We start from the raw sequence: 55,458 nt of genomic DNA on the forward strand, positions 1-55,458 counted from the left end.
GTGTTTGCAAGAACACCTGGTGCCACTATGTACGGACAGCCGATGGTGTATGTGAAATTTATTTCAGCTAGTGATGATGCCGGAAGCAGTAGGAGCGCTGCAGAGGAGCAGCTGTCCATCACCGTAGGCCCTAGCACCGGCCCGTCGGAGCAGCTTTCCATCACCGCTGCTCCTAGCAGCGGCCCATCGAAGCAGATTCCTAACCACCATAATGCTGATCCAGGATATTGGTATGCGGTCGTCGACATCAGCGAACACGTGGAGGGATTGACCAAGGCGTTGGATGATGGCGCTCGTTCATCTTCGTCCGAATCCTCATCGGACGAAGAAGGTGCTGGTCCTTCCCAGAGGGTGGTTCCAGGTCCAATGGACCTTGACTTCTTACAGACCATGACCATAAGCAATGAATTTCGCTATGTTCCAAGCCTAGGAGAGGCAACTCTGCTAGTTGGGCAAAGTTTTCCTGACAAGGACTCCGCTGACCAGGCAATAAAGAGGTATGCATTGGGCATATCTCGGGAGCACATAGTGAAGCGGTCTGATCGAAGTAAGCTAAAAGTGATATGTGTCAAATTGAATGAGGGGTGCAGGGGGAGAGTGATCGATCGAAAGAGCTCTGGGGTATGTCAGCCCTGGCATATCTCAAAAATAGAACCACATAGTTGCGAGCACGTTGGGGCTCTGGATAAGAACCGCAACGTCACCGCAAAATATGTGTCACATATCATGCAAGTGGCGGTGGAAAAATACATCAATATAAGTGTGAAGACGCTGCAAAAGACTCCAGAAGATCAGATTGGCTTCTATGTCAGCTCCAGAAAGGCAAGGCGTGGCAAGGAGGACATTTTCCAGAGGATGTATGGCACATATGAGGAAGCATGTGACCTAGCCCCCAGACTGCTCCATCAGATATCGTCAAGTAACATGGGGACTCAAGTATGCAGGAGACAACGTCAAAACCCTAGGGAGCAAAATGAAGAAATACTTGACCATTTATTCTGGGCATTCCCCTAGGCTATACATGCATTCCAACACTGTCGTCCGGTGTTGTCAATAGATGGTACCTTCCTCACTGGAAAGTACAAGGACACACTCATGTTGGCGATCGCAGCAGACGCAAACAATCAGCTCCTTCCTATTGCATATGAATTGGTGGAGAGCGAGAACAAAGATAGCTGGTTCTGGTTCATGTGCTCCTTGAAGATTTCAGTTGTCGGAAATCGCTCCGATGTTTGCATCATCTCTGATCGCAACACGGGGCTATTGAGCATGCTCGAATTTACGAAGGTGGCACAAGATCCTGAATGGGTGTGGCCCGATCTAGAGACAAGGTGGTGCATGCGGCATTTGGCAGCCATTTTTTACTCAAAGTTCAAGAACAAGGATTGGTTCAAGCTGTTCAAGAGAATTTGCATGCAGAAGACAACATCGAAGACGAATGAAATTTGGAGTAAAATCAATGCAGAAATTGAGCGTGCTTTCTTGCCACAAAGAGAAGATCGGAGGGGTCGTACCACGACAGTTAACTTGTCTACATGGATTGCCGAGAGTTGCCTCGATTTTAGCAAGTGGGCGCTTGCTTACGACTCTAGGGCTCGGTACGGCATAATGACCACCAACATGTCAGAGGTGTACAATGGCGGGTTGAGAGGTGTGCGCGCCCTCCCTATCACGACGCTGATTATTGAAACTTGGAACCGGACTTTGTCGTACTTTGCAGACAGAGTCCAGGTTGCCAACGCTCGGGACGCAATGAACAAGCCATGGTCTGAAAAGATGCCACGACATCTCGATGAGAAAGCAAAAAAATCACAAAGCCATGGTTTCTATCAAACTAACGCACTTAGGAATAAGTGGGAAATACATGTACGCGCCAAGTTTGTGAGAGGCCACCACAGAGGCTTAAGAAAGCATGTTGTCACCCTCGGACCTAGCTTGAAGAACAGCTTGGTGTTCCATTTTCTATTAACACCCGCAGTGGGCACCGTCCTAGGGGTGTGCCTCTGAGCTGGCTAGTCACCCATTTTGCTAACTTACCTGCCAATGCAGATAATGTCACGCTAGCACAACATCTATTTGCATATGTGTTGTATCTCTTAGGTATAATGTTTCCTTCGTCACATGGTGACGTTGTTCTCCCCAGTTTAATTACAATTTCCCAAGAGATAATAGAAGGCCCCTTAACTCCCAAACCCATATACAGCTTTGGTTCACCCATGCTTGCTCATACATACAGGGGGTTATGTCACGCCACCCAGAAAAAATCTAAGGGCCACATACTTGCTGTCAGCTATGAGTTTCTTCAGCTATGGTCATGGGAGTACCTTCTTGTTGGACGTCCCCACATATCCAACGGGCGTCCCACCTATCCAACATAATCCGCCCATACAATTTTGGCCACGCTATACATGCCCTCTGACATTTGGATCTCGTTGAGTACATGCTTGAAAAAGTGGTCAACAAATGTGGTACACGGTTGTTACCCGGAGTACCACCAGGAGTTTGAGGGGCTAGAGGATCACATGATCATATGGAACCCATGGACGGATGATGTCGCCGTGTGGGGTGCTCAGCCAGCAGCACCTGATATGTATACAGGCTCCGGCTTGTGGTTGACACGCTGCAACCTCCTCTATCTTTGGATGGTTGAGACATCCAAAGAGCGTGTTATGTGGCAGTTTGGTCTCTATCAGGTAGTTCCACCACCATTACCGAGGCGACTTGACGATCTAATTCACAAGTAAGTGCGCTCATTTCAATATAAAATATATTGCATTTTATTTATGACTTACATCTTTGTAATTAAATATTTTATTTTCATTTCAAGCAAGATAATAAAGATTTGAATTGTGCCGACTGGAGCAATCGTAATAGACAGTAGATAGAGCTGTGTATTAATAATGCGGCATCCGATATAGTGCTGGAACATATGTATGTTGTGTATTAAATTGGTTCGATTATTTTCATACATGTGCTAACGATAATTAATTTTTATATTGGTAGACCATATAATGACGACACATATGACCACTACAATCAGTGTTATCGCAGTAGCACAAGGATTTTGCTCACCGGTCCTCCACCAGAGAGGACGACACATTACACATAGGCCGAGTAGCTGGTTCGAGGGACTGAACGGACAACAACATACCATCGCGAAACCTCGGTACTTGCATTTCTTTAAAAATATTAGTTCATTGCAATTAAAATTAATATTCACAACATTTTCTCGTACTTTGAGTTTTCTATTTTTAGATACGCGAATATAGTGAGATCGCTCGGTCTGCATCGGATGCTTTGTGGCTGCGAAACGTGAATAGCCCTGGAGGAAAGTCCTTGATTAGGCGTATTTTTGATACGACCATGAACGGGCTTAAAAGATTTGGTTGCGCTCGAGATGATGATATTGTTACGCGAGCGTATGACATGCCGGAGGCACCATCGTCCAGACCCAGTATGGCGCGTATGAGCCAAACTCCTACCAGAATCCATCATATGCACTCGTCGACTCATCTCTACTGGACCGCTCACAATCAGCTCGCATATCTCCACCCCATGCTGCCACACAGGTATTATCAGATACATCTAAATTAGAAATGGTTGTATGCTCTTCTACAAGATTTACAAAAATATCATCTTCTGTGCACTAAAAATAGGAGGAGAATATTTTCTCTACTAATCCGTTCGGGAAACGATATTCATACACCAAAGGGGAGACTTCAAACATCGACAACGCCACTGATTGTAGTTAAAATAAATATTCACAACATTTTCTCGTACTTTGAGTTTTCTATTTTTAGATACACGAATATAGTGAGATCGCTCGGTCTGCATCAGATGCTTTGTGGCTGCGAAACGTGAATAGCCCCGAAGGAAAGTCCCTGATTAGGCGTATTTTTGATACGACCATGAACGGGCTTAAAAGATTTGGTTGCGCTCGAGATGATGATATTGTTACGCGAGCGTATGACATGCCGGCCGGAGACACCGTCGTCCAGACCCAGTATGGCGCGTATGAGCCAAACTCCTACGCAGAATCCATCATATGCACTCGTCGACTCATCTCTACTGGACCGCTCACAATCAGCTCGCATATCTCCACCCCATGCTGCCACACAGGTATTATCAGATACATCTAAATTAGAAATGGTCGTATGCTCTTCTACAAGATTTACAAAAATATCATCTTCTGTGCACTAAAAATAGGAGGAGAATATTTTCTCTACTGATCCGTTCGGGAAACGATATTCATACACCAAAAGGGAGACTTCAAACATCGACAACACCACTGATTTTACAAATAATCACTCACACAACATAAAATTACGCCTATTATTTACGAACCTTTTCCATAGGCAGCAATCTTTTGAACCTAACTGGTCAGAGTTGGAAGCTGGACTCGGCTACGATATGCTTCCTCCATAGGTTCCTTCAATTTTAATATATAATTTCTCCCGTAAAAAATATTCATGCCTATTACTTACAACTCATATTTTTACGTAACAATCTTTTGATCTTGCTTGGCCCAACATGATAGCTGGTTTCAGCCACAATATGGTCCCACCACAGGGTCGTGAGCATATGCAGCAAGAATATTATGCCTGATCTTCTAGTCAACCTGACAATCAAGGGATATTTAATTAGCTGATATTATGAGCGGAGACGAAAGTTTAATTCCTCCAGCGACACAATTTCACCACTGCCAGCATAGATGATGACGATGAAGAGTACGGCCGAGGTTTGCGCCAACATCATCCACCACGTCGTTTGTCGTCTTCTGGTGCTAAGCAGAGACCACCACGCCGTCGTCGACAAGCGTGATATGTTGAGAACTTTGACATATTACTATTATTTCTATCTATGTATGACCTATGTATGAGACATATGTGTACGTATGTTTATGAGAGACACATATTTCTATAATTTCACATAATTATTCAACAAGTACTTCAAAATAAGATACATCAACATGCAAAAAATACAACATAAAATTAAGTTACTATTGAAATGAAGATACATCGGCACTGCCAACACCACAACTTAAAATAATCGCTACGAGTAACATTATAAGCTTCACTTTTCCCTTCTTCTTGCTCTTTGACGATGAACTATCCTTGCCCTTCTTGCTCGGTGGCATAAAATCATCGTCTGAGTCAACGCTAGCGGATGCAGCGCTCTTCCCCTTGAAAATTTCATTGCTCCTTGCCAGGCTCCTCGGCGTGAAGACTTCTCGGTCCTCCTCGGTCAAGGAAGCCCACGTTTTTTAGGTAAAGGGAATATATTAATATCAACAGATACCAATTACACCCAGCCTCTGCAATAACGCCACATCCTAATTGCAGTACGGATGCACACAGCCAAAAAAGAGTAAAGAAAACTAAGAAGTAAAAGTCCCGCTACAACATTCTAGACCTAGTAACAACAATACAACCACCACCGTAACAACACCTAAAGTACAGACTCTCCAAAAGCGACGCCTCCAAGAAGGGAACAGTGCACCAGCACCGTCGTCGCCCGACCAAAGGTCTTAGGTTTTGACCCTGAAGATAGTCCCCACTCTCAAAATAATGCCTCCAACAAAGAAACTTGCCAGACACAACCAGTTAAGGCCAGACCTTGGGTTTTCACCCTGAGAGGTAAGACTCTAAACTTCTCATGTGCTGCCGCCCCCACATGCATACCACAGCTGCAGAGCCCGGAACGCCAAGCAGATCCCTCAGCATCACGGAGACTCGGACCTCCTTTAGCCATTCCACCAATCCGGCCTTCATTATATTCCTTCTTCTGACTTCACCATGGACCAAAAAGTCACCTGATGTCGACACGGAATAGAGCTTCGCGCCACTCCCTCCAGAACCAAACGGACGGAATAAAAACATGGGTGCACGCGACCGAATACCACCCGATCCAGCAAACTGCAGGCAAAAGATGCACTCTTCCATTCGCCAGCGGAGCTTTCCAGAACTCATCTCTCCAGCCAGATCAAAGCAAACTGACCTCCGGAAGATCTTCATCCTCGCATGCGAGAAACCCGAGGACCGCCACCAAAAACAAAGCAAGATCAGCAACCCCACGCCGACAATCCCTCCTGCCAGATCACCAAGGAAGAGGACAGCGACGCGGATCATGCGTACCGCCGCCAAACCGTTACCAGGGGCGGAGGCCGCCACCGCTCCACCGAATCCTCCATGGCTACCGACGGAGAGCCTCAGGCCCCGTCCAAATAGCCGTGCCGCCCGGCTTCCTCCACCGGCGCTACATCACCTCTAATTGAACGTCGCCGCGGAAACCCTCTTCTCCACTCGTCGATTCGTCAGGCCGGGACCGGTGCCGAGGCACGGGGGCCAGGGCCCAGGCCATCGCCGGGCCGGGGCCGGCAGCGGCAGCGGCTGAGGGCGACGGGCGGCGAGTGGCTGTGGGCGCGGGGGAGGAGGAGCCTCCGCCGCCACCCGGGAGGGGGCGGGAGAGGGAGGCGGCGGGTTAGGGTTATTCACTAATCAAGGAAGCCCACGTAAAGGGATACCTTGCAAATTCTTCTTGTCTCTTCTCCTCCTTTGGTTTCTTCTTCTCAAACCTAGCATGCAACCTAAGAAGCTCTTGTCGTATTTCCACCGGAGTTCGACCAGGCATACCTGCGTGCCTCGAAAAAAGCCTACCTACCTCGATGAGGAGGGTCACATTCGTGACCAGATCTTCGACATTGTCTATGTTATTGGCACTCATAACTGAAGAAGAAGAGGAGAGAAGAGGAGCACCCATAAATCTAGTAAAACTACGATCGCCAGGAGGAGCCATCTTGGAGCGACTACGATTGTCTTCAACAAATGAATGCCCGGGGAGGGGTTTTATAGCACGCGGCTCAGAGAAACGGCGGGAAATCTTGGCGGGAATTCATGGCGGGAAATTTTAGCGGAAAAAAATATGGCGGGAACTTTTTGCGGAAAACATTAGACGCGAACTTTTTCCGGGAAATCAACATTTATTATTAATACATCTGACGAAATAAAGATGCAAATATAACTTAAATTAAAATACGGCTAATCACTACAATGAAATTTAAGATACAACGAGAAAGTAAAACTGAAATTAACATACCGTAGCTACTACAACAGATCACTCAATTCGCCCTGCGTCTAGCGTGGCCATTTTCTATCCTTATCGCCGCGTTCTTATGTTGCCTGCGCCTCAGCAGCCCTTTCTCTTAATATCTTCCTTTACGCTTCATGGGCCTCCCTGCGCACCTCTTCCTCCGCATACCTACGTGCAGCCTCATCATTCATCCGCTTCTCATTTACCTCACGATTTTGAACTTGCTCCGTTCTTATTTTTGTATCTATCTCTCTCTCACTGCTTTATCATTAGCAATAGCATTTTTTCTATGCTCGTCCTCATGGAACCTTGCCCATGCACGCCGATGTTTTTCCTCCACCTCACGGCGCACCCAATCCAGCTGCTCCTGGTATATCTAGTGAAACCAGTTGCAAAGGGGCGGGGGAGACTGCAACAAAAATAAGACGATTAATAAACGAAAATTATTGAAACATACCGCAGGTCTAGAGGATTTTTAATCATGTTTTTAGAACATACCGCAGGCCTCGAGGACGATGAACTTATTTGTGCGGGTGGATCATCATCATAATAGCGCACATGAAATATTTCATGCCGAACTTATCATAAAAATCCACCACCTCCTTCACCTTCGCAAGGCGGCCGCACCAACACCTCTCTGTTCTAACCCTCGGTGGCAAGCTTGAATTCTTCCCCTTCATCGGCCTAAAATCCTGATCCGAGCAAGGCACACTCATGCTGGCTAAGGTATGAGGACTTGTGACTTGTGTACCAAATAACATCGACGCATGTTTTTATAGAGAACTGGACAGATCGCGCGGGAGAATTAGACGGGAAATTACTGCAATTAGCAAAAAAGCGAAGCAATCATCAAAAAAAGAATCGTGGGAATGAGTGCTTGATGTCGGCCATCTGAAATAAAGCATGTGAATCAACACGGGCAGGCCTTCCGCGCAGTGTGGGGCCAGCAGCAGACCTGCCGCCACTGATGGTGAAGGCAACCCTTCACGTCAGTGTGCCACCACCTGCTAGGGCGGCAGGTTCCACCTGTCGAAGGCGTCGTTAACGGCTAGTTCGGCAGCCCAACATGCCGCCACACGCCACGGCGGCAGGGCGTGCCACCACAGCCGGCGGTGGCAGCCTACACGTGTCAGCTGGCGAGCATGCCGCCACGGCAGATTTGTCGATTGCACTCAGAGGTGGTCCTTTTTGCCATTTCAGTGGGGCTGGTGGTCTCTTCTGTCAGAATTTCGATGACATGAGACGTCGAAAGCACAAGGCGCCAAAAGCATCCTTCGGTCGGTGCGCATGGCAGCGCTCCATCTATCACCTTTGTAGTCTTCTGGTGGACCTCCGACCTAGCACTCACACGTTTGCAGCAAGGTTACATGTGTCCCAACTCCCAATGGCATGATAGGTCAAAGGTTCAGATCTCACGTTTCCGGTCAAATATTTATGCCTCATGAATCGTACATACTGTTTTTTTTTTGAAAAAAAGCATGTATTTTTAATATTGTAGAGATATCAATTACACTCGGCCTTCACAATAACACATTGCCCTAACAGCATTATGATGCACACAGCTAAAAGAAAGAAAAATTACATAAAAGAAAAATCCTGATATATTCCTTGGAGCAGGAGAACTGACACCACCGAGACAACACTAGAAGATCAACAAAGTACTCACTCTCAAAACAATGCCTTAGGCTTCCATAAAGCCATTAGAGCATCTCCAGGGGCCGACGCAAAATAGACGCTAATAGTGTCCGTTTGTCGGACCGCAGACACCAAATTGGTTGCCGGACCACCACTGTTGGTTTGCGTCGGGTAGCCCCACCGGCCCGATACATTTTAAAATTTGGATTTTTTTCATTGATGTAAACAAACACATAGATTTTTGTTATGTGTTTTGAGACATACATAAACTTGAAACAATGCAAAATAAGAGAATCTAACTAGTGGGTTGTGATGGTTCTCGCCTTCTTCGCTACGAAGAAAGAACATCCAGTCACCCAAACTAGAGTTCTGGGCGTGCACACCTCTTCGATGTGATGGAAGAACAACATTCAGAAACCTAAACTAGTGGCCTCAACTGGCACATGATATCTTCGCTGTAAAAAAAGAACACCCTGAAACCTACAACTGGTCCTAGTTATCTTCGCCATAGTTGTCGATGTCTTCGCCAGAGTCGTCGATGTGGTAGTGTCTGCGACAAGATGAGTCGTTGAACACACTGGCGCGTATGTCATCATCGCATTTGTAGCGGCAGAGCAACAGACATCTGACCTCCAGGCTGTGAGTGCGATCAAACTTTTCGAAGCCAGCGTCGAGGTACATCTTACCTTGCATTGCGCATCAAACATCACCTTGACAGGTCACCGGATGACAAATAATTATATGTCAACCCTTGGCAGTATCAATCCATGGGATCTCATACTCAATATATATTATCTAATGTCGACCCTTTGATTGTGCTCATCTATTTATGATCAACTATTGCACGCCCTAATAATGTATTATGCATGATTTCTAAAATAAAGGAACTACTAAAAATTGAATAATATTTATTTGTATCACCGCTCTGATGGCTTAACGATACGCCAGAGTATACATATTGACTCAATGCAGGTTCACACCGCATAATGCACGTACCATCCAATGATAAAAAGTAGTAGAAGTATAGTTACTATGTAAAATACACGTTGCACGATATATATGGTTGAACGGTACACACTAAAGTAGATCATATGTCAACCCTTTGCAGTATCAATTCATCGGATCACGAACAAACTCTATTCTTCCTAAAATCAAGGATTTTGATATGTTCTTACTAATCTATTCATGATGACTGATTGCACGACCAAATAATTTATTATCCACGACATTTTAATCAATGAACAACTAAGCATATCGAACAAAATGTTTCTTTATTTCATTTGTCTAATAGCTTAAAAATATCATTGAGAGTATACATGAATTCAAGGCAGCTTCACCTAACCAATGAACCTAATAAACATACCGACCAATGTGAAAAAGTAGTAAAGTTATAGTCCCTCTGTAAAAATCACTTTGCACGGTACTTGGTACATTTAAAATAATTATAACTCGGCCCATGACATAATCAATTCATTCGATTCCATACAGATAAAGTTTTTCAATGTCTATGTTTCTATAATCCTCTTACTAACCTGTTTATGACATGAATCGTTGCATGTACAAATAATTATTACTTCCTCCATACGGGTTTATCATGTTATTACGTACTTCAAGATAAACTTTGGTTTAAGAAATGAGATATTAGCCATGAAATTATATCATTAGAAATTTATTTTAAATATGAAGTCAATGATATAATTTCTATGGCATAAATATTATATTTTGTTGACCTAATTAATCATCAAAGATTTTTTTCCCAGTTACAATAATCATATGAATTCAGATGTAACTTTTAGTGTAGATACATGGGAGACCGTATCCAAAATCCAACTTTATCGGAAAATGATGCCGTTTTGCAAACTATGTTAAAATTCATGTTTCTTATTTTTCTTTAAAATTAGATTATATAATATATGAACATATCAAAAGAATTTAAATTTTGATGTTTCTATCATTTTCTTTTATTTCTTTCAAAACTGGAAAGGCGATCTAGGGGGTACCTAGTACCGGTGTACCACTACATTGGTGTGATAATAAATCGTAATAAACATACCAGCCAGTGTGGAAAAAGTAGCGCAATAATAGTCAGTCTGTAAAAATCACTTTGCATGGTACTTGGTACATGTAAAATAATTATAAGTCAACCCATGCGTGGATGAATTGAGCTTGCCGACCACCGTTCTGACTCGCCGGAGGATAGGCGGAGCCAAATCGAACAAAGACCGACAAAATCTAGTTGGGAATCATGGTCTTCTACAAGTTCGGTGCCGTATCGGTGTGGCAAGCTCCACCATGGCATCCATGGAGGACCACCACATCGGAGTTCTCCCAGCCGCTTGCTAGTGGAGTGACTTTTGAGGAGGACATGGGGGCAGCAGTGTTGCGTCCTCTAGGCTTGGGCCGACGGAGGAGGACCCCCACACCAAGGTCCCTTGCCTCGGTCCGTGGAGAACCACCGGACCAGAGTTCTCCCGCCCACTTCACGGATGGGCGGCTTTCGAGGCGGAGATGTGGGGCGCCAGTGCATTGGTAAACTTTTGCGGGTGTCGGGATTGGGAGTCACGGAGGAGGATGGCCGCGCGGAGTTTCCATCACGAAGCCACGGACGAGGGACAATGCAACGGTCGATATCTTCCTCTCCAGGGACACACGGTTCCGCAGCCATCGCTTCGCACGCGATGGTCGGTTCCATGGGCTCACCCCTGAGATCTTCACTTGTCGGGGTGGGTGCTCGGGGCACCCGGACAGAGGGCCGAAGTAGCCGCTCTATCAGCACTTCTGGAGGAACGCCTCCCCTGGATGATGCGAACTTGGATAGATCATCATCTACGATGTTGCATCCGCGTGGAACATGTTCCAGCTTCATAACCTCCTCCACTTATGGGGCCATCTGTGGAGAATCATAGTCCTTGTTGATTTGGTTCACCACCAACTAGGAATCCCCGCGACCGACCAGGCGTTTGATACCCCGATCTTTCGCAATCCTAAGACCAGCAAGTAGACCCTCGTACTCGGTGGTGTTGTTGGTCGAGTACTCTCCGTGGTAGAGCATCTGGACCACATACTTTATTTGCTCTCCAGTAGGCGACACGAGGAGCATGCATGCCCCGAGCCATTGATCAAGTAGGAGCCATCGAAGTACATGATCCAGTCACGTAGGTCGGCTTCCCTGGGAAAGAAGACGTCGCTTCTTCATCTTCATCCCCCGAGGTGGGGGTCCACTCGGCGATGAAGTCAGCCAAGACGTTGCTCTTGATGACTTGGGTGTGGACGAAGTGGAGGTTGAGCCCAAGGATAGCTCCATGGCCCACTCCCTATGTTCCTTTTATCCAGAAAAAAAACCTGGTTTGACCAGCCACTTGCCCGCTTTGTTGCTTCAAATTTTGTCAGGCTTGAGTGGTTACTTTTATCTTGTATATTTTGTAATCTCTCAATGCATCGCTATCAGGACAATATATACGTCTCCACCGTACGGGCATCTCCAGCGGTCCAACACCAAGTGGAAAGTGTTCATTTGTGTTCTCCCGGTCATAAATGGGTAAAACCCTAGCCAGCAGCTCGACGTAAGCTGAACATCGTGTCCGCCATGACGTATTCATGGCCCAAATTTAGAGTGGGAAGGCTTCAGTGTGGACGCGTGATGGGCCGATTTGTTGTCCACCCTACGCATGTCGGCCGGTCATTGACACAAAAAATAAGTAAATGTGATTAATATACTTTTGCCAAAATGACCATCTTAACACAGATGGTTAAAGGTTGCTAAAGTAAATTAGGATGACCGTATCTACTCGCCATTGTGCGGCCTAACATGGCCGGGCTACTCGCAGTCGCGTGTCCTACAAACTACCGGCATTGCCCGACGACCCGGCACTGTCGGAGCTCAGACACAAGGCGTAAACCTCACTCTCATCCTGCACCCAGCGGTGGGCCACCTCGTCCTCCCGATGGAGAAAGGACCGCTCCGCTGCGGTGAGGACGATATCACGATCGCGGTGTCTCGAATCCGCCTTGACTCTGTGATGCACTAGCCATGCGCTAGAGTGGCATCTCAATGTGCCCTCTATGCCTGCATGGTGGCCTCCATGTAGACATCATAGCGGGATTGGTCCCATCGCACAACCTCCATCGCCTCGGCCATCGCCGCGGTAACATCCTCCATCTCACAGCTCTCCCGGTCCACCCACGGCTGCCCTCGCCGCCTCGCCACCACCACCTCCTCATGCGCCGGGTGGTGATGCGCCACCGGGGACGACAGCTCGGCCGCCTGCCTGACTGCTCTATGGTCCATGCGGACTTGCGTCGCCTACGCCCTGGCCTTCAGGTGGTCGGCGTCCCGCTGGACACTCTCGAACGATGCGAGCACCGCCTCGGCCGCCACGCCCATGGAATCACCTTCGCCGAAGTCGTCGAATGCGTCATAGTCGTCGGTATCGAGATCGACATGCTCGGCGTCGATGGGCGTTGGCAGCGTCGCGCCGCTTGCCACGTGGCGAAGGGCTGATGCGATTATCCCAGCTGCAGCCCCGCATCGGAGAGCTTGACCTCCCTCCTGTGCACGTCCGTGTTGGCCATGATGGGGCAGACCCTGCCGGGTCACGGAGTACCAACTCAGCGAAGACTCGTTCCTCCTCCTTGGCGATGGCCGCCTGCGTTCCGGCCTCCCCTTCCTCCCCCATACCCTCCACATATAGCTCGTGTAGCTCAGTCTTATCGGGTGTATGCAACTGTCTCTTCTGACCCGTGTGTCTCATGTGGCATTGTCAGTGGAGTCTAGGCCATTCGGATATCGGGCGCACGCCATCTCGAACAGGCGGCTCTAGGTGCGGTGGTGCTCGGCCATGGCTTCTAGGTTGCTTCTAGGGTTTTTGAGCTAGGGCTTTGCCCTCGTCGTTGGGTCACCGCCCATTTATAGGTCCGTAGGGCGGGAACACATATCGCGCATGGGAAATGCGCGACCAAGCCCGCCAAATGAGTGGCTGCACATGGGAGATGGTAGACCTTGCGCGGGAACCAGTTTTCGCGAGCAGCAGGGCTCGCGGGGATGGTAATCACCTTTACCATATGCTAATGTTGCCAAAAGAAAATAATTTGGGCCACTGGGTTGCCCTAGACGTAAACGGACAGATGGACCCATTCAACTGATTTTGGTGTTTGTGGCCAGACCCAAACAGAAGTGTCTCTTTTGCGTCAGCTCGATGCAGATGTTCTAACTTAGGGTGTGTTTGGCTGAACTGTAGATTCTGATAAAGCTGGTGTAAACGTGAACTGTGGAAAAGCTGATGTGAGTTGGGAATTGTGAATTTTCCGGAAGTTGTTTGGTTGTATCAATTGTGAACTGCAGGTTTGATTGAAAAATATCTGAAATACCCCTTAGACTCCGAAAGACTGTTTATATGTTAATTGATCGGAAAAATTATATGTGCGATGATTAATAAGTAAATTACTGAGACTTTTATAAATTTTGGAATGTTTCATACTTATAGATAATATGAATAGAAAGAGATGTCTTCAAATAATTACGGTAGACTGTTTGACATAAAAGACATGGTTCACGTCAAATGTTCTCCTTTAATATGCGCCACTTTTGCATGTCTCAACGCAATGTGAATCGCTCATCCTGGCAATCCCAGATATATATATCTAGTTTATATCTTCAATAAAGATGGATGCCACTATTCTATACATTGGCAGTTCTGTCTTGAGTCTTGAAAACTACTGATCAAGTATAGGTTATTGCCAACCTGAAGTACTCCAAGTACGATCACCTCGCGTAAATTTTCAGCGAGTACAAACTTCACCGCGATGGAAGCTGGTCTCTGCTGGCTGCGAATCGGTGCGCCATTTGGTCTTGCGGGAATCTGCAGCGTTTGAAAAATCTGGTACCGTACCTAAAAAATCTTTTAGTTCGGATTTTATTTGTATATTTTAATCTCTCAATGCATCGCCATCAGGACTATACGTGTCTCTACCATAACTTAGCCCAGCTCATGGTGCAGGCCACTACTTGATAATTTTATAGTCTTTTGGTGTGGTGTGTCAGGCTTATGGTTCTTAGGCCATCGCTCCATGCAGCAGATACTTCACAGCAAGTCTATAAAAGGAGCTAGTAGTGTGGTAGTGGTCGACACAAGGCAAATCGAATAAACTGCCCGCAATGGAGGTTTCATTATCCTTTTGTTTCGTTGTCCTGTCAACGCTACTAGCCATTTGGTTGTTGAAGCTCTTCGTCTCCGGCGGAAACACCAAACCTGAAAAGTCTCTGAAGCCTCCTGGGCCATGGACTCTCCCGATCATCGGCAGTCTCCACCACCTCATCAGCACCCTCCCACACCACAAGATTAGAGAGCTGTCTCGCCGTCACGGGCCTGTGATGTCCATCAAGCTCGGGGAAGTGCCCGTAGTCGTTGTCTCCAGTGCCGAGGCGGCCGAGCTGGTGCTCAAGACAAACGATCCCTTGTTCGGGAGCCGGCCGAGCAGCCCGACAATGGAAATCGCCACCCGTGGCGGAAAGGGCATCGTCTTGGCCCCTTACGGCGAGCGGTGGCGCCAAGTCCGCAAAGTCTGCACCGTGGAGCTCCTCAGCGCCAAGCAGGTGAAGCGCATGGAGGGTATCCGGACTAAGGAGTTGGGAAACCTCCTACGCTTCATCACTGAATCCAGTAGGGATGATGCCACCATCAACGTTAGCGACAAGGTAGCTTCACTTACCAACCATCTGGTCACAGTTGGGGTTTTTGGCGGCAAGTTCACACGGCAGGATGAGTACTTGCACGAGTTGGACAAAACCATGGAGCTTATTAGCGGCTTCGCCCTCCTCGACCTGTTCCCATCCTGGTGGCTGCTTCGCTGGATCAGCAACAGCGAGCGCCATGTAAGGAGGAGCTGTCGCCGTCTCGAAGGCATGGTGGCCGACATTATCAACGAGCGCAAGGCAGTGCGATCTGCCAGCTACAGTGCCCGCAGCACCGACGACGAGGACCTGCTGGATGTACTGCTCAGGTTGCAGGAGGAGGACTCACTGGCATTCACTCTAACCACAGAGATTATAGGCGCTGTCTTGTCGGTGAGTATTTTTATTTCTATTTACTAATGTGAATTCCTCATGACAATGGTGGTTAATTAGATCCTCGCTTCCATAATAGTAGTACTCATTAGTAAATAGGATACTGTTGTAATCAATATAAATACATTAATTGTAACAACATCTTATATTATGGGACGTTTGGAGTAATTGTTAATCCTTGTCGCGATGCCATGATCACTTCAAGGTTAGATAGATGTATTAACTCTTAATTTTTTAATCTCTGCATGGAATAGCAGAAAATTTTGCATCCTAGGTTCCACACGAAACACAGAGTTGCCAGATTCATCAATTGGGACTCTTTGGTTAGGCTTATTACTGGTTTTATTTTTCATTTTTGGCTTATAAGCCACAAAAGCATCTAAGTAGGTACTTTTGACTTTAGCTTCTAGCTTTCGACTAGATGTTTCTATATGATGAAATAGGAAAAAAGATAAAATCAAAATGACCTATTTAGATGCTTTTGTGACTTATAAGACTTTTTGTTGTAACTTCCTCTCCCACTCCCTCAATGTTGGCTTCCTAGAAAAAACAAAACAAATAGTTAAATACATGAATATATTTATGCTTTTGTTCACTTTAAACTTATATTTTCTACTTCCTTGTATTTGATTATGGGTGTATGCCACTACCATCATCTCTAGGACATATTTGGCGCTGCCACCCATACCACATCATCTGTTTTGGAGTGGACTATGTCGGAGCTAGTCAACCACCCCGAAGCTATGTCAAGGGCACAATTAGAGGTCCGTAAGGTCCTAGGCGAAGGTCGATCAGTTATTAACAATTTTGACCTTGCTGAAATCCCCTTCATTCGCATGGTTATCAAAGAGACTCTGAGGATGCATCCACCCGCCCCTCTACTCCCCCGCCTCACAAGGGAGGATTCCAAAATTATGGGTTATGACCTGCTTGAAGGCACCAACGTATGCATTAATGTCTTCGCAATTTCAAGAGATCCAAAGTACTGGGAAAATCCTGAAGAGTTTAAACCCGAGAGGTTTGAGAACAGCAACAAAGATTACTATGGAACACATTTTGACTTCACTCCCTTCGGGGCTGGACGGCGCCAGTGCCCTGGGATCCAGTTCAGCTCATCAGTCATGGAGGTTATACTAGCCAACTTGCTATATCACTTTGATTGGATGCTCCCTGATGGAGCTTCAATTGACATGTCCGAGAAATTTGGGTTGGCTGTGGGCAAAAAGCATGCCCTGAAACTTAAAGCAATTCCATACGTGGTTAAAAGTCATGCAGCTGAAGCGACCCAGTAAACTTGAATCTCTACATGGCAAATGTATGATGACACATGTCCAAGTCCAGCGCATGATCATATTAATGCGCTTTACATTTATGTTTTCTCATGGACCTTTGTTGGCTTTTTTCAGTTTATTCATTATGCGGTACTTTATTTAGTAAATCAATAAAGTTGGTTTGGTTATTCGAAATTTTTAGGCCCATCTATATTTTGAAATATTATGGTGTTGTAACGCTATGTTCTGTTATCTTTAGTAATAAAAAATACAATAGGGGGTGTTTGGTACATAAAATAACCGGACTAATGTTTGATACGTTAAAAAAACCTTCCTCCCCGGTTCGTCCTTCTCCTTAGCTAAAACTGGATCTCGAGCGTTTCGTTCGTCTCTTTTCAGTTAAACCGGATCGGGGTGTACGTAAAAATAACCTGGTCGATCAGCCTCCCTATGCTTCGTACGTGAAGAAACCCGTAACTTATGTTTGGTATGTGCAGAAAAATTGTTCATCCGTGCTAAAAGTCTTCCAACTCCAGTACGTACGTGGCCCGTCCCACTCCCACGTACCACGCGTCTCCGGAAAAACCGGACGTTATCCAGCGTGTTTGACCCTGATTGGAACTGGGAGTCGTTTGACATCGCCTTTTAATCAAGGGTCGTCTTCCAGATGAGTCCGTCCCGCCGTGGCGCCGATCGCCGCCGGGTGGTCTTCCAGATGTAGATGCATGTGTGAGTCCTCGCTCGCGCACGCAAGTACCGGCCGTTGGCCTCGGAGGTATACGCTGTAGCGATCTGGTTTTCTTGATTTCGTGCTTCGGCTCACTTGTCATACACAGCTACCGAATAAATTATAAATTGCAGGATATATATTTAGGCGCGGGAGGACAATGTCACGCAGCGCAGTTATCTACAACATCGACTAGACAATAATGAATGGAAGCCAGGTTAATTAGCGTCATGTGCTTTTCTGATACAGTTTTGTTCTTTTCGAAATGGGGATATACCCGGCTTCTGCATCATCATGATGCGCACGGCCTTTTATTAAATAAAAATCACGATCTTTAAGGTTTACAGCTCACACATCGCCAAGTATTGATACAAAAATCAACCAGCGAACATAGTATGACTACACATCAAACTAGCCTCCTAGCATGTCGTCAGCCAGCCTGGCACAAGATATCCTGAGCGATCATCTGGAGCCGTGTGCATCCAGAAGCCATGGCATCCCGCTGTCCCTGTGGCGAAAGGAGGGACCAAAGCTGGACCCAATGTGCCACCATATGGATAACCTGCAAAAAGTGAAAGAAATGTTTCTTGTTAAAGATAATATCATTTATGACCCTCCATATAGACCAACATAAGGCCGACACCCCAATCCGGATAAAAGCTTTCGATTGTCTATCTACTCCATTTAACCAATTAACAAACATATTAATAATATTTGATGGAGGTGGAAGATCATAAGTGAAATTACCTGTACGCCAAAGAAGTTTAGCTAAAGGGCAATCAATAAAAAGATGTTGGATGGTCTCCTGCTCCCCACAAAAAACACATCTCTTACATCCATTCCAGTTCCTCTTTGCTAAATTATCATTATTTAACAGAACCTTGTTGCTTAAAAACCACATAAAAATCTTTATCTTTAGGGAAACTTTAACCTTCCAGAGATACTTTCTCAAAAAAGGGGTATGGTCATTCATAAGATCTTCATACATAGACTTAACCGTAAACAACCCATTAGATGTCAAATCCCACTTAAAACATCATTATCTTCATTCAAATTTACCCTGATCAATTTTCGACATAATTGTAACCATGAAATCCACTTATTACCATTTAGCACCCTACGAAAAGTAATGTTCAGAGGGGTTTGTGCCAACACATGAGCAACTGTAACATTCTTGTGATGAACAATATTATACAAAGACGGATACTGGTGAGCAAGCTATGTTTTTCCTAACCAAGCATCTTCCCAAAAACGAGCACTCCTCCCGTTTCCCACTTGGAAGTAACCTCTATAAAAAAAACTCCCTCTTGACTCCCAACAATCCCTTCCAAAAGAAAGACTCAGTAGGCTTAGCCTGCACCCCAGATAGTGTCATCTGTCGTAGGTATTTATTTTTGAGCAACTCTTGCCACACCCCTTCTTCATTCATTAAGTTAAAGAGCCATTTACTCAATAAGCATTTATTCTTAATTTCTAGAACCTCAATACCTAAACCCCCTTGATCTTTGGGTCGACATACGATACTCCACTTTGTGAGTCTATATTTTCCTTTATTCTCACCAGATTGCCTAAAAAACCAAGATCGATAGTAGTTCAGATGTTTCCTTACCCCAACAGGTATTTGTAGGAAAGCCAACATAAACATAGGTAAGCTAGTTAGAACTTAATTAATAAGAACTAACCTATCACCATAGGATAATAATTTCCCTTTCCAACATCCTAATTTACTCTCATATCGGATTTCCACCGGATACCAATCAGAATTCCTAAGTTTTCTGTAATGGATAGAAACACCCAAGTATCTAAAGGGAAGTGTTCCAGCGTCACACCCAAAGATATGCCTGTACTGGTCTTCCTCTTCCTTGGCCTTTCCAAAGGAGAAAAAAATACTTTTATGAAAATTAATCTTAACTCCTGATAATTCTTCAAACAAACAAATAATTAATTTCATATTAACTGCTTTCTGGAGGTCATGTTCCAAAAAAAAGGATCGTATCATCAGCATATTGTAGCCTAGAAAGACCACCCTCAACAAGATGGGGAATAAGTCCTCCTATTTGACCATCCTCTTTTGCTCTCTCAATTAAAATGGCAAGCATGTCAACTGCAATATTGAACAACATTGGAGACAAAGGGTCCCCTTGCCGCAATATTTTTTTTTGTCTGGAAATAATGACCAATATCATCATTTACCTTAACACCGACACTCCCTCCTTGAACAAACTGTTGGACTATGTTCCCCCACTCTGCAGCAAAATCTTTCATTCTCAAGGTTTGTTGCAGAAAGGGCCATTTTACTTTGTCATAAGCCTTTTCAAAATCTATTTTAAACAACACCCCATCAATTTTCTTATTATGAAGCTCATGAATTGTTGCATGTAAAATGACCACCCCTTCTAAAATATTTCTTCCGGGCATAAAGGCTGATTATGTCGGTTTTATAACTCTTGGGGCAATCCCAAATATGTTATTTGTACCAGCCTTAGTAAATATTTTGAAACATATATTTAATAAACAAATAGGTCTATATTGTTGTATTTGTACCGCATCCTCCTTTTTGGGTAAAAGTGTTATAACGCCAAAATTCAGCTTGTATAAGGGAAACTCCCCATTACTAAACTGAACAAATAAATCCATCAAATCATCTTTTATTACTTCCCAAAACTTTTGATAAAACTCCGCCAGAAAATCATCCGGTCCAGGAGCTTTATTGACCTCCATCTGTGAGATTGCCTCAAAGACCTCCTCTTCAGTAAAAGGAGCTGTCAAGATCTCATTTTCTTCCGCTGAAATTTGCGGAATATCATGTACCACCTCCTCCATTAAAGATATATTACTTGGCACCGGTGTCCCAAATAATTTCTTATAGAATTCAGTGATATAGATTTTCAGATTATCTTCCCCCACAATAGTTCGCTCTTGTTGCTCCAATTGGAAAATTTTCTTCTTACGGTGTTTACCATTTGCTATCAAATGAAAGTATCTCGTATTATTGCCCCCCTCCTGAATATGTTTGACTTCCGCTCTTTGAGCCCATTTAGACTCCTCATCCCTTCTTAGTTTATTTAGGCTCTCATTTGCTTTCTTTAATTGTTCTTTTTCATTTGAACTCAATGGATTTGTTTCCGCTTTCAAATCTAACTGATCAATGATATGTAGCAATCTCTCTTTTTCTTGTTTATATTTTCCACTTTGATTTTTTCCCACCCCTTAAGAAATCTTCTTATATGTCTCAATTTATTCAACCAAGTATCCATCGGATTCGCTCCCACTAAAACTGATTTCCACTCCTTTACTATCATATCAAAAAAACCTCTTATCGCAACCAATGTAACTCAAAAGAGAATTTTGAATTATTACCCAGATGTGCTTTCACCCCTAAATCAATAAGTATTGGAGTATGATCTGAATCAGCTCTAGTCAAAGCTCTAACTGTTACTAAAGGAAATTTCTGTTCCCAAGAGATGGATGCTAGCACTCTATCAAGCTTCTCATATGTAGGTTCATCACGACGACTCGCCCACGTAAATTGTCTCCCCGTAAGTGATATTTCACGTAAATTTAAGTGCTTAATAATTGCATTAAAGACAAATTTTTTCTTCCCTTTTCGGTATAATATTGAAATCACCCCTATCAATATAGGTAGTGTTTCGGATTCACAAGTTCTTACCAATTCAGCCAAAAATTCAGCTTTGTGCGTATCTTGGGCAGCCCCATAGACCGGCACCAAAACCCATTCAAATTCATCTCTCTTGCATTTAACATGAAGTTTGACACAAAAGTCACCCGTGCTAACCTTTAATACCTGAAGCGTATCTGAGTTAATTCACACTAGAATACCCCCAGAACGACCATGTGGTGGTAGACAAAACCAAACAAAATTATATCCCGCAGCAAGTTGATTCAAAAAAGGTATAGAGAAGTTAGATCTCCCAGTCTCCAACAAGGCTATAAAATCTAACTTATGCTCTCTAATTTCCTCTTTGACAAACAAATGCTTAGCAGTATCCCCAAACCCCCCCGGATTCCAATTTATACCTTTAATATTCTGCATTAAGAAAAATGGTTTTTAATTCTTTTCCTCGAACTCTTACGGATATTGTTGGTATCATAAACTTTTTTCTGCCTTGTTTTCCTTTCTCTCACGGGCGGCTTAAGAGTCTCAACAGGATCCTCTACCCCCAACAGGGCATCGTCCTCCTCTACCAAATCCTCACGAAGAGTAGAAACTTTTGACATCACAAGTGTAGACAAGCCCTCTTCCTCACTCATATGCGCACTCTTATTTTTTTGCAACATTGTAAAAATTCGTTCCTCCTCTAGCAATTTAATTCCCTTAATAGATTTAGCCATATCCCCCTCCGATAAACCTAACGATACTCCTAACCGCTCATCTCTATGACTAATTTCAACATCCAGGATATTAATAATAGAAAATTTTTGGAACAGAAGATTTACCTGGACTACAAGAAGCCCCATGCATCTGTGTGTTCCTCATTGCCTTCTCCATCTGAGTCATATCCACATCTGCTCTGGTTCCCAATCTGGCGCTAGACCTGACTTCGGTGGAAGCCTTTGGAATCCCCCCAAAAGCGATAATATCCTCCAAAGTTGGTTGAGGTGGTGTAATTGGTGAACTCTCCAATAAAGATAAAGACAACGTGGGTATTGTTTTATTTGATGAATCGGAAACATGGGAAGGAGACTCACCATTAATCTCCACAGATTAGGCATCCCCCACCATCCCTTGAAGACCCATGCTATGCACCCCATCCATAGTATTCATTTTGAGAAAACCCGGAGCTCCATCTTTTGGTTGATCCAACGAGTCAGCCATTGAAAACAACCACCTGCATCATCGGTATAATTCTCATAAGATACAATTCTTGATGAAATAGTTGCCCCCTCCGGCTCAAATGAATTCAAAACCTTATTTAAATTAAAACAATCTGTAACCATACCTATGTGTACACTACCCTGGTGCACAGAAGATCCCAACGGATTTGATCCAAATTCACCAATCATCAGCTCATCATTGCCATCATTGCTCGATCATTGCCGCATCCAGTCAACACTGGCGCCACCAGGAGATCATTGCGAGGTAGGATCTTCTGCAGCATTGGAGATCATCGTGGCACAGCTGGCTTGCACGCAACCTTCACGGAGGATCCAGCCTGGGGAGCTATCGCAGCCGACCGCGTCCCCCCCCCCCCCCGTGACTGCTGTCACCCGCCTGGCTCGCTGCGACGTGCGCCGTGGTTGCCCGTTCTGCCGACTTGTCGACGCTGCCACCAGCATCGGGTAGAAGTGGGCCAGGCTGTTGTTCGACAACAATGAATGGGAGAACTGCAGTGCTGCACTGCTCCCCATGCTGGCATGCCTGCCGCCCGCGCTATCCATTGGCGCCAGTTGGCCCACTCTGCTGCTCCACTGCAACGCCCAGTGGCAGCTGCTGAGCGCGCGTCCCAAGGCCCGACCAGCCACAATCCGTAGCAGATGTATTGCCACCATCATCTACATGAAAATCAGCAGCAAAACTGTCTTTTAGCAACGTAAAATGAACATGAGATAAAGACCTACAAAATAGCTCATTCTTTCCCGAATTTGATTTAAAAGGAGGAATACCTGGATTATTAAGCTGTATATTCATTGTACCGATCTGAATTGCATCTATGGTCTGTATTTTCTCTTGCATCCCTTCAACTCCATTATGCACATGTGAATCATCATTTCCATTATTATTGGAATTTTCATCTGTTTCATGCCCTTTTTGATCCATGTCCATAGAATGCCCACCATCAATATTCCCTTGATCATGGTGTGCATCACCATTCCCATCATTACCATCAGTGCCATTAGTAGCATCAACCATGTTGACCTCCTGAGATCCTTGGACTGGCTCTACTTCAAAATGGATTTTTAAAAACCCCCTCCTAATAAACACATCACTGTCTGCAGGAATAAGTCTACTGTCCAAGCAACCAATCTTGGTCCTAAGTGCCTTGTTCTTGCGGGTAAATGCCATGTCCACATCTATTAGAAAAGCCAATGTTTTGTGTGATCGATGTAAAAAGATAAAACATATCTCACAAAAAACCTTATTTTTATCACCATAATTTATCTTTTTTACACAGCCCAAATAACAAGTCAATTTTTTATGAAAAACCTTTATGCGCATGTCGCATGTGAAGATGTAAAGCGATTTTTCGTTTGAATTTTTGTGACATTTTGAAATGTATCAAAAATACATCTAAAAATAAAGGAAGCATATGCATCCAAGAGCTAAAACACCACTCATCCTAAACGTGATATTTCATAGGGATTTCTATTTCCGTGCCCTTGGGTCCTTAGTTTTACTCAGTTTTCCCCAGCTCCTTAGTTTTTCCTCAGTTTTCCCCAAGCCCTTGTCTGAACCCCGCAGAAGGAGCTCGGACGGGAGGATTCCCGTTTAGTTGACCGTTTCGTGCTGACGTGTGGGGCCGCGTCGCGTGGGGCTGGTAGAAAGGGACCGCGTGGGATAGGACGAGACCGCGTTTGGTTGTATGTGAGCAGGAGATGGGTTCTGTTTCTCTCGGCCCAAATTGGCATTTTTAAGAGCATATTTTTCCCCTCTTTCTATCTTTGTCTTTTTTCACCAAATTAGTATCAAATCTAGAGAAGCTTCCATTTCTGTCTTTCTTCAATTATTTGTGCCTTTTGACCCTCGTTTTTGCCCAATATGGCAGCAAATCTAGTACTCCCTCTGGTCAATATTAATGACCTTGCCTATCTTGGTTCATATGTACTCCCTTCGTGCATGTATATAAGACGTTTTGGTTTTTTCTTTGATTCATCTACTTAAGTTTGTATCTAGTCTAGTTTTAGTGTGTAGGTTCACTCTTTTTAGTTTAAAGGGATTTCTATTTTCGTGCCATCGGGTCCTTAGTTGTACTCAGTTTTCCCCAGCTCCTTAGTTTTTCCTCAGTTTTCCCCAAGCCCTTGTCTGTAACCCGCAGAAAGAGCTCGGACGGAAGGAATCCCGTTTAGTTGACGTTGGTTGGTGCTGGCAAGTGGGGCCGCTGTTGGTGCCCCGCAGTGGACACGTCTCCACTTATCCAAATCATCGTGGGACCCACAACTTGTCCACGTTAGCGCGCCGGACCCACAGCTTACCCAGGTGACCGTTGCAAAATGGGAGCCCGAGCCAGCCCCGCGCCCGTGCCCGTGCCATTGCTTCCCCTTTCTTTCTCCGCGCCCCATTGTTCTTCTTCTCCGCCAGCGGCAGCCCTTCTCCGGTAGGCGGGTGATGTCTAGTTTCTCTTCGACCTCCCGTTCTTCATGGCCGCAGTATGGACCCGTGCCTTTGACAAGATGCCCTGACTGCCCACGCCGGGAGCCTCCGAAGCGGTCGATCGCGTAAGACGGACGAGAACGGCAACCGTGGACGTGAGTTCGTTGCATGCGAGAGCTTGCCATATAGAGAGGGGGATAAGGTTAGATCTCGCTCCAATTTCTCTGTTTTCTCTCGATTTTGTTGTTATTCCCTCGAATTTGGGATTTAGGGTTCACGTTGTTGTTTTCGGATCTTGAAGAAATGCAGGCATTTCGAGTGGATCGATGTGTACGTTCGAGGCTTCGGTTGCGAGGAATCAATTGGCGCTATTGGGGGCGCAATTTGGGAGGGGGGACTTGTCAGTAGAGAATGCGGCGGAGAGAGGAGCCGTTCCGATTATGCCTAATGCTCCCAATGCAGAACTGGTGGAAGTGAAGGGAGAACTGAAGAAAATGAACAAGCAGTTAAGGCAGCTGATCGAGTTGAAGAAGCAAGCTAACCTGATGGCTGGTTTTTTTTTGTTGTATAATTACGATCGGATTCTTATCATTGCTCACCAGGCGCTAGAAGTTGTTACAAGGGATACCTTACAAATCCATTATTCAGTTACATGTACTTGTAGTTGTTTTCAAAGTTAGTGTGTGCATTCACCGAAATTACCAACTACTAGTCATCAACCCGTGCATCGCACGGGCTCGCTATTTAAATAAGTTGTATTATTTTTGTTTTTAGAGTATATTGATTTGAAATATATGTGTAATTTAATACTATAATTGATGTAGTTCTCATACATTTAATTGTTATTAGTGTCATTTAATTTGGGTTGCAGGGTTTATTAAGAAATTTTTATTTTTTTATAAGAACAATAGGTGATATTATTTATAGATTTTAAAAATAAAATTTATAAAAATAATCTGCGTTTAAGTAGCCACCATTAGTTGAGTTAGAATATTTTTTTTACGTTTGTGAAATAGTGAGCCATTTTTTGACAACTATAATACTATGATAATCCGGCTCCGTATTGTTGATGTAGTTCTCATACATTTAAATGTTATTAGTGTCAACTAATTTGGGTTGCAGGGTTTATTAAGATTTTTTTAATTTTTTGTTGTATGAGAATAGTAGGTGATATTATTTTTCGATTTTTATATGAAAATTTATAAATATAATCTACGTTTAAGTAGCCACCATTAGTTGAGTTGGAAATTTTTATTTTTACGTTTTTGAAATAGTGAGACATCCTTTGACAACCGTAATTCTTTATGAGTGTGGGTCTGGGTGTACATTTTAGCCTTCACTTGTCGTCGTCTACATCTGCCTAACTTTTTATACAGAATATACTCACACTCTTTGTCTCTTGGTCTTCAAATCCCCTTTGTTCTCTCTATTTATTAAATTGAAGCAGCAGTTTCGGCCCTTAGCACCAGATACGCACCATTTGAGATTTATTATGCTCTGATTTTGCATCTTATTGCTCCAGTTTTTGGATCGAGATGCTGGTATGCTACTTGGTGTACGCCGTAGGTAGGGCTTTTGATCCTGGCAGCGATAGTGATGATGTTAGGGATCCGAGCGGGCATGGTGGAGTAGCATAGCTCGATTCTCGGTTTGCATGGAGGTCGGGTGGCAGGATTATAGAGGAGTCGGACCTCCGGCACGGAGCAGCGGTCTTGGAGGAGCAGCTGGCTATTCAGAATCTGGTCCGCTTGAGATTGGATTGTGGAGGCGATGTAGCAGTTTGTTCAGCTCCCTATGTGGCGTTGGGCCCTCTTCTATCCTGCAAGGTATTTTTGCATGTATTGTTGGTTTAAGCTGAAGGTACTTGTTGTTAGGGTGTTCATACTGTTTTGTTCTAGCAGAAATGTGAACATATAGTTCATGGAAGCATGGTAAGCAGTGAAATGCCAATTTTGAAGCAAATTTAGAATTGTTTTCCAATTACATACTGATGTTAATAATAGTACTGAAGGATTTATATAATTCAGTAGCCGGGGAAGGGGCAGTATACAAATCAACTGGTCAGTTGTAGACCTCATCGCTCCTTGCTTCATGTATTTTCCCTTAAATTGTGGGGCAATGTCTAATTCTTATATCATAAGTAGAATAACACTTTTTAGGTTATTCAAACAAAGAACTATTCTATGCATATAATAAAATATCTGATAGAACCATGTTTATATGTAGCCATCTATGAGAACTTTAGAAGGAGTAAAATAAGAAATCTAAGGATTCTTGCACTAAAGGATCTCCTTGTACACAATATTTTTTGCTAAATTATTTTCTTGAGATTCTTCATCTGATATTAGAACTTTGAGTCCATCTCTGCTTGTGACACGTGATACTGTTACATATATAGAGTTGGTCATGTGTGTGAAGACTTGCTTTGGTAAATAGAGTTCAACATTCTTTAGTGACTATCCCTGACTCTTGTTTATCGTCATTGCAAAACAAACTGATATTGGGTACTGCCTCCTCTTCAACACAAACGGCCATTTTGATTCATTGTCACATGTGCCTTCTTAATACCATAACATGCTACCTTGTACAAATGCAAGGTAATTATTACTATTCAGTTTGTACAGAGGTGTCTTTGGTTAATTTGTTGATACTAAATCTTTGCGACTCCCTTAATCAGTAGTTGTGAAAATAACTCATGTACATCCATTGTTTATTCAAGTTTAGAAAACTCAGTTACATCCGAGGAGGAGCAACTTGCAGATGCAGAACGGTCGTGGATGCTTATCGGTTGCCATTTTCTACCTCCATGTCATGCAGGCTTGCGCGTTGGCGCCCCTCCCAGGAACTCTATCTCCAGCGGCGGCGCTCACTGGGATTCGTTAGCTCGCCCAGCTTTCCACCTCTCTCGCCGGTGCCGGTGCCGGTGCTGGTGCCGGTGCCGATGCCGCTGCTCCACCCGTGGGACACAGACGGAGTATCACCCACCTCCTGCGGATGCAGCTCACGTCGACTTCGCACTGGGTGGCAAACCCGCTTTGCACGCTGCCCAGTTCGATGTTGATGCTACGGATTTGACTCCCCATTTGACTTTGCCACGGACGAAGTCCACGTTGTGCCCGCCGCTTATGTTGCGGACGCCCTTGACAATCATGGCGACGACGCGGACGAAGATGGCGCACAGAACTATGCTCAGGTTCTTGCTAACTGCCTTGCAACTTGGATGGCAACAGCAAGTTCACTTTCACTGATGAAATCTGAAACAAAATAGCCTTCAAAGGTCAGTACTACTTTAATATGTGGCATGGTGTTTCAGAGAATTTCAAGCTATTCATGAATTATGTTCGTATGCGTATAACTAATCTTCATCTCTGTATTTGGCATTGCTAATTTCCACACTGTTTCAGAGCTTCGGAAAGTTACATCTTCTCCATCTATTCTACTCATGATGTAAGAATTTACCTCAGGTACCACCTCGTTTCTCTGTATTTTGTGTAGTTTGTCCATAAGTTAGGATAGGTGTGTTGATGATTATTTCCAATCGGTTTCCTTCTTTCCGCTGAAGTAAATCTTCAGGTATATTTACCCAGGCCTCATCTTCTTTATTCCTATTAACCCATCGCCAATCTTCAGAATCCACTCCGCAAATTCTGTGGTCTTCTTTTGGTCCTCTGGAGTATCTGTTAGTGGATTAACACACGTTCTGAGTGAGCTTAAATTCCTTGAAGTGCTTACATTCAATAACGACTAATTCTTAACATGTACAGACATGCCATGAACCAAAAAAAACTATGGTGATATAATTGAAAATCTTTCATTTAACTACTCATTCGGTTATTCCCAGAATGCCTATTCTATGAATTTATGTTTTAAAAATAACAGCGAATGACAAAAATTATGACCATGAATGATGGTATATTCATTACCTGATTCCTGGCGAACTGCATCTAGGAATCATTGTTTACACAAAACTCCATTGAATCTAGAGTATTCTGCTGAGCTCTTCAAATATGCGCGCGTGAAGTGATAACTTTTGCTCATTCACACTAACTTCATTAATCGTCAGAGTGCAGTTTGCAGCTGTCTTAGCTTCTTCACCGGCCCATGCATGCTTCTCTCAATTTCAGTAAACTGCAGTATTCCAGTGCAATACCTGCTTCTCTCGATTTCAGTAAATCTGCAATATTCAAGTGCAATGCTACGTCAGCTCTTCAAATCTGCACATGAGGGAAATATTTTTTTTCTCACTGAAACTAACTTTATTAACCCCAATCTGCTGTTGTTGATGATGCGTTCTTGTAATTTTGTCTGATGCAGAACGGCTACACGGCAGTCGGAGACGTACAGCTTTGCAGCCGAAGACATACCTGGTTCCACGGAGCGGCAGGTCTCGATGTCCACCTGCCCAGACCACCGACCACCCCAGTGCCATCTAGGGTTAGGGATATGTGGACATACGTACAGATCAGAGACTACACATGCACTGTGTTATATGCTGATACAAAGGAAACATATGATGTCGGCCGTCCGGTGAAGTCCGGTGAAGGCGTGCCGTGGAATCGGGAAATCGAGGAGATGATGGGGAGCAGCCATTGCCGGTCTCTTGATGACCGCGTTTGTGCCTTGGTAGGACAGAAACGGTGGAGAGTTTGCGAGGAAGACGTTTTGTTTGCATCCCGTGTGTGGTAGAAGTCCTTAATTAAGGAGGCCTGCACGTGGGATAGAATGCTAGGACTCTTTTCTTTTTCATCCTATGGCTATATATTAGTGAAGGGAAGATCGGATGGTTAATTTTCTTAGTTGTGGAGGATTAACGTGATGGCTCCGTGGGAGTCTCCAATTAGTAAATATAAGATATTCCCTAAAAGAAAAGGAAAGCTAAAGATAGTTGATAATTGTTAGAGGGGTGACAAATAATGCAATCACCGAAATCCGCAAATATGTATGCCTCGTGTTTATACCAAAATTATACAACTTTTAGGCCGTTTCAAAATACCAATACCATATCCCAAACTATATTCCCTAAAAGAAAAGGACAGCTAAAGATAGTTGATAATTGTTAGAGGGGTGACAAATAATGCAATCACCGAAATCCGCAAATATGTATGCCTCATGTTTATAACAAAATTATACCACTTTTAGGCCGTTTCAAAATGGGATCCCTTTCAAAATAGGGTCCCTTCAAAATACCAATACAATATCCCAAACTATATTCTCTAAAAGAAAAGGACAGCTAAAGATAGTTGATAATTGTTAGAGGGGTGACAAATAATGCAATCACCGAAATCCGCAAATATGTATGCCTCATGTTTATAACAAAATTATACCACTTTTAGGCCGTTTCAAAATACCAATACTATATCCCAAACTATATTCCCTAAAAGAAAAGGACAGCTAAAGATAGTTGATAGCAATCACCGAAATCCGCAAATATGTATGCCTCATGTTTATAACAAAATTATACCACTTTTAGGCCGTTTCAAAATACCAATACTATATCCCAAACTATATTCCCTAAAAGAAAAGGACAGCTAAAGATAGTTGATAATTGTTAGAGGGGTGACAAATAATGCAATCACCAAAATCCGCAAATATGTATGCCTCATGTTTATGCCAATACTATATCCCAAACTATATTAAGTGGCAAACTCGTTATTGCACATAAATAGAGGGGTGGGCATTCTCCACCGACAGAGAGAGAGAGGGGTGGCCACGAAGAGAGAGAGAGAGAGAGAGAGAGAGAGGTTGCCACGAAGAGACGGATAGGGGTATACTGCCCGTTAGATCAGTGGATCAACGGTTCGTGGAGTCGATCCGGTGTGACAACGGCTCAACCAATCGGGATAAGTTTGGGCTTCTCGGAGCATTTGTGACAGTACTTGAGGGCAAAACTGAGTAGTACTAAGAATCCAAGGGCACATAAATAGTAAATAGACTAAGGGATTCAAACAAAAGAATTACAAAATGAAAAATGTGTGTTTTGTACAATATAATTCATATTGGGCTACATCAAATTATTTGCAATTCAAATATACATGGGTGTGACAATTATGGCATCATTTAGACAAACTATGTTTTGGGAAAGATGTTTTGCAAAGGGGTTTGGGTGAAAACCAATCATCTTCATAGCTACACCAGTGATTCTGAGAAGTGGCAATTTGTGGTAAAACTTGATTTATATATGTTTGTTAAGGTTTTCTAGGTGGCAGGTTGCGTAGGAAGACTCCATGAGTAGTTGCCACTATGTTTTTATTTTTTTGGATTTTTTTGCGCATGAAATGACTCAATTAGCTATGTTAATCTCATTTGTTGACTCTCCGTTGACCAGCTACTTGAGGGTAAAACTGAGTATATTGCACTTGCCGGTCTAAGTCCTCGGGGGAAAACTGAGTACAGATAAAATTTCTGTATAAGGCCTGAGGTTATAACTGAGTACACCAAACGTCCCAGGGTTAGACTCGTGTAGCGGTGCACGCTGCAGCCGTGCATAGCGGACGCGTGTTGCGGTACACGCCACCTTCGTCTTTATAGAGCCCCTCTTTCTCTCTCGACGCACGTTCTCACTGGCTCACTGCAACCGCCTCTCCTGTCCCATCATCTTCTCCACAACCGAAGAAAAACCCCGAAGAAAACCGCCGGCGATGGAGAAGAATGAGATGCCCATTGTCGGCACATCAGCCGCCGCCCCCGTCCGGGCCCCCTGTCGCTCGCTTCCAACGTAGCGGTCGGCGCATCGGCCACCGCCCCGTCCGGGCCCCCGTCGCTGCTTCCAACGTAGCAGCCGGCGGATCGGCCGCCGCCCCCGTCCAGGCCCCTGTCCCTGCTTCCAACGTAGCAGCCGGCGGATCGGCCGCCGCCCCCGTCCAGGCCCCTGTCGCTGCTTCCAACGTAGCAGCCGGCACATCGGCCGCCGCCACCGTCCAGTCCCCCGTCGCTTGGGACCCGTACGAACCAGTGCAATACGACGCGCCAGAGAACCCCTACGACACCAACATCATCGACAACGAGCCGGAGGTAACCCTTTGTTCCCTTGTTCTTATCTCATTTCAATCATTTTGTGTTAGATCTAGCGTTATTATGGTTCGTCTGTTCCTAGTTCAATCCTTTTGTGTTAGATCTTGCGTTATTACTGTTCGTTTGTTCCTAGTTCGATCCTTTTGTGTTAGATCTTGCGTTATTAGTGTTTGTGATTTGCTTTTGTTTAAGATTTGTGCCGATGATGATGAATATTTGGGCATAAATTGATTCAGGGTTTGGTCGATAAACAATTGGTTTGTACAAATTTGTTGTGCATGATCTTTGGTTTGCTGACTCAAATCCTGGATATAAGTGTGTCCAATGTAACCGAGGCTACCTCTTTTTTCGAGGCCATATTATCATGCATGATTTTTTGTTCACTCTCTGTTCCATCATCGTTGCAATTGACTCCGTTTTTTGCACGATCTTTGGTGCTACGTGACAGTGCGGAGCAGCCGACGTCGACGAGCGACGATGAGTCCTTCCACACCAAGACTCGTCACGTCCTTAGGAGGCTGCAGTCCGGCCATTACGATGGCCCCTTTGCTCGAGGCATTTACAAGTGCCCCTTCTGCAACAGGAAGCTCCGCGCCACCGACTTCAACTCCCTGGTGAACCATGCTGAATCCATTGGCAGATGTGGCGCTAGAGTTGGAAGGACCGTGAACGTGCATGCGTACATGGCCAAACACAAAGCACTTGGGATTCACTTGCGCAACCTCCAAGCGAGTCACACGCGCTACCTGGAGGCGTTGAACGTGCCTACTCGCACTCTCTGTATGTGACTGCTCTATCTGTAGAGCAGCTTAAATTCATGTAAAATGTAGCTTATGTTGGATCTATCGGTACTACTTTTGGATCTGTCCTGAATATATCTATGCTATGTTGGTTGCTGTATGCAGCTTATCCTATATTTTCTCTCTGGATTTGTGCCCTAGATTTCCTACCTGATTGGGTAAAACGAAGGCATAAAGAAATGAATGGCGTTAAAAAACAGAAGGAGAAGCTGCTCTAGATTTGCTACCAATTTGGGCTATCAAATATGAATGAGATCGAGCGAGAGAGAGGAAAAAGGTACATTGAAAACTGCTAATCTGGGCGAAAGAGACAGAAACCACTCGTGCTCCCGTCCCGGACCCACACGGCTCCACACGCTACGGCCCCACAAACATGGTCTTGTCCTGCCCCACGCGGTCCCTTCCTACCAGCCCCACACGACGCGGTCCCACACGACGCGACCCCACAAACGACACGACCCCACTCGTCAGCACGGAACGGTCAACTTAACGGATTCCTTCCGTCCGAGCTCCTTCTGCGGGTTCAGACAAGAGCTTGGGGAAAACTGAGGAAAAACTAAGGAGCTGGGGAAAACTGAGTACAACTAAGGACCCGAGGGCACGAAAATAGAAATCCCTAGTTTAAATGCAGTCCACTCTAAAAACATCTAAAAAATCATATATTTCTAAACGGAGGGAGTATCTAGTTAAATCTTGAAGCAAATCTTGATGCTAATGTACGATAAATTCACACCGTCATAATCAATCGAGAAACCAAAGTAGGGTCAACAAAGTATAGTAGAATAGGGATAGATAATAAGCTGCATACAGCAGCCAACATAATAACAACTTCTTAACAAAGGCAGGCCAATACAGAGGTTCTTCACAACACCAACATAGTAACAACATAATAACAAAATAAAAAGCTGCTTTGCAGCAGCACACATCCTGGACTCCGCCTACTCCATTCTCCTCGTCACTGCCGACGTCGCCCCCAGACACCTGATCCATATTAAACAGAAACTATGAGTGAAATGAGTTGCAACAATGACGTAACGTGCGTGATAACAAAGTTAGGAAAAACAGAGGAAGCTTCAGTTAGAGTGAACACGATTATATATCTACAGAGACGGGGTTAGCGAATCAAAGCTCATGCACAACAGATTTGTACACAGCAATGGTTCGCTGAACCCGCCCTGTACAAATTTGTGCCCAACGATTCATCATAGGCAAAGAAACAAATTCTAGATCTAAATTTGAACAAATTCTAGAATATTTGCGCAAATATTAAATGAAATCAAGAAGGGATCAAATCAAAATGGAATAAAATCAGCGCAATATTAACACAATACTCATCCTACCTACAGATCGGCAGTAATAGTTACTAGGGAACCAGCAAAAATAGGGTTGACAAAGGAAATGGGAACAACTAGGGAGCAAACTGTATTTACCTCGTTCCAAGGGTCGTCCATGCAGGTGTCGTAGGGGTTCGACGGCCAGATGTACGACACCTTCTCATAGGGGTCCCATTCCGGTGGGATTTGGCCGCCACCGGCCTAAATGCGACCCGCGTCTTACGCGTCCACTATTGCACGTCTGCACGTCTTCGACTTCTGCACCGCGACACGCGTCCACGATTGCACGTCTTCAACTTCTCCACCGCGACCCGCGTCCTACGCGTCAACAATTGCACGTCTTCCACTTCTGCACCGCAACACGCATCCTCGAGTCTAACACTGGAAATTTAGATATACTCATGTATACCCTCGAGTCTTATACTAGCATTTTTTGTGTGATCAGTTTTCCCCTTGAGTGCTAATACTGGATAGTGCAATATTCTCAGTTTTACCCTCAAGTGGCTGGTCAACAGAGAGTCAACAAATGGGATTAAGCTAGTTAAATGAGTCATTTAATGTGCAAAAAATTCTAAAAAAGATAAAACCATAGTGACACTTACTCATGGAGTCTTCTTACGCGACCTGCCACGTTGGAAACCATAACAATCATAGATAAATCAAGTTTTACCACAAATTGCCACTTCTCAAATCACCTAGTAGCTATGAAGGTGCATGGCTGTCCACAATAAGCCCTTCCCAAAACGACTTTCCCCAAAACATAATTTATCTGAATGAGGCCACAATTTTCACACTCATGTATATTTGTATTGCAAATAGTTTGATGTAGGCCAAGATGGATTTCATTGTACAAAACACGCATTTTCTATTTCTTAAATCTCATATTTGAATCCCTTAGTCTGTTTACTACTCACGTGCCCTTGGTTTCTTAATACTACTCAGTTTTTCCCTCTCCCTTCACAAATTCTCATAGACGCCCAATATTGCCCTGATTGGTCTAGCCCTTGTCACATGGATCGTGCCCACCGACCGTTGATCGTATGATCTAACGGGCAGGATAACCCCTCTCTCTCTCTGATCGGGGCCACCACCCTCTCTCTCTCTCTGTCGGCGGCTAGCTTACGCCCTCTATGTATGCTAAATACCCAGTTTGCCACCGGATTCAGCAAGTTTGGTTTTCTGTATTATTTTTCACGCGATAAAAATTATAAACTCTATTAGGCATTACTTTTCACGCAAAAAAAAGATAAACCATCACCGATTTGTTGTAGCCATTAATTTTCACGGAAAAAATGATAAACGATCACCGATTTGTTGTAGTCATTACTTTTCATGCAAAAAATGATAAACCATCACCGATTTCTTGTAGCAAAGTGATTTTTTTGAACATCTCCAAATGATCCCAAGTTTGGCAAACATGATGCCATACCTGTAACAACAAGGAATATCTAAAAGTTTCACAAAATTTGAAATTCAGGGTGAAAATGATGCCATACATGATGCTGTTTTTCGAGGTTTTGACCTGAAAATCAACTGGATATTATAAAGGGAAATAAAAAAGTTCGAAAAATGTAAAAACGAAACAATCTATCTATCTCTGTATAGAAGATCATCTGTATGAAATTTAAGGTCATTTAGAGAACGTAGAAAAAATCACCTTGTTACAAAAGCTGGTTTGAGTGAGACGAAACGGCATGCGCTTAAGCAGAGTGATTTTTTTGAACATGTCCAAATGACCCCAAATTTGCCATACATGATGACATACGTGTAACAACAAGTAATATCTAAGAAGTGTCAAAAACTTTTGCCGAACCGTATAGCTCTATCAAAAAGAACCTCACCATGGTGCCAGTAAAATTTTTAGTTACAAACTTTCGTATTTTACCTAACCTTCAACATGATACTTGTTTCAAATTCATTATGGCGTACAAGAAACAAATCTCACCTTGATTCGAGCACCACAGCCTCCAAACTATACCGATGTCGATATCGGCATGGTCAGAACGGTTATGCTCGTCGCCACTGCTAGGTCACCGTCGGGATGCACCCTCAATCCCGTCCCCTCATTCGATCACTAACACACCAGAGATACCGCCGAGGCCAATGCCGAACGTACATGCTGATGCCAATGCCGAACATGCACGCAGTTGTGGGCACGGCCACGCCGCCCCGCTATGTTGGACGCCACAGACCACCGCGAGGTCTTTCCCTTCGCCACCGCACTCCCCTAGCATCCATCTACACACGCCAGAAGGGAGAGACACTAGTTTTCTCTACATTGTTCGCGTTCGTGTCCGACACCGTCAGTCAAAGTGTTGAGGTAGTCGTCGATGTGCTCGACCATTTCTTCTCTTCTTTGGATGGTTAAACGCGTCTAGTTCATATCTATCTAATGCGTCTGGTCTCACCTCATGCAGTTCTTTGTGGACGTCGATCTCATCTCGGCACCCCGCAGGCCACGTCCTCCGTGCCATCGCTGTAGAGCTCCGTTTAAAAATCTAATCCTACCCGTGTACTGCCCCTTGTATCAGCGTCATGGCCCTACTTGTCATTCGATATACCGAAGCCCCACTCATCCGCGTTTTGGTCAGGGATACGGCGATGCTTACGGTCAAACAACGTTGGATGGTCTGACGTGTCTTTGCAGGCTCTACGTGGCCCCACTAGTTAGCAGATAACGGTCAAAGTTGTTGACCCATCGGGCAAGCGGTCGTTCCAGCACTTGTGAGGGTTTCAGACAAGGGCTTGGGCAAAACTAAGGAAAAAACTAAGCGTCTAGGGAAAACTGAGCACAACTAAAGACCCGAGGGAAAGAAAATAGAAATCCCTATTTCATAATTTCTAATGATACTAACATTTATGCTATTGAGTATCTCTACTATTTAATTGCAGTCCGCCGGTTCGTATGTGTGCGTCGCACACATGTGGAGCGAACTCGCTACCGAACAGGATAAGCGTGCCAGGCCCAAAGAAATCTGCCGAAACGTTTCTTTCCGCCTCACCTGGTTTTTGCGTCGCCGCAGGTTGGCACTTGGCAGCCTGGGAGGCCGTCGCATACCCGGCTCCCCGCTGGGGTTCTGCCCTTTCGTTAGGCTAGCCATAGTGGTAGTATGTTAGCTAGTATCATGCACATTGGTCCCACAAAAATGCTGATGTGGCAGCTAATTAAGGAGGAGAGATGAGATTAGAGTATCATAGGTAGATACTGTATCATAACGCATATCACGAGAAAAGTTAATGCCAAACAAATCTTGTACATCAATTTGCATTGAAATTCTAAATAGCAATAAATATAGCACAACTATGATACTACTCCATGATACTATCCACTATAAGGATAGTATCATACATAAGTATCATATGCATGATACAACTATATGATACTTAGCACTATGGCCAGCCTTAGGAGGCGTGCGGGATGACCAGGTGAGGTCGGATGAGCGGGAGGAAAAGCGGCGGGCTGAGGCGGACATGGCTGACTCGGTTGGTGGCAGCTGGCCTGGTTGGAGGCACGCGGTGGCGGGTTTGCGCTGGATGAAGAGTGGTAGTGCTAGCGTACTGTCGGCGCCCGGCAGGGCAGGCAGTCGCATGGACAGAAGGATCTGGTTGGAGGTATTGATAATAGAAATAAGCAGTGCACCGGCTGGCCTTAGTCACATGTCCAAGATGTGTAATCCTGAGGAAGAAATTAACTTGCCCGAAACAGAGACCAGACCGCAGCGGGATGGCCGAGATTAGAGGGAGGGGCGCTCAGGGGGGCGGAGGAGCTCTCTCGGCCGGCCGGCCGGGATGGAAGCTGAACGAAGCTAGCCTAGCGGAGGAAGGAGCAGCAGCTGAGGGGCCAAGAATAGATGGCGCTCGGGGGCGGAGGAAGAATGAGTAGTGGAGAGGAGGGAGGCAGCAGGGGAAGAAAAAAATGTTGTTTGCTTCATCCGTCCATGGCCTGCTGAATTTTATATGGATGTGAGGCGACTTGCTGAAGTTCTTACTGGTGTTTTGCTAGATTGTACCACAGACTGCAGATGTGAAACCCATTGCTGAGATTTGATGTTGCTGTTGTTGTGCTTCCTGCACATATATTGCGTATAATTAGCGTGCAAGTATTGAGTATGGATGAAAAACTCAATGAATTGGGTAGAGTCGAATCAGTGATAGATAAGAAGATTTTTCTTGCTCTCTTTTCAGACGAGAGGGGTGAACAGGTAGTATGGATGGGTTCGTAATTTACTCCTACACTACTCTGTCTGTTGGCAAAAAAACATGCATTGAACAAATAAAGTGAGATTTTTTTACATAAAATATTGCTTATGTTTTTGAATTGTTTTGGGCAGGGTAAATAATTAGGTAAAGAGGAAAATAACATTAATCACTAATGATTTGAAAGTGAAATTGTAAGTTAAATAAAATTAAATTATAAATTAAGAGTTGTAAAAATAAAATTTTAATTACTTCAGGGTTTAAAATATATTTAGCTCTTTCGCCGCACGCACGGGCATTGTCCTAGTAAATATACTAGCAGGTTCAGAGGATTCTACAATAGATTTATGTTTCTTCTTCTTCTTGTTAGACTTAGACCTAGTATAATTAGCTTGATGAGAATCTTGTTCAATTCTCTTTGGATGTCCTTCAGGATATAGATGATCCTGAGTAGAAACACCACTTCTAGTTCTTATTTTATAAGCATGTTTTTCCTAGAAGCATTAACTAGCAAATATTTTTGCACTTTAGTGAGTTGATCAATTTGAGTTTGAACCATATGGAAATGTTTAAAAAGCATTTTAACATCATTAGAGGTTCTTTCCACAATATCATGCAAATTATTGATAGCTCTAGAATTTTCCATTCGGTGATGTTCCACTCTCTTATTAAAATTATCTTGTTTAACAATATAATTATCAAATTCATCTAAGAATTGATCAGGAAGTTTGGAGTATGGAATATCTCTATTATCAAAGCGTTGGAGAGAGTGTACCTCAATAGTGGAAGAACGAGGGATTGGCTTACATAATTCTTCTATAGGTGGTAAATTCTTCACATCTTCAGATTTAATACCCTTCTCCTTAAGAGATTTCTTAGCTTCCATCATCACTTCATCATTTAACTCAATCATTCATCTTTTCTTCTGTGTTGGTATTGGCTCCGATGTAGTCCAATCATCATAATTCTTGTTTATTTTGGCCAATAATTCTTCAGCTTCAGTCGGAGTTCTTTTCCTAAAAACACAACCAGCACAACTATCTAGGTATGTCCTAGATTCAACGGTTAGCCCTTTATAAAATATATCAAGGAGTTCCTTTTTAGCTAATGGATGTTTAGGTAGTGCTCTAATTAAAGAACAAAATCTTGCCCAAGATTCAGGCAATTTCTCTCCTTCTATCTGCACAAAGTCAAAGATTTTCTGCAAAGCAGCATGTTGAGCACTAGCAGGGAAATATTTCTGAAAGAAAGCATTAACCAAACCAATAGGACTGTCAATAGATTCGGGAGACAAATTATCGTACCAAATTTTAGCTTCTCCTTTCAGAGAGAAAGGGAAAATTTTAGTGACAAAGTAAGTGCGTATTTTAATATCATCGGAGAATAAATTACTCAAAGTAGAGAGTTCATTCATATGTTTCATAGCACTTCCATTTTCAGTACCACAGAAAGGTTGTTTCTCAACAATAGATATGTAAGATAAATCCAGAGAGAAATCATAATCCTTATCTCTAATGTTTATGGGGGATGTGGCAAATTTAGAATCAGGAGACAAATTATATCTAACAGCTCGTCTTGCAAGAAGACTTCTCATAGCAATTGCATCTCTAGTAGCATGACATTCTTCAATGAAGTCATCATCAAGTTCAATATAAGTTTCATCAAGATCACCTCTAGGATTGCCCCTAGCTTGAGGTGAACTAACAGGTGTAATAGTATTTTCAGCATTTTTAATTTTTTTAGCTCTAGCAATTGTAGTATCTAGGAAAGGACCTAACAAACCACTCTTATCAAGCACTATAGAAGCATCATCAAAATTATCAAGAACATCATAAGATTCAGCAGAAGTAGCAATAGCATGTGGCGGAGTAAGAAGCTTACTCATAACAGATGGCGAATCAAGAGCAACAGAGGTGTTTAGAGTTGTACCTCTTCTTGTAGTGGATGGCAATATAGGGAACTTCGATTCAGGAGCTTTCCCCATAATAAATAAATTGCAGCGAACAATATCACCTTCAAGTGGGCTTGTAAATAAAGCTATGCTTCCCGGCAACGGCGCTAGAAAATAGTCTTGATGACCCACAAGTATAGGGGATCGCAAAACTATTCGAGGGAAGTAATTTATTGATTCAACACAAGGGGAGCCAAAGAATATTTATAAGCTTTAACAGATGAGTTGTCAATTCACCTGCACCTTGAAATAGACTTGCTCGCAACAATTTATCAATAGTAACGGTTTTATAGCAGTGGTAGTAGTGAAGTAACATCGGTAGCGAAATAAAAACAGCAGTAGCGATGATTGCAGTAGACAGTAGGATTAAAATACTATAGGCACAGGGATGGATGAACGGGCGTTGCATAAATGAGAGAGTCCATATAATAGCAAGACATAGGCATTGGAAGTAATAATGATATAAGCATCCTAGCATAATATAACCATATGCGTGTGTTCCTATTTACTCGTGCGTGCTCGCAATGAGAAACTTGCACGACATCTTTTGTCCTACCAGCCCGTTGCAGCGGGGCCTCTAGGGAAACTACTGGTAATTAAGGTACTCCGTTTAATAGAGTACCGGAGCAAATCATTAACACTCCGTGAACACACGTGATCCTCACATCATAGCTATCCCCTCCGGTTATCCCAATTATCGTCACCTTGGGGCCTCGGGTTCCGGACAACAATATATGTATACAACTTGCAGATATGATCAAAAACAATAATTATCCTCATGAATCAATAACATGTTCAGATCTGAGATCATGGCACTCGGCCCCAAAGTGACAAGCATTACGCATAGCAAGTTGCAACAATGTCAAAAATACTAACAACGGATATTAGGCACTATGCTCATAACAATCTTATTCGTTCGATAGATCTGATTAGCTCTGAATTTCCTCGTTACCTAAATTCTTTCTCCTCTTACCTTTGCGAGTTTTGAATATTCTCTTATATGTTTCTCTGAGTCTTAGGTTCGACACGGGTTGGACGATCTTTGCCCCTCACCTATTAGGTCCGATCTTCGGAGGCCCCGATGAAAGCGCATCATCAACAGCAGAACAACGACTTCTTGTTAGTGGTGTTGACCAACCGTTCTACATGGAGAAAGAACTCTTGTTAGTGGTGTCGAGGAGAACGACACGTCGCCAGAAGACCCGATAGTTCACCTCTCTCCCCCGTACCTTGAGGTGGAACCTCGGGGCGAGGTTCCTTGTTAATGGTATCGATTGTAACGGCCCAGGGTAATACCCCTAATAGAATTGCTTGTTCTTTTTCTTTTATTCATCATCATATCATCATGTATCATATCATCCATGTTTTACAAAATAAAATTTATTTTTCTAAACCATAGTTAATTTCTTTTCCCTCTCATATGGTTGAATAAAACCTTCCCTTCTCTTTCTTTTAACAAAAACCTAACAAACAAAACTATTTTTTAGTATCAAAGCTTTTGGCAATGCTTGTGATTGCTTCTCTCTCCCCACCTTGTATTCAAATTCAAATTTATTTGAGCTGGTTTCAAATATTTTTGGTAAACGGTTTTTAAAAGAAAAGGAGAAAACCTAATCTAACCCAGCAGCCCAACCCCTGGCCCTTCTCTATTTCTGCCCGGGCCTCCTTTCTCCTCCTTGGCCTTTCTCCTTTCTTCCCGGCCAGCCCAACCACTTAGGCCCAAGTCTACACCGAAACCCACCTCTCCAGCCCACCATCTCGGCCCTCCCTCTCTCAGCTGTCGTACCCCTTCGATGGAAAATATCCCCACCACGTTGTCATCTTCCCCTCACGCCGAAGCAGAGAAGGAGAAGCACGGCGCCTCTCCCACCTGCCCTGAGTGGTCCTCCCTCCACCTTATCTTCTGCACGCCTCCCTCGCCCACGCTCCTCTCACTTGATTCCTCTCTTTTTATTTCCCCTTCTCCACGAGAAAAAGCAGAGAGGTGGAGATGGGTTTTCCTCCACCGGAGGGCACCACCGCATCAATCATCATCGCCCCAGCGCCACAGGCCACCCCGCGTTATTCATAGGGCACCTGCGGGTGCGCCTCGTTGAACTCGTTCTTCTGGTACCCCCATTGGAGCCGGGACTCCTGATACGTCTCCAACGTATCGATAATTTCTTATGTTCCATGCCACATTATTGATGATATCTACATGTTTTATGCACACTTTATGTCATATTCGTGCATTTTCTGGAACTAACCTATTAACAAGATGCCGAAGAGCCGCTTGCTCGTTTTACGCTGTTTTTGGTTTCGAAATCCTAGTAACGAAATATTCTCGGAATTGGACGAAATCAACGCCCGTGGGTCCTATTTTGCCACGAAGCTTCCGGAAGACCGAAGGAGAGTCGAAGTGGGGCCACGAGGTGGCGACACACCAGGGCGGCGCGGCCCAGGCCCTGGCCGCGCCGGCCTGTGGTGTGGGCCCCTCGTGCCGCCTCTTTACCTTCCCTTCCGCCTACAAATAGCCTCCATCGCGAAACCCCCAGTACCGAGAACCACGATACGGAAAACCTTCCAGAGACGCCACCGCCAATCCCATCTCGGGGGATTCTGGAGATCTCCTCCGGCACCCTGCCGGAGAGGGGATTCATCTCCCGGAGGACTCTTCACCGCCATGGTCGCCTCCGGAGTGATGAGTGAGTAGTTCACCCCTGGACTATGGGTCCATAGCAGTAGCTAGGTGGTTGTCTTCTCCTCATTGTGCTTCATTGTTGGATCTTGTGAGCAGCCTAACATGATCAAGATCATCTATCTGTAATGCTATATGTTGTGTTTGTCGGGATCCGATGGATAGAGAATACCATGTTATGTTAATTATCAAGTTATTACCTATGTGTTGTTTAAGATCTTGCATGCTCTCCGTTATTAGTAGAGGCTCTGGCCAAGTTGATGCTAGTAACTCCAAGAGGGAGTATTTATGCTCGATAGTGGGTTCATGTCTCCGTGAATCTGGAGGAGTGACAAGAACGTCTAAGGTTATGGATGTGCTGTTGCCACTAGGGATAAAACATTGATGCTATGTCCGAGGATGTAGTTATTGATTACATTACGCGCAATACTTAATGCAATTGTCTCGTTGTTAGCAACTTAATACCGGAGGGGTTCGGACGATAACCTCGAAGGTGGACTTTTTAGGCATAGATGCATGCCTGGATAGCGGTCTATGTACTTTGTCGTAATGCCCAATTAAATCTCACTATATTTATCATGACATGTATGTGCATTGTTATTCCCTCTCTATTTGTCAATTGCCCGACTCGTAATTTGTTCACCCAACGTGCTTTTATCTTATGGGAGAGACACCTCTAGTGAACCGTGGACCCCGGTCCATTCTTTTATACTTGAAATACAAATCTGTCTGCAATACTTGTTCTTTACCGTTTTTTGCAAACAATCATCTTCCACACAATACGGTTAATCCTTTGTTACAGCAAGCCGGTGAGATTGACAACCTCACTGTTTCGTTGGGGCAAAGTACTTTGGTTGTGTTGTGCAGGTTCCACATTGGCGCCGGAATCTCTGGTGTTGCGCCGCACTACATCCCGCCGCCATCAACCTTCAACGTGCTTCTTGGCTCCTCCTGGTTCGATAAACCTTGGTTTCTTTCTGAGGGAAAACTTGCTGCTGTGCGCATCATACCTTCCTCTTGGGGTTCCCAACGAACGTGTGAGTTACACGCCATCAAGCTCTTTTTCTGGCGCCGTTGCCGGGGAGATCAAGACACGCTGCAAGGGGAGTCTCCACTTCCCAATCTCTTTACTTTGTTTTTGTCTTGCTTTATTTTATTTACTACTTTGTTTGCTGCAATTATATCAAAACACAAAAAAATTAGTTGCTAGCTTTACTTTATTTACTGTTTTGCACTATATATCAAAAATAGAAAAAAATTAGTTACTTGCATTTACTTTACTTGATTCATCATGTTTCCTTTTAATTTTACCACAAAAGACATACCGGTAGGACGCGGGTCTATAGTTGGGAGAAATAATATAGAAGAATTTTTCAATCATGTTAGTACCGTTGAAGATTTTGAAGATAGACATTTGGTAGAACTTGCTCCTACTTATGAAATTGCTGTTGCTGATTTAGTTCGCATGTTGGAAACTAAATTTGTTAATCTCAATCCTATAATCCAACACATGTTTCTTACACTTGGTTATATGGAAGAAGGGGAAAAGAAAGATTTTGTTTTAGAAACCCTTCTTAGAGAATTTGGTGGTTTAGCAAGAGAGGCTAGAAAGGTCTTTAGTAAATATAAGATGCTTGGTTCTTATACTAATTTTGCTAGTATCCTTGAAAAGATGGACATGGAGAGATTAAGGTACACTAATAATATTAATGATGGTGGGGAGATCAAAGCACCAATACCATGTAAGCTCCTAGCAATGAATGAAGCGCTAGAAAATAACTATGCTTGGCTTGTTCCTGAAAATTTTGATGAGAGTAGCAAGCCCAAGACTAATGAAAAGGGAGCCGCTGAAACTTATGTATACAATATACTATGCATGGTTGAGAAAACTCCAAACCCCGCTGAAGATTCATCATCTCTCGATAATACTTGATATACACTTTCTGCGCCTAGCTGAAAGGCGTTAAAGAAAAGCGCTTATGGGAGACAACCCATGTTTTTACTACAGTATTTTTGTTTTATATTGGAGTCTTGGAAGTTGTTTACTACTGTAGCAACCTCTCCTTATCTTAGTTTTGAGTTTTGTTGTGCCAAGTAAAGTCTTTGATAGTAAAGTGAATACTAGATTTGGATTACTGCGCGTAAACAGATTTCTTTGCTGTCACGAATCTAGGTCTAATTCTCTGTAGGTAACTCAGAAAATTAAGCCTATTTACGTGAGTGATCCTCAGATATGTACGCAACTTTCATTCAATTTGGGCATTTTCATTTGATCAAGTCTGGTGCCTCAATAAAATCCATCTTTACGGACTGTTCTGTTTTGACAGATTCTGCCTTTTATTTCGCATTGCCTCTTTTGCTATGTTGGATGAATTTCTTTGATCCATTAATGTCCAGTAGCTTTATGCAATGTCCAGAAGTGTTAAGAATGATTGTGTCACCTCCGAACATGTTAATTTTTATTGTGCACTAACCCTCTAATGAGTTGTTTCGAGTTTGGTGTGGAGGAAGTTTTCAAGGATCAAGAGAGGAGTATGATACAATATGATCAAGGAGAGTGAAAGCTCTAAGCTTGGGGATGCCCCGGTGGTTCACCCCTGCATATTCTAAGAAGACTCAAGCGTCTAAGCTTGGGGATGCCCAAGGCATCCCCTTCTTCATCGACAACATTATCAGGTTCCTCCCCTGAAACTATATTTTTATTCCGTCACATCTTATGTGCTTTGCTTGGAGCGTCGGTTTGTTTTTGTTTTTTTTTTGAATAAAATGGATCCTAGCATTCACTGTATGGGAGAGAGACACGCTCCTCTGTAGCATATGGACAAATATGTCCTTAGGCTTTACTCATAGTATTCATGGCGAAGTTTCTTCTTCGTTAAATTGTTATATGGTTGGAATTGGAAAATGCTACATGTAGTAATTCTAAAATGTCTTGGATAATTTGATACTTGGCAATTGTTGTGCTCATGTTTACGCTCTTGCATCATATACTTTGCACCCATTAATGAAGAAACACTTAGAGCTTGCTAATTTGGTTTGCATATTTGGTTTCTCTAAAGTCTAGATAATATCTAGTTTTGAGTTTTGAACAACAAGGAAGACGGTGTAGAGTCTTATAATGTTTACAATATGTCTTTTATGTGAGTTTTGCTGCACCGTTCATCCTTGTGTTTGTTTCAAATAACCTTGCTAGCCTAAACCTTGTATCGAGAGGGAATACTTCTCATACATCCAAAATCCTTGAGCCAACCACTATGCCATTTGTGTCCACCATACCTACCTACTACATGGTATTTCTCCGCCATTCCAAAGTAAATTGCTTGAGTGCTACCTTTAAAATTTCATCATTTGCCTTTACAATATAGGGATTTCTATTTTCGTGCCTTCGGGTCCTTAGTTGTGCTCAGTTTTCCCCAGCTCCTTAGTTTTTCCTCAGTTTTACCCAAGCGTTTGTCTGAAACCATCACACGTGATGTAACGGCCGGTTGCCCGACGGTTGACCGTTATCTTCCGACTAGTGGGGCCACGTAGAGCCCGCAAAGACATGTCAGACCATCCATCTTTGTTTGACCGTAAGCATCGCCGTATCCCTGACCAAAACGCGAACGAGTGGGGCTTCGGTATATCAAATGACAAGTGGGGCCATGACGCTGATACAAGGGGCAATACACGGGTAGGATTAGATTTTTAAACGGAGCTCTACGGCCGATGGCACGGAGGAGGTGGCATGCGGGGAGCCGAGATGACATCGACGTCCACAAAGAACTGCATGAGGCGAGACCAGACGCATTAGATAGATATGAACTAGACGCGTTTAACCATGCAAAGAAGAGAAGAAATGGTCGACGACATCGACGACCACCTCAAAACTTTGACTCGACCGTGTCGGACACGAACGCGAGCAATGTAGAGAAAACTAGTGTCTCTCCTTTCCGGCGTGTATAGGTGGGTGCTAGGAGAGTGTGGTGGCGAAGGGAAAGACCTCGCGGCGGTCCGTGGCGTCCAGCATAGCGGGTCGGCGTGGCCGTGCCCACAGCCGGCGTGCATGCATGATCGGCATTGGCATCGGCATGTACGTTCGGCATTGGCCTCGGCGGTATCTCCGGTGTGTCGGTGATCGAATGAGGGGACGGGATTGAGGGTGCATCCCGACGTTGACCTAGCAGTGGCGGCGAGCATAGCCGTTCGACCATGCCGATATCGGCATCGGCATCGTTTGGAGGCTGTGGTGCTCGAATCAAGTTGGGATTTGTTTCTTGTAGGCCAAAATGAATTTGAAACAAGTTTCATGTTGAAGGTTAGGTAACGAAAGTTTGTAACTATCCCAAAATTATACTAGCGCCATGGTGAGGTTCTTTTTGATAGAGCTATACGGTTGGGCAAACTTTTTTGACACTTTTTAGATAGGGTTCCTTGTTGTTACACGTATGGCATCATGTATGGAAAATTTGGGGTCATTTGGAGATGTTCGAAAAAATCACTTTGCTTAAGCGCATGCCGTTTCGTCTCGCTGAAACCAGCTTTTCTAACAAGGTGATTTTTTCTACCTTCTCTAAATAACCTCAAATTTCATACAAGCTGATCTTCTATATATAGATAGATAGATTGTTTCGTTTTTACATTTTTCGAACTTTTTATTTCCCTTTACAATACCCAATTGATTTTCAGGTCAAAACCTCGAAAAACAGCATCATGTATGGCATCATTTTCACCCTAAATTTTCTGAAACTTTCCCTTTTAGATATTCCTTGTTGTTATAGGTATGCCATCATGTATGCCAAACTTGGTTAGGTCTCAATTGAAACCAGCTTTTGTAACAAATTAGGTTTTTTCGCGTGAAAAGTAATGGCTACAACAAATTGTTGATGGTTTATCATTTTTTTGCGTGAAAAGTAATGGCTACAACAAATTGTTGATGGTTTATCATTTTTTGCGTGAAAAGTAATGGCTACAACAAATTGTTGATGGTTTATCATTTTTTGCGTGAAAAGTAATGGCAACAACAAATCGGTGATGGTTTATCATATTTTTTGCGTGAAAAGTAATGGCAACAACAAATTGTTGATGGTTTATCATTTTTTGCATGAAAAGTAATGGCTACAACAAATTGTTGATGGTTTATCATTTTTTGCGTGAAAAGTAATGGCAACAACAAATCGGTGATGGTTTATCATTTTTTTTGCGTGAAAAGTAATGGCTACAACAAATTGTTGATGGTTTATCATTTTTTTGCGTGAAAAGTAATGGCAACAACAAATCGGTGATGGTTTATCATTTTTTTTGCGTGAAAAGTAATGGTAACAACAAATCGGTGATGGTTTATCATTTTTTGCGTGAAAAATAACGCCTAAAACAGTTTATAATTTTTAGCGCGTGAAAAATAATACGAGAAAACCGCCCTTCAAGCATACTTAGAGGGTGGAAGCTAATTAACCGCCAACAGAGAGAGAGAGGGGTTATCCTGCCCGTTCCCTATATCATACGATCAACGGTCGGTGGGCACGATCCGCGTGACATGGGCTAGACCAATCGGAGCGATGATGCACGTCCGCGAGAATTTGTGAAGAGAGAGGGCAAAACCGAGTACTATCAAGAAACCAAGGGCACCTGAGTAGTAAATAGACTAAGGGATTCAAATATGAGATTTAAAAAATGGAAAATGCGTGTTTTGTACAATGAAACCCATCTTGGCCTACCTCAAACTATTTGCAATACCAATATACATCAGTGTGAGAATTGTGACCTCATTTAGACAAAGTATGATTTGGGGGAAGCTGTTTTGGGAAGGGCTTATTGTGGAAAACCATGCACCTTCATAGCTACTAGGTGATTTGAGAAGTGGCAATTTGTGGTAAAACTTGATTTATCTATGATTTATCTATGATTTGAGAAGTGTCAATTTGTGGTAAAGACTCCATGAGTAAGTGCCACTCTTTTTAGGATTTTTTTGCACATTAAATGACTCATTTAACTAGTTAATCCCATTTGTTGACTCTCTGTTGACCAGCCACTTGAGGGTAAAACTGAGTATATTGCACTAGCCAGTATTAGCACTCGAGGGGAAAATTGAGCACACAAAAAATGCTAGTATAAGACTCGAGGGTATACCTGAGTATATCTAAATTTCCGGGGTTAGACTCGAGGACACGTGCAATTGTTGACGCGTAGACGCGGGTCGCGGTGGAGAAGTCGAGACGTGCAATCGTGGACGCGTGTCGCGTTGCAGAAGTCCAAGACGTGCAGACGTGCACTTGTGCACGCGTAGGACGCGGGTCGCATTAACCACCCCTCGCCTTTATAGACGCCTCCTCGCACTGTCTCTGTCACTCTCACTCGCTCACGCATCGCCAACTCTCTCCCACGTCCCATCATCTTCTCCAAAGCAAAAACCCTCTCCCTCTCCCTCTTCCTCTTCCTCCGCCGGAGAGATGGACAAGGAGAATGCCAATCCCATCGTCGAGGTTGGCTCGAAGCGCGACGCCTCCATCTTCGGCCCCGTCCCCTCGACGGACGACGCCGCCGCCGCCGCCGGTGCATCGGAGGCTGCTGCCGCCGGTGGCAGTCAGATCCCGGCGGGATGGGACCCCTACGACCCCGTGCCGTACGTCCCGCCCCCGAACCCCTACGACACCTCCCTGGAGGACCCATGGAACGAGGTAACTACGGTTTGCTTCCTTTTTGAACCCTATTTTTGCTGGTGTAGATGGATCTGTAGATGGATGAGTATTGGGCTAATATTTGCGCCGATTTTATTCCATTTTGTTTTGATCACTTCTTGATTTCGTTTAAGATTTGGGGTTCGGCTGTTCGGTTAATTTATGCAAGTAATATTGGATCTCAATCAGTTAATTTATGCAAGTAATCATGGGATCTCAATCAGTTATTTTATGCACTAATCAAAAGATATCAACCGTTTAATTTTGCAAATAATCTCGAATGTGTTCAAGTTCAGATCTAGTTCAGATCTAGAATCTGTTTCTTTGCCTATGATGAATGGTTGGGCACAAATTTTTACAGGGAGGGTTCAGCGAACCATTGCTGTGTACAAATCTGTTGTGCATGAGCTTTAGTTCGCTTACACCTTCCATGTAGATATATAATCATGTCCACTCTAACTGAGGCTGACTATGTTTTTCTTAACTTTGTTATCATGTACGTTAGTCATCGTTGCAACTCATTCACTAGTTTCTGTTTGATATGGATCAGATGTCTGGCAGCCGACGTCGGCAGCGACGAAGAGCGAGGAGGACGTCAAGACTCGCCGAGTGTCTGCGGAGGCTGCAGGTCGGCCGAGTACATCTCCTACTTCGCCAAGGAGGTGTACGGGTGCCCCTTCGCACCGGGAGACTCGGCGCCACGGACTTCAACTACCTCGTCACGCATGCCGAGAACATCGGCAACACCTTCCCCAAGGTCGGCACGACGGTGAACGTCCACTCCTTCCGCGCCAAGCACAGGGCGCTCGGCATGCACCTCCGCAGCTTGCGGCGGGTGGAGATCTCCGCCGGGCGCATGCCTCCGCTCAAGCCCAAGGCTCCCAAGGGGAGCAAGAGCAACAAGTGGAGGGAGAGCCGGATGGGGTAGGCGGAGTCCCGGACGTAGTCTCGCTGCTGCTCGCCGCTCCTAGTTTGTTGTTGGGATCCCTTTGTTGTTAGCTAGGGATCCCTTGTTGTTATGTTAGTATGATGGTGCTTGTGAAGAACTCTGTTACTATGTTGGCTGCTGTGTATGCAGCCTATTATCTATCCATATTATCTAGGGATTATCTATCCCTAGTCTACTATATTTTGTTGGCCGTACTTAGTTTTCTTGATTTACTATGACCTTGAATTTATCGTACATTATCCTGGAGATTTGCTTCTAGATTTAACTACATACATATGAACCGAGAGGGAGTACTAGATTTGCTGCCATATTGGGCAAACAACGAGGGCCAAAAGGCACAAATAATTGAAGAAAGTCGAAATGCAAACTTCTCTAGATTTTATACTAATTTGGTGAAAAGGACAGAGAGAGAAGAGGGAAAAAAGTGCACTTAATAGGGATGCCAATTTGGGGCCGAGAGAGACAGAACCCAGCTCCTGCTCACGTGCAACCAAACGCTTCTCGTCCTGTCCCACGCGGTCCCTTTCTACCAGCCCCACGCGACGCGGGCCCACACGACTCGGCCCCACAAGACGCGGCCCCACACGTGACAGAACGGTCAACTAAACGGGAATCCTGCCGTCTGAGCTGCTTCTGCGGGTTTCAAACAAGGGCTTGGGGAAAACTGAGGAAAAACTAAGGACCGGAGGGCACGAAAATAGAAATCCCTACAATATATAGCTCATGGGACAAATAGCTTAAAAACTATTGTGGTATTGAATATGTACTTATGCACTTTATCTCTTATTAAGTTGCTTGTTGTGCGATAACCATGTTTTCTGGGGACGCCATCAACTATTCTTTGTTGAATATCATGTGAGTTGCTATGCATGTCCGTCTTGTCTGAAGTAAGAGAGATCTACCACCTTAATGGTTGGAGCATGCATATTGTTAGAGAAGAACATTGGGCCGCTAACTAAAGCCATGATTCATGGTGGAAGTTTCAGTTTTGGACATATATCCTTAATCTCATATGAGAATAATAATTGTTGCCACATGCTTATGCATTAAAGAGGAGTCCATTATCTGTTGTCCATGTTGTCCCGGTATGGATGTCTAAGTTGAGAATAATCAAAGCGAGAAATCCAAAATGCGAGCTTTCTCCTTAGACCTTTGTACAGGCGGCATGGAGGTACCCCATTGTGACACTTGGTTAAAACATGTGTATTGCGATGATCCGGTAGTCCAAGCTAATTAGGACAAGGTGCGGGCACTATTAGTATACTATGCATGAGGCTTGCAACTTGTAGGATATAGTTTACATAACTCATATGCTTTATTACTACCGTTGACAGAATTGTTTCATGTTTTCAAAATAAAAGCTCTAGCACAAATATAGCAATCGATGCTTTCCTCTTTGAAGGACCATTCTTTTTACTTTTATGTTGAGTCAGTTCACCTATCTCTCTCCACCTCAAGAAGCAAACACTTGTGTGAACTGTGCATTGATTCCTACATACTTGCATATTGCACTTGTTATATTACTCTATGTTGACAATTATCCATGAGATATACATGTTACAAGTTGAAAGCAACCGCTGAAACTTAATCTTCCTTTGTGTTGCCTCAATACCTTTACTTTGATTTATTGCTTTATGAGTTAACTCTTATGCAAGACTTATTGATGCTTGTCTTGAAGTACTATTCATGAAAAGTCTTTGCTTTATGATTCACTTGTTTACTCATGTCATTACCATTGTTTTGATCGCTGCATTCATTACATATGTTTACAAATAGTATGATCAAGGTTATGATGGCATGTCACTTCAGAAATTATCTTTGTTATCGTTTTACTCGCTCGGGACGAGCGAAACTAAGCTTAGGGATGCTGATACGTCTCCAACGTATCGATAATTTCTTATGTTCCATGCCACATTATTGATGATATCTACATGTTTTATGCACACTTTATGTCATATTCGTGCATTTTCTCGGAACTAACCTATTAACAAGATGCCGAAGAGCCGCTTGTTGTTTTCTCGCTGTTTTTGGTTTCGAAATCCTAGTAACGAAATATTCTCGGAATTGGATGAAATCAACGCCCGGGGTCCTATTTTGCCACGAAGCTTCCGGAAGACCGAAGGAGAGTCGAAGTGGGGCCACGAGGTGGCGACACACCAGGGCGGCGCGGCCCAGGCCCTGGCCGCGCCGGCCCTGTGTTGTGGGCCCCTCGTGCCGCCTCTTTACCTGCCCTTCCGCCTACAAATAGCCTCCGTCGCGAAACCCCCAGTACCGAGAACCACGATACGGAAAACCTTCCCGGAGACGCCGCCGCCGCCAATCCCATCTCGGGGGATTCTGGAGATCTCCTCCGCACCCTGCCGGAGAGGGGATTCATCTCCCGGAGGACTCTTCACCGCCATGGTCGCCTCCGGAGTGATGAGTGAGTAGTTCACCCCTGGACTATGGGTCCATAGCAGTAGCTAGATGGTTGTCTTCTCCTCATTGTGCTTCATTGTTGGATCTTGTGAGCTGCCTAACATGATCAAGATCATCTATCCGTAATGCTATATGTTGTGTTTGTCGGGATCCGATGGATAGAGAATACCATGTTATGTTAATTATCAAGTTATTACCTATGTGTTGTTTAAGATCTTGCATGCTCTCCGTTATTAGTAGAGGCTCGCGGCCAAGTTGATGCTAGTAACTCCAAGAGGGAGTATTTATGCTCGATAGTGGGTTCATGTCTCCGTGAATCCGGAGGAGTGACAAGAACCTCTAAGGTTATGGATGTGCTGTTGCCACTAGGGATAAAACATTGATGCTATGTCCGAGGATGTAGTTATTGATTACATTACGCGCAATACTTAATGCAATTGTCCGTTGTTAGCAACTTAATACTTGGAGGGGGTTCGGACGATAACCTGAAGGTGGACTTTTTAGGCATAGATGCATGTTGGATAGCGGTCTATGTACTTTGTCGTAATGCCCAATTAAATCTCACTATATTTATCATGACATGTATGTGCATTGTTATGCCCTCTCTATTTGTCAATTGCCCGACTGTAATTTGTTCACCCAACATGCTTTTATCTTATGGGAGAGACACCTCTAGTGAACTGTGGACCCCGGTCCATTCTTTTATACTTGAAATACAAATCTGCTGCAATACTTGTTCTTTCTTTGTTTTATGCAAACAATCATGTTCCACACAATACGGTTAATCCTTTGTTACAGCAAGCCGGTGAGATTGACAACCTCACTGTTTCGTTGGGGCAAAGTACTTTGGTTGTGTTGTGCGGGTTCCACGTTGGCGCCGGAATCTCCGGTGTTGAGCCGCACTACATCCCGCCGCCATCAACCTTCAACGTGCTTCTTGGCTCCTCCTGGTTCGATAAACCTTGGTTTCTTTCTGAGGGAAAACTTGCTGCTGTGCGCATTATACCTTCCTCTTGGGGTTCCCAACGAACGTGTGAGTTACACGCCATCAACTCCCTCTATCAACACCACGGTCAACATCTTCCCGCGACTGCTGTCGCGCTCCGGCGACAATTCCGGCCACCGTGGACCTCCTCCGCCCCTTCTGAGCACACCATCGGTTTACTGGTGAGCTCGCGCACCTCCCAGACATATTCTAACCTTCTTTGTGCTATGACCCCGATCGCAGTCCTCGCGTCACGCACAGGCAGCGGGATCTAGTCCTTGATTCAACAGGGATGATATAGAGTTTGGAGTTGCGCCGAAGCGAGAGGAGGAAGGAGGGGTTCTAGGATAATTCCATTACAACCCGATAATCTTTCCCCAGCCACACCTGCTGCTACTTATCTCAGACGTTGCCCTTGCTGATGATGGGCTGGGCCGCAGTGGTCTTCATCTGGTGGGCCTTGGCCCGACGGATGTCACGCCTCCTACGCCTCCTCGTGACCGGTATCGTAGCAGGTCCCTCCCCTTGAAACGCTGCTTGTCCCCAAGCAGGGGCTTGAGGAAAACGAGCTCGAAGCGCTGCTTCCGATTCCCAGGTGCTCAAGGAAGGAGGTAGTCCAGACCAATTCACCTGCACTTGTTCCACTCTTCCGACGCCACGCCGAATGGATCGAGATGCGAATATCTCCACTGGTTGCACCACTAAGCATTCGTTAGTCATGTAATGAGAAGTTAAGGCTAGATTGATGCACCTGATCCGGCGGAACAAACTTCTTCAGCTGAGATACATGCAGCACATAATGTATTTGGCTGCCCTCCGGAAGTTTCAGCTTGTACGCCACTTTCCCAATCCGTGCCGAGATCTCAAATGGGCCAAAGAATTTGAATGACAGCTTTCTTGTTAGCTCGGCTGAGCCACCGACGTCCGTGCATATGGTTGCGGTTTCATGAACACTTTCTCCCCCACCGTGAACTCCCTTTCCGGCCGATGTTTGTCCTCCCGGGACTTCATTCGTTGCTGAGCTCGGAGTAGGTGCTTGGTGCAAGAGGACCGATGTAGCCTCGCGATCCTTGAGCCATCCCGCCGTATCACTTGGAGTAGAGGATTGCAGAGTTGTCGATGCCCGAGTATTGAGGAGTGTAACCATAGAGCACTTGGAATGGAGTTTTCCCTAGAGCTGAATGATAATTGGTATTATACCAGTATTCCGCCAATGGCAGCCAATGTGCCCATTTTTTTGGAGAAGCATGAACTGCACAGCGTAAGTATGTTTCCAGACATTGATTCAACTTTTCTGTCTGTCCATCCGTTTGCGGATGATTTGCTGAGCTCATATTCATCTTTGTATCAGTCAGTCGAAACAGTTCTTGCCAAACCTTGCTGGTGAAAATAGGATCCCTATCCGAAATGATGATATTTGGCAAA

The 55,458-nt window shown here is 44.2% G+C and overlaps 1 protein-coding gene across 1 annotated transcript; it reads left to right on the forward strand.

Annotated features, from left to right (window-relative positions):
- The first annotated feature begins 14,875 nt into the window (after positions 1–14,875).
- LOC124649430 (desmethyl-deoxy-podophyllotoxin synthase-like) lies at positions 14,876–26,625 on the forward strand. The gene is made up of 4 exons (XM_047189075.1): positions 14,876–15,787; positions 16,450–17,043; positions 24,973–24,990; positions 26,578–26,625. The coding sequence occupies exons 1-4, from the start codon at positions 14,879–14,881 to the stop codon at positions 26,623–26,625; spliced, it is 1,569 nt and encodes a 522-aa protein (XP_047045031.1). The 5' UTR covers positions 14,876–14,878.
- Positions 26,626–55,458: the final 28,833 nt, after the last annotated feature.

The sequence above is a fragment of the Lolium rigidum genome, chromosome 1 (genome assembly GCF_022539505.1).
Source record: "Lolium rigidum isolate FL_2022 chromosome 1, APGP_CSIRO_Lrig_0.1, whole genome shotgun sequence".
Taxonomy (NCBI): Eukaryota; Viridiplantae; Streptophyta; class Magnoliopsida; order Poales; family Poaceae; genus Lolium; species Lolium rigidum.

Excerpts from the sequence above, each read along its gene's own strand:
- LOC124649430 (XM_047189075.1), top strand. The coding sequence starts at position 14,879 with ATGGAGGTTTCATTATCCTTTTGTTTCGTTGTCCTGTCAACGCTACTA. Across the intron at positions 15,788-16,449 it reads TTATAGGCGCTGTCTTGTCG|GACATATTTGGCGCTGCCAC; the intron begins GTGAGTATTTTT and ends CATCATCTCTAG.